We start from the raw sequence: 65,288 nt of genomic DNA, 5'->3' as shown, positions 1-65,288 counted from the left end.
TACTGGATTGCCCCCTCCCCGCGGACGTCCGCTCAATGGACATCCTCGACGAGGTGATCCAACAACTCGGTGACGAGATGTTAGCGGAGTTGATCGCCCGCTACTCGGACACAGCTGCGCTGCCGGAAACAGTCGCGGAGTCGATGGCCGGAGAGGATTTTGTCCCCCGCGACGAGTGACTGGTGTGCCCTCGTTCGCGTCCGTAAATCGTTTCGCTTGTTTGTATGACGAATCAATTCCTTTGCCCTACAACGAGCCTGAAACAAAAGACATACCCTCCCCCGCCCCCGTTTCGACTCCGTCTCCGACTTCGCCCGCGACTCCGGTCATCATCCTTCGCCGCCTCACTGCCTGGGAAAAGAAACTGCCCAAGCAGTACACTGTCGCTGCTTCCCCTGGAGTGAACTCCCTCCACCTCCCGTTGGAGCTAGAGTCCACTACCAGCGCGCTTAAGCTCTCGCTCTCTGGCCTGGTTGACTGTGGTGCCACCTCCGACTTTATCGACACGAACTATGTCGCTCGGAATGGCATTCCGGTCCGCACCCTGGCGCAACCGATTCCGGTCTTTAACGTTGATGGCACTCCGAACGACGCCGGCTCCATCAACCAGATCGCGGACTTGGTCTTATGCTACAAAGGCCATTCCGAGCGTGTTCAACTCGCCGTCACTCATCTTGGTAAACAAGACCTTATTCTGGGGTACTCCTGGCTGCGGAAGCATAACCCGGAAATCAATTGGGAAACCAAGGAGGTCAAGATGACACGGTGCCCCCACGGTTGCTCCACTTGCCGCGAGGAAGAACGCGTTGAACGGACTGAGCTACGGCGACTCCGGCTGCTCCAGAAGCGACTCCGCTCCGGCCCGTTCCCCTCGGTCTGCACCATGGACCTCTCTGGGCCTGACGACGGAGACGATTCCGTCTCCGGTGACGACTCCGCCCTGCCTGATCTGATGCCGGACTCCGACGATGATGAAGACGATGGTCAGCTTGAAGATGGTGACCGCATCTTCTACACCTCGTTCCGCCCCTCGGAGGAGATACGCGCTGGCAGTACTGTCTCACAGCGCCTGGCCGAAGCCTTCACCAGGAACTCCGCCCCTCCGCCCTCCGAGATCCCGGACTGGGCTAAGGAGTTTCAGGACGTCTTCAACAAGGAGTCCTTCGACACGCTACCGGAGCGGAGAGCCTGGGACCACGCCATTGAACTCGTCCCCGACGCTAAGCCCACCAACTGCAAGGTGTACCCCATCTCGCCCCTCGAGCAACGCGAGCTCGACGCGTTCATCGAGGAAGGGCTTTCGACGGGCCGGATTCGCCCCTCCAAGTCTCCGATGGCGTCTCCGGTCTTCTTCGTCAAGAAGAAGGACGGCGGACTCCGCTTCGTCCAGGACTACCGTGCTCTCAATGCGATGACTGTCAAAAACCGGTACCCCTTCCGCTGATCAACGACCTCATCAACCGGCTCAAAGGCGCTCGTTACTTCACCAAACTCGACGTCCGTTGGGGCTTCAACAACGTCCGGATCAAGGAAGGTGACGAGTGGAAAGCGGCTTTCCGGACTAACCGAGGCCTGTTCGAGCCCTTGGTGATGTATTTCGGCCTGACAAACTCTCCCGCGACGTTCCAAACGATGATGAATGACATTTTCCAGGACCTCATCCTCTCCGGAGACGTCATGATCTACCTTGACGACATCCTGATCGCCCATTCCGACCTCCGGAAACACCGGCAGATCGTTCAGGAGGTCTTGCGGCGACTCCGAGAGCACAAGTTGTACCTCCGAGCGGAGAAGTGCGACTTTGAAAAATCGTCAATCGAGTACCTCGGAGTCATCATCTCCCACAACCACGTCGAAATGGACCCCGTCAAAGTCGCAGGCGTCTCCGCTTGGCCGACTCCGGAAAACAAGAAGGACATTCAGCAGTTCCTTGGGTTCGCTAATTTCTACCGCAGGTTCATTCGGGACTTCTCGACCCTCGCGCCCCTCTCTTCGTGCTCACCAAGAAGGACCAGCAGTGGACTTGGGGGCGACGCGGAGGCCTCCGCGTTCCAAGCGATCAAGGACGCAGTCACCTCGGAACCGGTCCTGGCGATTCCGGACGACGCACAGCCTTTCCGACTTGAGGCGGACAGCTCTGATTATGCGACGGGGCGGTTCTTTCACAATCCGCCCCGGACGGGAAGTGGCACCCTGTAGCATTCTATTCCAAAAGCTTAAATGATGTCCAGCGCAACTACGAAATCCACGACAAGGAGATGCTCGCGATCATCCGCGCACTCGAGGAGTATAGACACTTCCTCGAGGGCGCCGCGCATCCCGTCGAGATTTGGACTGACCATAAGAATCTGGAGTACTTCAGGAAGACGCAGCACCTCAACCGGAGACAGGCCCGCTGGTCCCTCTACCTCTCCCGGTTCGACTTCACGCTGCACCACAAGCCCGGCCGTGACATGGGCCGACCTGACGCCCTCTCTCGGAGACCAGACCACGGAATCGATTCCGACAACTCCGGCGTCGTCCTTCTGCGGCCCGAACTCTTCCATGTCCGCGCTCTCGGGCGTTTCCATTTCCGGCCCTGGTTCTGAACTCCTTCGCGACATCCGCGATGCCCTCTCCGGTGAGCCTGACCTGGAGGAGCCCGTCGCACTAGCGGCCCGGCAACTCCTAAAGGTCCAAGGTCAAGCTCGAGGCCCCCGCTCCTCGCGCTCCGACGAGTGGGCTGTCTCCGGTGGTCTTCTTCACTTTCGTGGGAAGATTGTCGTACCTAAGGATAAGGACCTCCGGAGACGCATCATCGAGCTCTGCCACGACACTCGAGTTGCCGGACACGCGGGTCGCTTCAAGACCTTGGAGTTGGTCTCCCGGAACTACTGGTGGCCTCAAATGTCTCGCCATATTGGCCGGTACGTCGCGACCTGTGACTTGTGCTGTCGCACCAAAGCACTCCGGAGACTGCCCCATGGAGAGCTGCACCCGACGGAAACGCCCCCAGAGCGTTGGCATACCGTCTCCGTCGACTTCATCGTCGAGCTTCCGGAGGCCCATGGGTACGACGCGATCATGGTCATCGTCGACACCCTTGGGAAGCGTGCCCACTTCTCGGAGTGTCACACCACGGTCGACGCAGTAGGGGCGGCTCGCCTCTACTACCGGAATGTCTGGCGCCATCACGGGACTCCGGAGAAGTACGTCTCCGACCGCGGCTCGCAGTTCATCGCGGACTTCACCCGAGAACTCTGGCGTCTAATCGGCATCAAGCCTGCCACGTCCACCGCGTACCACCCGCAGACAGACGGTCAAACAGAGTGCGTCAACCAGGAACTGGAGCAGTACCTGCGGATCTTTACCAACTATCAGCAGGACGACTGGGATGAGCTGATTCCGGCCGCGGAGTTCGCCTACAACAACCACGTTCACTCCTCCACGCAACAAGTCCCCTTCATGACGGACACGGGACGACTCCCGCGCATGGGCTTCGAACCCGGAGTCCGTTCCGCTATGGAGTCCGTGAACGAGTTCCGCAACCGGATTGCCACTGGTGTTGCCGAAGCCAAGGCCGCTCACTAAGGCCAAAGAGGAGTACAAGCGCTACTACGACCGGAGACGCACTCCGTCTCCGGAGTTTAAGGTTGGCGACCGTGTTTGGCTGGATGCCTCTGACATCAGGACGACTCGCCCCTCGGAGAAGTTCTCCCACCGCCGCCTCGGACCATTCAAGATAGTCGCGGAGATCAGCAAAGGTGCCTACAAGCTCGACCTCCCTCCGCGCTACTCGAAGCTCCACCCGGTCTTCCCCGTCGTCAAGCTCGAGCTCGCCCAAGACGACCCCTTCGACGGACGCCCCGGCTACGACCAGCCCCCTCCGGACCTCGAGGACGGAGTCCCGGAGTGGGAAGTAGAGGAAATCCTGGACGCAAGGGTGAGGTATAAACGGCTGAATTACTTCGTCAGATGGAAAGGCTACGACGCGTCGCATGACCAGTGGGTCCGCTTCGACCAGCGCTCTTCGCCCGGAGAAAATCGCGGAGTTCTATCGTAAGTACCCTGGCAAACCACGGCACATCGCCTCTGCAACCTTCGACTCGATTCCATTCCGGTCTATGCGTCGGGACGCCGCATTCAAAGGGGGGGGTGATGTCAGGGGAACCTCCCTTTCGGCCCCTCGGAGACGATTCCGATTCCGGTCCGACTCCGGCTCCGACTCCGGTGATCGCATCACCGCCTCCGTCAGGCGCATGATCGCCGCCCCCGCCTGGCGATCCCCCTGGGACCTGGCCTGCGACATGGCGCAGGCATACTGCACGGAGCAACGATCAACCTTGGCGTCAAGGCGCAGTATATAGTTCCGCTACCTAGCAGGGCGGACCCTTAGAGTTTCTTCTCTTTGGATCCTCCCCTGCTAGGTCAGCCTCACTTGTATTTGCTTACTTCTATTCACTCTTTGGATCCTCCCCTGCTAGGACCTTGATCTCAGGCCTCCGGGGTTGCCCTTACACCCCTTTTCATCACTACTGTTTGTCAATAATCACTGATCAGCTTGTTTAAGTTTACATATTGATCACTTATTATTTCAGACAACTTAAGTCATTTTGGTGCTGATCTCATTTATTTTGACATATATATGTAGTGCCCTAATTTCCCACAGACTCGGACTGTAGCTATAAGATAAATAGTCAACTAATATTAGTCTTGAAAAATGTTCAATCTGAGGGAGTGATATACATACTTAACTTGATACAGATTGTGTCTATAGCTTTTGTCACAAATACCATTTTTTCAGGCTCATTGTACAATGACGACCAAGCTTGAATGTTCTTACTTAACCACTTCAAGTTGCTCGATCAAATCTAAGTAATATGTTTAAACGTAAACATTCAAGTGTCTCTTATGATTTACATCAAATTTACATTTTAGATTGTGGCCCTTCAATCCCCTTTTCCCTTTCTTGCCCTTCATACTAGATTATAATTCAACAGGAGGTGGACCGAGGAAAAAGTCGGCCACCTGGGTGTGTGCTGTGATGCCGATTGACGTGAGATGAGGGACGAGACACAGGGGGGATGACCCTTGCAAGGCATCTTTGACGCGGTTCAATCTTTTCAAAGGCTCGTCATTGTCGTTGGAGCGACAGTAGCGATTCCAGTGAGCTTGGCACTGTTGATGGTTGGCGCATGCTTCAATCGGGAGGATATGTTCAGAGGATGTTGCATGGTTGAATATATTCGAGAGCAGGGCCATCCCGAGGACCAGCCGATCGCGCCGCTGGTGGGTGAGATCGAGCTTCGATAGGCCGTGTAGCGTGGCAATAGGCGGGCCGGATCGCAGCTTCTCCCGGAGCTCGAGGTAGATTTTTCCTTGGAACTCGCGCCTGTCGTAAAACTCCGCGACGGTGAGGGCATGATTGTATGTCACCGCGCCTTGATGGATGCGCTCGAACCAGCCTACCTCGAGCATCTGGAGTAAACTCGGCGCGGACGTTGAGCAGCGATCGGCGAGACCCATCATGTATTCCAGCTCGCCTTCCGCACAGGTTTTGATGTATTCCCCTCTACGAGGGATGCCATGCGCCACGCCATGCGCTCGTAACTAGGCAGTAGGTATTTGTGTGCCATGTCGAGGACGCGCAGGTACTTCTTGACTGTCTCTGACTTGGAGGACAACCCGGGCCACATGAATCCAAAGTTCTGAGTCCGAGTCGTCTCTACGGCAATGTCGAATATCTCATCTGCCCTACATAATTATGATTTTAAAAAGATAGTCATTCGGCATAGGCCAGGACAAAAACACTGGCAGACCACTCACGTCGCATAGATCGCCCAGCACAGCGCGCGAAAATCCTCAGCAGCATCGTCGAGCCGGATCACCTCTTGCTCCGTCTGCGCCGCAGCAACACCGCCGGCGTCCGTGAACATGTTGGCGAACATCGAGTTGCGATCGCGGCAGAGATTGAACTTGTGCAGCTACCGGGTCGCAGTCAGACAACCGGTGGCATCGATTAGCGCAATACACGCACCTTGAACAGCACGCCGCTCGCTAGAAATACACAGTCCCCATCCTCAAAGAAGTACTTCGCATCCTGCACTGGTGCGGGCTCGTCATTTTCTACGGTTAGGTCAGTTATCCTCTTGCAAAGGAAAGCCTATGAACTTGTCAACGATTCAATGACGCTCGAGGGTACAGGTGACGAGATTGGGCTCATGCCAGTGGTGGTGTCAGACGGTTGCTCTGGATCCATTTAGGTGAATCTCAATAGTCACAAAATGAGAGCGTTGAGGAGGCGGTTGTGAGTGAGAGAAAGAGGCCAGGAGTTTATGTCAATGCCTGCCTGCCCTTCCACACGAGGCGCAGGTCCAACACGGCATTATGATTTGGCAACAGCACAATGACCACCACAATAACTTAGTATAATATAAATCGATGGAGTTATCCCAACAATACGCACACCTTTGTAAAAAGTAGGCGTCACTCAGTTCAACGAAATCTCCTCCGTATCGCCCAACTCATCCCCATCATCGCTCCTCGCACTGGCGCTCCGCGGCGGGCTCGGCCGCGTCAACGACCCCTCCTTCTCCATCGGCGGCGGCGCGGGCACCTCAATGTTACTCGGCGTCACCACCCTTACCGCCGGCACGTGCGTATTCTCCACTGTGGGCGACGACACCGGCGTCGGGAACTTGAAGTCGCGGTTCATCGTCCCAGGCCGGCTCATCCGCTTCTCGTGCACGCTACTCGGGACCGCGGCCCCAACATCCTCCTCCGAGTCCGACCCAGAGCCCTCTGATCCCTCAGAGTCAGATTCGGGTGGCGGTGGTGGTGGGGCTGGTTGCCGCGCTGGTGGCGGAAGGATGGCCCCCAGTCCAAATTGCGCAACAGGCACAAGTCTGCAAGTTATAAGCCAAGTGAACACAGAGAAGGAAATAGAATGGAGAAGAGTCTCCACTGAAGAGACTGCACAGAAAAGGAAACAGAAATAGGACGAGAAGAAGAACTGGAGAGAATGAGCACTCACTTTTTCTCTGTAAGACACGCGAAAATCCAATGTGGCTGGACAATCGGAATGCTAAGTTGTTCCGCGCGTTGATACTCCGCAGCCGGCGCAATGGGCGAGTTCGTTTTAGAGTTCGGGGTCGTGCACACGAAATGGGTCGTGTCAATCGCGATCTTGTCTGTCCACTTCGCCTTCATCTCCCGCAGCGCCGCCTTGGCGCGCTCGAGCAGCTCCGTGTCCTGCATGGTGCCAAAGCAGACCGAGATGCCCGAGGTGTCCGTCATCGTGTGGGTCCGCACGCGGAGGACATTGCTGGGGAAGGTGCCCGCGGTCGTGCGCAGTATAAGCTGGAAGGTGTACTCCGTGTTAACCTCGAGCGAGGACAGCTTTGTGGACGTGTTGGTGAGGGGGTAGGGGATGGGCGCGAGACGCTCGCCGTTGCGGTAGATGACCAGCGAGCGTATTTTGGCGGTCGCAAGCTGGAGGGTAGGCCATTCGAGGGTGACGGACGTTTGTGTCGTGTGTCTTAGCTATGTATCGCGCGGTGAGCATTCTTCCCGACAAGACGGGCCACACAACTCACCTGCAGCTGCGGCGCCTCTGGTGACCGCATCCCGAACTCGCCCAGAATCTGGTCCTGCAGGTCCCAGAACTCGGTGTCGCGTCGTTTTTCCTCGGCAATGTTTTGGTGGACGGATATGTTGACAATGGAGCCGGTGGTCGCGCCTGAAGTGGTTCGTCAGGGAGCATAACGCCGTTGCTGAAGGGCTACCTGGCGGGAGAAGGACAGAGGGGAACTCGATAAGATGGGCGCGCTCGCCGAGCAGAATCTGGGTACTTTTATCAGTCAGCGGGACAGGTGGCCACGAAGAGGCTGACCGCCATGCCCGCATCTTGTGGCGCGTCAGTTTGGTGTTTGCAGAGGGTGGTGGGCACACACCGAGCTTGCCCACGGTGAAGGTGAAATCCTGCATGGTGGGGAAAAGTAACTTCAAGGAAGCGTGTCACAGGCGAAGATCTTCTCCCGCGTCAGTACTATTTTTCTTCTGCTACCGATCTGCTAGCACCATACAATCTATACGGCTATTCTACACTCCGAGGAAGAAATGCTCGAGACAAAACTCGTCTTGAACAGCCGTGAGGTAGTCTCTCCGGCAGTGACAATACTCCCTTTTGCAGGCCTCAATAGCGTTGCCAAGCGCCTGACGCATGTCGGGAAACAGAAGAGGATTGTTGCTGTCAGCACCAGGGCGGGGAAGTGCAAGCGCGTCAGATAGCGGGTTCCGACTAGAGTAACCACACCCGGATACATGGGATTGTGCGTGGCCTAGGTTTTGCCACAGCAACGACAACGAGCAGAATCCGCGCAGAAGGGTGCCAAGCTGCCTCTCGGTGAGATCTGACTGCGTAAAGTCCAGCCACTGGGCTTTCCCGATCATTGGAACGAACGAGGGCATCCTCAATGCCTGCTGGTAATACGCCTCTCCCAAGAACCCGCGACGGCCATGTTTCTCTCCGAAATCAAGCGCATCTCTCAAGCGCAACTCATCCTTCCTCAAGCGCGGGATCCACCGAGCCTCCACAAGTACACAAATGTCGTCCCGTCCTCCATCTAGCCCTGCCTCGAACACGCGGTAAAGCATCTCCTGCGAGCACGTGTCGAAATAATTGTGAGGCGCCTGCCCGTGGATATGGATCATGTACAACGCCCACGCTTCGTACGACGGCATCATGTACTTGTGCGCCATATTGGCCACAGACACCAACCGAGATATGTCAGCTCCGGATTCGTTTTGCTGTTGGATGTCGCCAGGGCTGTCAAACGCTCTTCTGTCATCTTCAAGGCTCTCAAAACGAAAAGGAGATGCACTCACAGCGCATAGAGCACCCAACACAGGGCGCGGAAATCCACGAGCTTGTCATCAATCGGGATGATCTCGAATCGTCCCCCACCGTCGTCCTCATAAACGCTATCGATTTCGCCCATGGTGCTCATTCCTTGGTCTCGAGCGCTGCTGAACAGACCACGGAAACAACAGTCGGGGTCAGGTTCTCTCGTGAGCCGCTCTTTGTGAATCTGCTCGACGGTGTCATTTTCTTTTGATGACGATGCAAGGTGAAGCGCACCTTGAACAACACGTTTTCAACAAGAAACACACAGTCGCCCGTCGCAAAGAAATACACCACGTCTTTCGTCGGCGCCTTGGGCTCTCCTGGTGAATGCTAGGTGGAGCAGATTCGTCGTCGTTTCAGAAGTGGACATACCCCTCGCGCTACCCCCAAGCTCCTGCTCCGCGTCGATACCAACTGGAACTTCAAGTTCTTCAAGTCCGAGTCCCGCCATACTTAAGCTCTCTTGTTGGGGGCTGGACTGGGCACGAGTGAACAAGGGGTCGTGTAACTTGCGCTGGCAGAAGAAGGCAAGTTGTTTGTGGGCAATGCGGCGCTGGAAACACGAGGCGAGATATGTTGGCAATGCATCAAAGCCACTTAGCCAATCACCAAATGAGTCGGACAACTTGCGGACAATTACAGTACGAGCATTAACCGATATCGATGATTAAAGATGAGAAAACAACAAGCTACTTTCGGTTCCTCTCGGGAGCCCAGGCTCGTTAAACCGTATGTAAGTACTTATTCAACGTGGTCGCCGATCATGTGTGACAGCCACCGTGACTCGGAGCTGCTCAGGCTTTCGTTACACCATGAGCTTGAATGACTAGCTGCTGGCCAAGTGGCCATCTTAAACACCTTGCTTTAAGGTATGATTATGTATTTTTAATAACTTGATTTGTTTTTTTAATCACATTTTTATTCCCCAGGCAAATACACTACAGCTACAAAGGCATAGTGCTTGTGAGAGCAGCTATACATATCAATCTGCCTGGCAAAGCCTTTGTGTTTTGGGGGGTAATAGTGTTCGTCACGGGCCACCCGCGGGTAAATCCGGGGTGGCCCGTACCCGTTCCCGCCGATGACCCGGGCCCGCTTCGGCGGGTGCGGGTACCCGCGTTTTGGCTAACGGGCCGCGGGTGGCCCGCGTTTCAGTGGCCCACCGGCTCCAGCAGCCACGCCAAGGCCATGCCGAGGCCACCTGAACAATGTCGGCTAGTGCTGTTGCGGGTTTCGACCCCCAGCAACAGCCGTCGTGGCCATCCGAGCCAAGTCGGTTACAGTTGCTGATGGTTTCGAGGCGTCGGAGCTTCGCCGGAGCCGGCTACCCCCGGCTGGCTATCGGGCTGGCCGGGCCCGGCGGGCCAGGACGAGGGCCAGCGGGTTTGGGGCATCAGGCCCGCACCCGTACCCGCGCAAGCCCGTCCTCACGGCCCGTCACGGGTCACGCCACCCGTGACGATCACTAGTTGCAGAGGTTTCTTGCTGTCTTTCTCCTCTCTGCTGTGATCCAACCTATCTATGATTATCATTGCCTATGACTTCCTTGTTGTCTGGAAGGTCTGGCTCCAGCTCTTCTTCCTAGTTGGGGAGGGTGACCTCTCAGGCTCTCTGTTTATGTCTCATCTTTGTATATGCTCCTGATTCCTCTAGAAACCCTGTGTTCCCAGAATCTGAGGGAGTGCAATGTCATATGATTGTTTTTGGAGCATGTGTTGGTACTTGTTGTATCTGGGGCATTCATGTAGGATATGTGTTATGTTTGTATTACTGTACTATTTCGATTAATTGTCCGCAGCATGTAACATGTAATGCGAACTGTCCACTGGACAAGGTGTCCGGATTACCATAAAGGCAAGTCCAGCACCAGCCGGAACGAAAAATTGCCTTTTTAGGCCTGGATTTGATGGCAAATCGGATTTGAATGTGTAACGGCGGCCGCAGGTATCCGCACTGGGACTACGTGTCACGCGTAACACAGACAATTAATCGAAATAGTACAGTAGTTTTCTGCTTAAGGGCAACAAATGCTCATCTGGAATGAAGCAATTATAAAACTTGCCTAAGTACCTATGTCCTGTCTGACATTGGACTAGCTGTTTGAATACCTCTTGTGTGCCTTCAAGTGTTTTGAAGTGTTTTTTAAGCAAAGATGGGATTTGGTCTGCAATTCTGAATCCACCTGCCTTTGCAGCGGCCAGTGACTTTCTATTCTATTTTCTACTCTCTCTCTGCACTCTTGCCTTTGCATGCCTGATTTCATTAGCTCTAGATCTTGTTCCTCCTATCTCCATTCCAAGCTTACTTAGCTCTCTCCTTTGCTAGCTTGGTATTGGTGCTTGTGGTTTCCCAAAAGAATTAAGTAAAACTCTCCCAAAAAGGAAAGAGAAAAGTAAGATAATGCCTTTGTTATATAGTGTACTATTTTAATTATTTCATCATCCTCTCATAGTGCATAATATGTTTGTTATACCTTCCCCACTAGGGAACTTGACTGCCACTATCAGTAGAAAAATTGCCTATGAGGGCTCTGTCTAGGATAAAGTTTTGCTAGACTCATATAACTAATAAAAAAAAATTGTTGGGCTTAGCCCTATGGGATATAATAAAGTGTTTAGAATTAAATTAGTACAGTACTGCTTTTATATATTTTGTTGACAGGTGTCTGGCTTTGGGTCGGGCCATCCAAGGCTTCTCCTAAGAAACAAGCACCTGGAACAGAACAGATGAATTATTGGGCCTACAAGCTAAGCAAGCGGGGTCAAGGTCCAGCTGAAAGGGCCTGTTATAGTGGTCCCTTGTTGGTGTAGGTGTGCGTGTTGAGTTGTAATTGGAACATTTGTCTTAGAAAGTTTTGAGCTGCTGTAGTGAATATACTTATACCACTTGACAATGTGACTTTGCCAGTTTACCATAGCAGTAAACAGGATATATATTTCACTCTTTATTTAACTTGTTAAAACAGGTGGGCAGGGATGAATAAGGGAAATATATGTATTTGGAGGTCAAAGAGAAGAGAGAGATGGTTACAGGACTCAAGGTCTGTAAAGCCTATATATGGCATGTATAGGTGCAATAATGATTAGTAGTAAGGGGAAATATAAGTCAGGAAATCACTTATGCACAGCTCTATCTCTAACATAACTCTGAGATATTGTACAGTATAATAAATAATATATGATGCTGGCCTCACTTGTTGTATTAGGGAGAGAGTATGTAAGTTCTGTAGCTAATCAATCAACTCATTTACTACTGTATACTTCCACATTATAGGCTGCAACAGATTGAGAAGCATTAAATATCACTGGCTTATATCACAGTTTTGATCTAACTTAATGATTCACTAGCTGAATCATGTTGGCAAGTCCAATTAGTTGATTTTTTACAGGATTGTCATGTAATTAATCAGTCATGTAAATTATCTCTGTGGGGGAAGATGGCTCTATAATGTAGAATAATAATATAGAAGCATTCTTGAATTTTTTCCGGATTTTTCCACCTATTATTGTATTATTGAGAACAAAATGCAAGCTAAACACATAAGAACAATTGCAGTAACATATTGTCACATCATCAAATCAATCAAAAACTTTGACATTGCCATCACATCACGAGGAATTCCGCAATTAGGCGGTGGAACTGAGTTGTCCTGGTTGTGGTTTCTGGTCAAAATGATGGTGGCTGTGTTGTCTACAAATCTGTATTGAGTGCGCCGACAAACAACCCTGCCAACTCTCCATTGTACTCTAAACCCTCGCAGTAGATTACATAGTTATTCCCTGTTTGATCGCAACATCTGATGATGAGTCATCCAAATGACAAATATTTTCACCGAGGTTTCATCGAGAATTTGGGGTTTTTGGACCCAGTCCGTTCGGGTAGTGTTTGCATATGTTTGGCTGCAGCCTCATCAACTCATCATGATGTTGGCGAATTGTGACCTGGTGGGGACCTTGCTTAAAGCAAGGTGACCCACCAGCTTATCGATGCCCTCTTGACCTGGTGCTATTTATGCATGAACTCGTGTAAACCACGAGGCGCAGAGACATTCACCGCTCTTGCCTCTTCCCATTGACGGTCCAAATGGCGTCTGAAGAAACTCCCGTCCCAAACACACCCGGACTCACTCAGAGCTCGGAACCAGGCAAGTACCACTCTCAAGCTCATGTTTTGTTGATACTCACACGCATTCTTTAGCGTTACCTGCTATTGTTAAAGACGAAAACTACTACTTCGAGAACGGGGACTGCGTCTTCCTTGTGGACGGCGTCTTATTTAAGGTGAGTGCTATGTCGAAGCTCTCTATCCAGCCATCGATATGCGTCGTCCAGCTACCGCGCTTCAACTTCTGTCGCAATGGCACCTCGATGTTTGCAGATATGTTTGCAGTCGCAAAAGATCCCAGTGCTGAACCGGAGCCCATACCTCTCGACGACAGCGTGGAGGACTTTCGGGCTCTCTGCTGGGTTATGTTTGCCCTGTGTGTGCCAATGCTTCGTTCTTCATTCTCTTGACTAAACGCTCTGTCATCAGCCCAACTGAAATGTACACCATCTCCACCAAACCCAACAACGTTAACGTCGACAAATACCTCCGTATCCTCGAAATCGCCCACAAGTACCTTCTCCCTGAATACGAGAGCTGGGCATGGATGATGGCCCGTCTGTCCCCGAATGCGATCTCTGCGCATCTTGCGACCTGCTCTGAGGACCAGCTCGAGCACGCTTTGGATTTGGCTCTTCGCTGCACAGCTTCTGCCCCAGAGCTACTCGGCCTTGTGGAGTCCGCTTGGACTGAGCGCATCAAAACTGGAAAACTATTGCACAGTCGGGCTTTAACCGTCGCTGAGACCCGCGGGCAGAAGGAGTTCGAGGGCAACATTTACTGGGATCTTCGCGAGAAGTTAATCGCAGGACCGAAAATTGCATCGCCAGAATCCGGTTTTGCTGCGTTCAAGTTAACATCTCCTCAACTCAGTCGCCTACTTTTTGGGCATGCAATGCTCTCCCATCACTGGCATCAGCAACTAAATCAGAAGACGACAGATTTGCCTCAGGTTGCCAACTGCAACTATCATCCCAATTGCCAATCCTTTTGGCAGAACCATATCGGTAAACCATCCGAGTCCTCGAATATGGATACATCTTGGATATCTTCCGGTCTGAATACTTGGAGATCTTATTACAGCTACGACTACCCATGTGTTGGTCCGCACTTGGAGAGCTTGATACACTCGCCTCCTAAGCCCGACAACCTGGCGATGTATTTCCAAAGATACTTGGACTGCGACTGTGATGGTGGCCCCAACTTCAAGTAGGGTTCCAAGCTTAAGTGTTCTGTCGAATTGTTGTATGAATATGATCGAATTTGTCCCATAAGTTTTGACTTCAGAGACCGAAACGGGTTGTGAGCCATTCTGTGCATTCTCATCCAAAATCCACATTGAGCCGGGAAGGCCAAAGCGTCACCACTCATTCGAAGCGATGTAGACTCTCCCCTCAACCACATTCAACTGCAACGGCCTCTTCGTTTACGAAGCCCACGACCACTCTGCTCCGCATGTCCGCGAGATCCAGGTCAAACACGTAGAAGGTCCCGATGAGATATCGATTCAAGGCAGGAAATATGCCGCGATAGAGTGGTCATCAATGTAGATATTTTTTAGAGCGCTTATTTATCGGAAACATGCGGGTCACGAAATGCAATATTTTCTTGCGACTGGGACCGGCTCGCACAACACCAACGGCAGGATTTCGTTTTTGTCTAAATCTGCGGAGGGGATTTTGTGTCGTTTGTTGAACTACGAATGCATCGTAAGTGACAGTGCTGTTCGGAAAGCATGCAATGCACCTTCTGGAAACCCCAAGGAAAATACACCCGTTCCAACTTTCTCCGTCTCCTCAGGATCGCCGACGGGAAAGTCACCAAACGACACCGTTCCCTCTTCTCCACTTTGCCCTCCACCAAGCTGTACGGATTGAGCATGTAATTCGGCTCCGGGCTGTGAAGCGACGCCCCGCTTTGCCAGATTCAGTGTGGCAAGGAACGAAGGTCGAAACGATGACATGGCGCGGTTTCTGAAGATAATGGACGTAGAACACGGGCAGGAGTCGGATTTAGGGAATTCAGATCCAAGAGAGTACAGCCCAAATGGAATTAACGGTGAACGGCTGGAACAACGGGCAGACTTTCGCGATATCATGGATGGTCCTGGGATGAGGTCAGAGTAAGATCTTCATATTCGCTTAGTGTTCACGTACCATTAGTCTCGTCAGACAAAAAGTCATACCCTTCGAGGGTTAGCGAAGGACACCTCGAGAGTACCAGGGAGCGGCATTCTCACATCAGCAAGTATGACCTTCCGAAGAGTGGGTAGGACTCGGACTGAAGTAAGAGTTATTGTGACTGGGATTCTATGAGATGGCCAAGTAAGGTCAAGGACTGTCGCTAGAGCATAGAATACGCACACATGAGTATTCCAAGGTTGATCCTCGCCTCCGCCAAATCCAACTGCAACGACGCCACTTCCTTCACGAAACCAATGACCACTCTCGGAGAATCCTCGACATCGTTTGCCCCATGTGCAAGAGGCAGGCCCCCCATCCCACAACCAAGTAACGCCTCTAGCCAAGCTCGCAGTTCGATCAAGACGAAATATATGATATTCCGACGGGGGATGTCACGATTTGTTTCGATGGAGTAGTTTTCAAGGTACTGCTTTGACACGCCGCTCGTCCGTCGTAACACCGGCAGGTACACCGGGTAATCTTCTCTCGACACCGCGACAACCACTCATCCGACACCGACCGCCAGATTTTCAACGGATCCGCCGAGGATTTTCGTGTGTTTTGTTGGGCTATGTACGCGTTGTAAGTGACCTCTCCAGCAAGTATTGCGGGTAACACACCTTGGCTTCGGCAGACCATACGAAATTCACCTTCTAACTCAGCCGAAACAGGCCTACCCCAACATTGAGACGAGGAAGTCACCAAACGACACCATCTCGGGGCCTGGGCGGTCGATGTTGTTTTCGCTCTTTGTCTTAATAAAGCCAACTGTGCACCTTGTTTGGAGTAGCGAGGAACGAAGGGCGAGACGATGTAATGGCCCGGCTGCCGGAGAAGATGGACATCGAGCGTGTGGAGGAGTCAGATTTGGGGAGCTCGGATTCGGCAGGGTCAAGCCCAAATGAAAGGAAATATGAACGGCTAGAAGAAAGGGTAGACTTCCACGATATAATGGATGGTCCTCCTGGGATGGGGTCAGAATGAAAACTTCATAGTCCCTTAGTATTCGCGTACCGTAGGCTTTGTCAGACGAAGAGCCACGCCCTGATTATGAGAGGGCAGCATGAGACGCCTTGAAAATACCAGGGAACGACATCGGCAAGTATGTCCTTCCGAGGGGGGTAGGACTCGGACTGATGAAAGATTTGTTGTGCCAAGGATTCTATGAGACGGCAAAGTAAGGTCAAGGACTGCCGCTAGCGACGAGCATAGAACACGCACATATGAAATGGCCAGGCTGCCGGTCAGCTACGGCTCCAGCATCCAAATCGCAGCGGCATATCATAGCCTGTTCTCTAGTTGAGCTAGTTCAGTGTAAGCACTGAGTAGCGACAGCTGAACAAGGCATACCTCATTCAAACGCGTCGCAGACATGTACAAGGTGGTCGTCGACAAAAAAGAAGAGTGACACGTCGGGTCACGCCTGTCACTGTTCTCCACAGTCAATCAACTGCACTGTCTACGAGAAGAGTTGTGGGCCAGAAAGTGTACTTGTCGGCTACCGGGAATGTTCTCCACACATTCCAGCAGAAACATGAACCTAGCCCCAGTACAAACGCTTCTCGCCTGGTGCTTCTCTCACAAATTCTGGATTGACCCACGCATTTCGAATCGTTTCTGGCTCACATGGCGTGGCTGTTGTTTCTGAAGACATCGAAATTCCCACAGGAACTACTCGTATGGCTTGGGTCATTACTCTCACTTACTGACTGTCAACCACAGTCGTGCATATTCCGCGTCAATCGGTTCTCTCTGTGAAATCTTCTCCCATATCGGACCTTATACCTGCCAGCCCGTACGGACGCGCTGCCCAATTGTCCCTAGCCTTGGCGCTCTCTGTTGAGATGTTTGTGCTTCGCGCTGCTTCTCTTGATATAGTGATTGAGGCGTCTTTCAAGTGCGAATGGAGAAACGTCTGCGTGGCATGGCTACCTGCAATCACTGCCTCGAGAACTCCCTGGGCTGCTCTGGGTCGGTGGCGCGGGCGAATTCGACATGGAACTACTGAATGGAACAGAGGCAGCGAAACTCTTGGTCAATTTAGTGGTAGCTGGCTTCATTAATCGCTCTTTTCTTTCCTGCTAATTCGGCCTGCAGACGAAAGTAGACGAATACTACGACGAAATTGCTGCACTAATCTACTCTCAGCTGCCATTATCTCCGCCGAGTCTATCGGAATTCCGTTTTGCCTACGGACTGGTCTCCTCGCGTGCCTTTTTGGTGGACTCCTACCATGGGCTTGCAATGGTCCCAATAGCTGATGCGTATGTGCATTTCAACATATAATTTGAATTGTTGAATCAAAGCCAGATTCAACCATATTCAGGACAACCATATTCACTTGGAGGTGCGATCCACATTTCGCCGAGTTTTCCCATCTTGAAATCGACAGCACAGAGTGATTTCGATGTGTGTCCTGAATGTGGCTCACTCAATCGGTGCCTGCATGATGACCATAACGACTCGATCGACGAAGAGGCACAGCGCTAGGGCTCCAACCTTTTCCATTTGTAAATATTTACAAATGGTAATAAACATTTAAATGACCATTTTATTTGTGAGCGTGGACAAACAGAAATTAAATATAAATAAATAGTTCAAATGGTTTCCACTTATAGTGGACTGAAATCAATATTGACAGTGCAGTTCAAGTATTTCGGGGCTTTAAAAACACTTTGACACTGTCTTGAACATCCTATTTCATGTCTCCCAAGTTCAAATTCTATTTGAACAAAATTTTATCCTTCCTGATTTGGTAATATACTCAACAGGAACTTCACTTTGATGGTTGAATTAGATTGAAAAGGCTATTACAGCTTAAGTGATTATGTTTTCTCTTTGTTAATATACACTAGATCATAAAGATAGACATGGTATGTGCAAAAACTTGAGAACAAAGTGCTTAATTTGTGTCTGATTACCAGAACCATTTATAAATAGTTTCAAACATTTATTACTGTTTGTGTTTGTGTTTCTATTTTATTTGAAATTTTCACAAACAGAAATAAAATAGTTGGAGCCCTACACAGCGCAACGAAGACGACTTTTATGAGATGGTCTCCAACAGGACGATCGGTCCCAACGAGGAAATATTCAACACATATGGTGACTCTTTGAGCAACGCGCAACTATTCGTGCAGTACGGATTCATCCTGGATGTCAACGAAAACGATTGCTTGACTTGGACGGCGACAGACCTGGCGCAATTTGTGGACTGTGGCCGAATCGAGACAATAATGCCTTCCCTTTCTATACTGCCTTGGGAATTGATAGAGGAATCCGAAATGGTATATCGGGACGCTCGATTCTCACTCAACGACGATGGTTCTATCTCGCATTCGCTGTGGCTGGTCTTCGCGTTCCAAGTTATCATTCCCACAACTCCCATAAATGGTCTTGTGCCACGACTCGAGAACCTGTTTCAGCGCCAATTAGCGTTGGAACGGTCAATCACAGAGGGAACGCCACTAAGCCATGACGACGAAGACGATGTCATTCTCAAGCTGGCAGAACTTCTAGCGTCTCTGTGCCGCGCGCGCTATGAGAGGCTGTCCGCAGGCAACAAATCAAACGAGGAATTGGGAGATCTGCTCGATGTAAGCTTTTACATTGTTCCCTCTCACTGTGATTGATATGCCTTTGTAATACTCAGACACTCTCGGAGGGCAGTCCAACGAGAATGGCTGTGTCGCTCGTTCTAACTGAACGATCGTTGTTGGACAGTTGCATGGCCTTGTGGGAGGCGTTGGCGCTCGTCACACCCACCAGCCACAACCACTGAGGTCCCCGCCTGAGGTCGTTCCTGGTGAGCCCGAATATAACTCGTCCATTTCTGGTCCATGCTTCCCAACAGCTATTAGAATGTAGGGAAATGGCGCATCAAATTCAAGTCGTTTGTGGATTTTCTGTGCCACATTTACATCGAAAGCGACGGGCGATCGGTTGCATTGCCTAGACGGAGGCGGGCTGGGATCTGGCCGTAATTTTCTATCGGGTCCGCGACGAACAGTTGACGATGCTCATTAAGCACCCTCGGAATAAATTCGCTGGATTATCTCAGCCCTTCTGGTCCACGGAGACAAATGCAAGACCAAGCTCATTCTGGGCAAGCCCGGCCCACAAGAGGAGACACCGCTGCGCGTGACATTGGTACCAGCCACTGAGAGCTAACCGCCCGCATGGAGACTTCGAGGGCTTCTCCGCCACATTTCCATCACCGAGGACAATCGGGGAGCGGACGCGGCCGAGAAGCCTGACATGAAATCTGTTTCGGACTTTGAATCAGAACGACAGCTCCATCCAGGGCCCACCACGCTCACTCGCTGGCATTTGCGCACGTTATGCCTGCCTGCATGCTTCTCTTCTAATTTTTTCTAACTATACATCTCCCAGCGCGGGATCTGTGGCCTGTCAGCTGTCGTGAGATCCTCCGTCCTTTGCGCTGTTTTGACGGCCTTGCCGGTCTTTCAGAAGTCAAAAACACCGTCAAGGAGAATGCTTGCATTGCCGGATGCTGGCGACATAGTCATCTTGCTATACTGATTTCTCAGCATTTTTCTATGATCCCTTGCCGAGTAGACATATTTGCGGCTCGCCTTTCGCTCAGTCGTAGCCACGTCGGCGCCACCATCGCTCCCGTCCACAGTCAGAAGTATACTCAATTCTCTAATAACGTTAATCTAACGGAGAAACGGAGCGCCTCCCGCCCGGGCCCCGCCCTGCGCGCCTTCTCGGTCACCAGACATTGATTCCTCCCTTCCACTCCGTCTTCCTGCTGCCATGATGATGCACACCACTCCCATGCTCCCAGCTTGCGATCGAGACACGGACCTTTGCGGAATATATGTAAGCCAAATTAATTCTCCCACAGCCGGACATCGCTTAAATCTGGTCCATTGCTCCGCGATTTCATTGACAGCCGCCGGAACAGATAACGATTTCGACACTCAGACAACGACAGACCAACGACGCGTTTATGACCTGGTTTCAGTGATGGATCGCTTCGTGGCACTCCCGGGCCGGCATTGCCGCGTATTTTCATCCATCCGCCGCCCTTTTGGCGACCTTTCTCTGGCCCTCCCCACTTCGACCTGAGACGCCTCCCACCCGAGCCCAGTTTTCCGCCAGGCTGCCAAAGAATTCACGAAGCACGCACAATTCAGCGGCCCCTCCTCCAAATCACCGCAGCGTGCCTAACATTCGAACCCTGGGACGCGGAATTTTTTGAAGGCGGGGCGAGAGCGGGCGGTGGTCGTGGCGACGCGCGACGATCAGCCCCCGGCGACGATCCCCGCCAAAGTCCGCCATGTCAAAATAACCTGCGGGGGTGCGAACGCGGAGGCCCAATCGCCTGCTTACACCCGCCCGGCGTCACTGGCATTGTCGATCGCTGTGCTCCCCCGGGCTTCCGTCGCTTGCGTTGTTGTGGGTGCCTGCGGCGATAAGCAGGACATCAGCGTCGGTAGCCGGAGATACGGGCGCTGATGCGCCGGCGCCGGCGGTTGCATGCGCAATTGATGAATACGCAGACCTTGCGTTGGCTCGCAGATCAAATTGTGATGGCGGAGTTCCAATAACGCCTGTGTTCGTTGATTGCGATGCACGCGCCGTAAGCCCCCGGCCACTGTCGAGGCATTCGACAAGTTACCCCCCTGGCATCTTCGCCTGACGTTGGGCGGTGATTCAAGCGGAGTTTGATTATCGACATGAGCCACTGGCACATCGACATCTTGTGATCAGGACGTCCTTCAACTTGAATTATTGTGCGTCAAGTCTGTGGAGCACCTTCTTCAGAAGATGTTTCTGCTCAGTACTTACAAGTGATTTCAAATACTCCCACCCTTGTTAAATCAGAGTTCATTTCAGCTGGATTTTACTATGAGTAGTACCAACTTGTCATCCACATCATAGAAATTATCTTACCAAACTGAAGCTCAGGGTCCTTGTGGCCTTCAGGATATATCATGTCATTATTGTCTGTCTTCGACTTTTAATGAAGTTTGCATTCCATGGTATTCAATATCCATGCACCTTGGTTCATTGGTTCCTGGCTCATAGCCATTGACAATGCTCTTGTGACTTGTCTGAATACTGGGATGTGCCACAGTGCCAGTGGATTGTGAAGCCAGACTGGGTTCAAGTTTGGGGTTCTATGTGTAAGTACCACTGTATTAACAGTCTTAACCCCTGCTAGCATCATCTTGATACAATCCTACAGGCAGTACATTTGATTGGTGTGGCTGGAAAGAATTTTTTACCTCCTGATAACATTGAACAAAGGCCCAAGCTTTTTGGCAGACTCTTTAGATGAATTTGAAGTTTTTTGTGTTAGGGCTTGGTTTATAAAGATTTCAGAGGTTATCAAATGGTTTGATAAAAATAGCCTCTGAAACCCTATTTATAAAGTGGTTTTTAGGTTTTATAAACCAACTGAGCTGATATGACTATAGAGAGATTGAGAATTGCCTTTTTGGGAGTGTTTTGAGGTAAACTTTGGCTTTATGACTTTGAGATTCATAGACACTAGGGGTTGAAACAGCAAGAATATACCAACTATCGCTTGTAAGTTTGCATAACATGTCTAAGTTATATATAGCATGTAAAGTTATCAGCAGATCCTAGATAAACCCCTGTCAAAGATTCTCTATACAACTTAAAAATCATGATGACCTTAACAATAATAAAGATTAATAATTAATCTGTATGGTTAGCAGAGAGTAGTCACACAGCCAAGCTCCCAATAGTAGTATTAGTCATGATCAATATCAGCTAAAAGTAGGTTTAGATCCTACCCAATCAGAGACAATATGTTATGATAGACCTAGAAGATATAATCAAGACTACTAGTAGTATATAGAAGCACTATTGGTGTAAGTAAGTCTGGTTTGCCAGCTTCTTTCCTTTTTAGGTGCCTATCAATATAAGTAAAACCATAAAACAGGGGGTTTCCAGCCAGGCTTTTAAAACAGGGGTGTTTATAAACCGGTTTACAAATACCCCTATATTGTAAGGGCAACCCTGGAGGCCTGAGGTCAAGGGGAGGATCCAAAGGTATGAATAAAGGTAAGCAAATACAAAGGAGGCTGACCTAGCAGGGGAGGATCTAAAGAGAAGAAACTCTAAGAGTCTGCCTGCTAGATAGCGGAACTATATACTGTGCTCTTGACATGCCAAGGTTGATCATTGCTCTGTGCAGTATGCCCACACCATGTCACAGGCCAGGTCCCACAGGCAGGGGGATCGCCAGGCAGGGGGCAGCAATGCACCTGATAGAGGCAGTGAGAGTCAGCACCAGAGTCGGGCGACTCCAACGGGCCGAAAGAGGGGTTCCTCTTTGAATGCGGTGTCCCGATGCATAGACCGGAAAGGGATTGCATTGAAGGTCACGGAGGCAATGTGCCGTGGTTTGCTGGGGTACCTACGATAGAACTCCGCAATTTTGTCCAGGGCAAAGACGCGGTCAAAGCGGACCCACTGGTCGTGGCGACGTGTCGTAGCCTTTCCATCTGACGAAGTAGTTCAGCTGTTTATACCTCACCCTTGCATCCAAGATTTCCTCTACTTCCCACTCCGGGACTCCGTCCTCGAGGTCCGGAGGGGGCTGGTCATAGCTGGGGCATCCATCGAAGGGGTCATCTTGAGTGAGCTCGAGCTTGACGACAGGGATGACCAGGTGGAGCTTTGAGTAGCGCTAAGGAAGGTTGAGCTTGTAGGCACCTTTTCTGATCTCTGCAACTATCTTGAATGGTCCTAGACAGCGGTGGGAGAACTTCTCACCTGTGTAGCCTACAGTTGACTGCCAGTTATCAAGTGGGATGTGCTGGGTCGACACTGACAAGCCAGGGAGGGCTCTATCCAGGGTTCCCATACAAATGAATAGATATTGAAAAAAGGAATGAATAATTTGGACTTTTCAAAACTTTCAAGACTTTTTTTCACCTAAGTCAACCATATTGACACTTGTCAGTGTGGATACAGGTATGAATAGTAAGCAATATATATCTGTAATTTAAACTCATAAGTAACTGAAGTAAATGGCAAGACCTAGGAAATGAATAGCAATAAATAATTTGAACCACAAGTAGGGCTGTATAACATACTGTCCCAAAAAGGGAATTCTGCTACAAGATACTTTAGTTGGTCCTACTGCCTGTATATAGTATTATATTCAGTGACTAGTGTGATGAATTCCTAAAAAGGAACTTTCTTAGTATAATCATCAAAGATGTCACAGATTGTCACAAAAATCAAAGTTCTGTATTTTGACTATATAAACAACTTTCATTAAGTGATCTGTAGTGGCAGCTAAATAGTTGTGGCAGCACTGACTAATCACTAACTGATATACAACTGATGAGCCTCTATCTTTATAACTACTCAAGATAAATGCATGATTGAAGTACCATTGGGAAGGTTATCAAGGGGGTACCATTGATTGTAAACAGGGCTGTTTCTAAACTGGTTTCGAAATACCTGTGAGTAGAGATCATTAGCAGTGCTGCAGCAGCCAAAAATGACCTTCAAAACTTTTGTAACCACTCTGAAAATTTGAAAAGAATTTCTGAGCCAGCCCTTTTTTTTTCTGTCAATTATTTTGAGCAGCCAGAAGGTGTTCGGTCGTGTCGTTTGAATGCGGGGCCGCCCGGTCTGAGTGACAAGATTATGGTGCCTGAAAACTATACCAGCTGCTTGTCGCATCAAGGTGTTGCCTATGAGTCTACGACAAGATATTGCATGGATAACCAAGCTGCCCGGAGGCATAGCAGTGTGAAGGGAGGGGGGTTGTAGCAAAACGAAAGATGCACTGGTCCCATTTTAGAAGGATGCCGGCCAACCTCAGTCACATTATCGCATCCTGGCCGGTGATGAAACTGCCATTTTTCAGACAGATTTTGTCAAGTGGAGCTCAAATTTTGTGCATCTTTTACATCAATTGTATCGAGAATTTGCGAAAATTTATTGCTGATAATCTCTAGTAATTCTTTTTGAATTACTCACAACACCCTACATTGTGTGCTTGCCACCAACAAACCTCTGCATGCACAGTTCATGTTGTTCAATCTTTTTGCTAGTCAAATACCTCAAATTGTTGACCAGCAACAATTGTTCTACAACTGATCACTTTTTTTTCCAATTATTTTCTTTCATACACTCAACATTTCTTTCAAGGAGGAAAGATTAGAAGTGTTTGATTGAGCTTTTATCCCAGCAAAGTGAGCTTCAGTTTTCGCAGTGAAAAAGTTGTGGGAGCAGCCCAGTGGACCTGTAGATACCGAACCAAAGACACAAACATTTTTTTCCCTTTCAAGAGGAAGACAAAAAAAACAACTTCCTTGCCAAAGCCGGGACGAACGCGCGGCCGCTTGTCACGGCAGCTGCTACGTACCACTGACGGAGCTGCACAGTCTGTCTGCACACCGCCTTCTCCTATTACCACCATCAACGCCACAGGAGTAAAGTAACAGTGTCCCATGCAATCTACCGCAATCGCCGCTGGGAACTTGGAGCCATTGACAAGCTTTCTCACTGGTGTGAGAAAGAACAAGAAAAAGCAAGAGCCCTTCAAATTGCTCTAACTGCAACCAAAGGCTACAGCACAACCAGAGAGGGAGAAGAAGAAGAAGAGACTTTGAACTCTGAGGAAACTCTGTAAAAACAGCATACATGTCATAAGCAGCGGCACTGTAGACACCAAACTTAAGACACTTAAAAATATCATCAATAAGCACTCTACTAGAAAAAAAATGTAGAAATAAGAGCTCAGTTGGGGCACGTAGTGTACGACTCGATATGTTAACCTGTAGAAATAAGAGCTGATATACTTTATAAGTAAAGTGTATGGGAGTAGGACAACGAGGAGCATACCTCAGTCGGGGCATGTACTTAGTGTATGACTGAGGAATGCTCCTATACTTAGTCAGATATTTGTACTCAAACAGAAAAGGAAACAGATATAAAGGAGGAGATATTGATGCGCGACAACAAGTGTCGCGCCGGCTATATGGACAGCCGAGCCCATACTCTAACAAAAAAAATGTGCAATGTCTCTGCTTTCACGCCCAAAGCTGGAGCGAACACGCAGCTGTCTGTCTCCAACTGTAACAGCATCTGAGGGGGGGGGGGTACTTGATAGTAATGTTGGTAAGGATTGAGTGCTTGTCACCAACAAAGCTGTGCATGCACAGCCAGTCACAGGACTGTTACTAAAATTTTTGCTTTGAAAAAGTTGGTGACAAAAGTTGAAGTTTAATTGTAAGTTTTTGTTTTCAGAAACCCTGAAGTTTTGTAGTCAATTTTATTCCAAGAAATACTGTCACACTGAGTTTTTGCAAAGGAAAAACTGTCACAGTGACAGTTTTTCCCTTACAAAAATTTGGTGTGACAGTTTTTTTCTATAACAAAAGCTTTACAGAAACTAGTTGTGACAGTTTTTCCTTTGAAAAACTCTTTGTGACAGTTTTTTATTAGATTTTTTCCTTGGAGAAACTTGTCATTTTTTCTATAGTTTCTATACAAAGGAATCTTTCCATTTTAGTGCTAACTTTTGTCTAGGAAAAATTCCGGAAATGGCCCTGTGTGCATACAGCTGCTGCCAGATTCAATGCTGGCTGTGGACAGCTGGGTAATGCAGCTGATTGTCAGCTGTGTGCCATTTGGTGGTGTAGTGTTTTTGCTAGTCAAATACCTCAAATTGTTGACTAACAAAAAAATTGTTGTACAGCTGATCACTTTTTTTCCTAATTATTTTCTTAATATAAACTTAACATTTTTTCCAAGGAGGGAAAATTAGAAGTTTTTGGATTGAATTTTTTGTCTAAAACAAAAGTGAGAAGGGAAGAAAAAATATCAATTTTTTTCTGTAGCTGACCCTTCCCAGGGACAAAGTGTGGGAATAGCCCAGTGGATCTGTCAATACCTAACCAAAGATACAAAGCACTTTTCAAAAAAAAAAAAAGAACAGTAAGTAATTCCCCACCCAAAGCCGGGACGACCGCTCGGCACGGTCCCCGACTGCAAGAGCATGTAAATTGCTTACCACTGACGGCGCTGCACATGTGCCGACGCAGTCTGTCTGCACACCGCCTTGTCCAATTGTATTATTGAATTTCCGCCCGCGCATGTGAAAACCTAAAACGGGTGGAATACAATCGCGGTCCGTACTCCGACGCCGGATCAGAGAGTCATTGGACAGCACGTCACAGTCGGTCACCCACCTCTCTCCCTCTTCGATGCCGCCACCCTCCTCCTCCGCGCCACCCTCCGACATGCCTCCTCACTCCCAACGGAGAGGCTACAACATCAACAACCCACCCAAGTACTGCCGCGAGCTGGACTGTAGCCAACTGCTGCAGCTCAAGTACTGCGACAACCCTTCCAAAAAAAACTTTGGGCGCTGGTATCTCGCGGTGCGTTATTGAACCTTCTAGTATACACCTAATATGGCTTCCCAGTGCTCAGGCTTTCATTTCCACTCGGCATTCCCCAAGGGTGTTGCTCCTGCCGCCACTGCAGGTGCTGACACGAGCGAGAACGACGATGACGAGTTACCGGTCAACCGCTGTGCTGCGCGAGGCTGTCGCAAAACGAAGGTTAGCGGCGACTGCAAGAACAGAAGGGGTCGTATGTGTGCACCATGCTGTCGTGCGAGCGGTGGATGTTCCCGCCGGAGCCACTGCCAACCTTCGCTGGTCTCAGGCCCTTCCAGCAATGAACGCGCCGCCACACCCTCCGACCGTCTTGATATTCTAGCCAACGCCTTGCAAGACTTCAAATCGCCTTTTGGCCTGCATCCAGACGACGCTTTTTTGCGACAACGGTCAATTGCTCAGAAAAACCTCGCCAAAGCCTCTGCCCACCTCCCCATCGTCAATACTCCTTCCCCTTCCCCCGAAATCTCCCCTCCCCCCGCGCACGACATTATCGTGGTCACCTGGCGTGCGAGCGGCGCTCCTCCTCATATTCAAGCCATCCAGAATCTCTCCGACGGTGCACGATGGTGCCGTCCGGCTCAAATTCGTCGTTACGAGTCATATTCTACCGACTATAACTGCTGGATTGAAGTTGCAGCCGACTATGAGCATCGCATCCATCGTGGGAGGCCCATCTTCATCCGCGAATACGGCGTGCACTGTCTTGACGAAGAAGCCACTATTTCACGATTTGCTGGTGCTTCTGACAGCACTCACATGTCTACGCGCTACCCTACCGAACTTATCGAGATTCAGGACGATGAGAAGGAAGATGCAACTGCCTTCCTATCGCTGGCGGCCACTACCTCGAAACCCACCCCATCAAAAAGACTGGGAGTTGACACGGATGGCCATGCTACCACCAGCCAAGAACAAGTCGATTGGGAAGAAGGATAAGCGGAAGCACCGCCATAGTAGTGGCTCTGAGGGAGCTGTCGCTGACAGTGCGTTGCTGAGCGGACATCAATCTGCTGGCCTTGGGCGTGGACGGGGTGTCGGGCAAATGAGCCGCGGAGGACGTCGGGGTCGGGGCATATAGTATAATATTGTTTACTCAGCAATGACATTTTGATCCTCGATCAACCCGCTACTCTATTGAGCCCGTTTTGGAATATCACATGCGCGGGCGGAATTTGCGCAACTGTCCAATTGCCATCTCACTCGCAAATCAACGCCACAGGAGTAAAGTAACAGTGCTATGTCCCATGCAATTGCCGCGATCGCCGCTCGGAAATTTGAAACCAATTGAATAATCAAGTATAGCAGCAGAACCAGGCATCCAAAAGAAAGAAGGGACGATATCGATGGATATTATGGGCACCCACCAACCCTTGCTTTTTCTTCTTTTTTTGAAAAAACCAAAAAAGAAACACCGACACCTATCTCGTCGAAGCCGGGACGAACGCGCGGCCGTTCGTTCGGTTTTCCGCCCCCGACGACACGTCGCCATGCCCCCCTCGCCGCTAGGAAATCGTGTATGCACAACAATTATCATAATAGAGCAGGGGCGACCACTAAGTTCTGGTCACTAACATTACCACCAACCACTCCTACTCCCCCTTCCGCCCCTTCCGCCCCCGCCCCCGCCCCCCCTTCCCCGCCACCCACCTCCGCACCCCGGGCACCCCGAACCTTGCCGCGGGGTACACCACCAGCAGCGCGCCGCCCGCGGCCCACCCGGCCTTCACCGCGCGCGGCGCGTCCAGGAGCGGCGGGATCCCGCTGCGCGGGTCGCCCGCGAACTTGGCGATCACGAGCAGCTCGGTGAGCACCGTCGCGAGGAGGAGCCACACGTGCTGGCCCATGCGCACCGCGCGCCTAGGAGGGGAGAGTCAGCACGGGCCCGAAAGCGGATGGGGAAGGAGCAGGGAGGGAAGGGGGAAAGGGAGGGGAGGGGGCAAGGGAAATGGCAAGGACACGTGCCCGGGGGAGCACAGACGCCGGGCGTGGATCCACCTGCGCAGCTGCTGCAGCCAGCTAGTCGCGAACCCAGCGACTAGAAACAATAAGCACCCCCACCATTAGCCATTAACCATTAGCGTTAGCATTAGCCAGCAGGCTGCAGCGTTATTAACGATTCGCCGCTAGCCATAGCCATAGCAATAGCCATGCATCGATATCAGCCAGCTGCCATCCTGGCAGCCACATCCACATCCACATCCACAGCCGCTAGCCATAGCCGTCGCGCCAGCACATACACAGCGACACGCCCACGCCCACGCCCCGCGCGAAGCCCACGCAACCAGGGGCGCCGCAATAGGCAACAACAGCACATCAAGAAGGGGCTCCCAAATCCGGCCTGCCCAAACACGGAAATGAAATGAAGCCCCTCCCGGCCATGACGCTGACGCTGCCAGCTGGCAGGCCCAGAAGCGCCCTTGCCCTTGCCCTTCGTCTTTCTCGCCAGCCCAACAGCCCGGCGCAGCCAAGCCCCCCCACCCCGGGCCGGCCTCCTTCGGGCCCAACGGGGCACGGGCAGAACGCCCGTCCGCCCGAGATCTATGGCCTATGTGGCGATGAAGCGAAGCCCGCGAGCGAACAGGATACGCGGAACGCCAAACAGGCAGCGCCCGATGTCCGGGCCGGAACGACAGGAAAGGGAAAGGGAGCAGAACGGGATAGGGAACAAGGACCAAACACGTACCGCGGGTCGTTGACGTACTGGTACAGCTCCCTGACCGCGGGGAGCGCGCACAGGAAGATGAACGCGAGGCGGAGGACGACGATCGGGTGGTCGGGCTCCATCCACAGCAGGCTCTGCCGCGCATCAGATAATCAATCAAGAAAAAAAACCAACCCACACACCTTGAGGTAGAACGGACTCAGCTCCGCCGCCAAAAACACCGCGAGCAGCAGCACCACGCTGAAGTAATGCGTGAAGCTCCTTGCCGTGCCCCACTCGAACGCCGTAAAATCGTGCGGCGAGAACTGCGCCACCACGCGCTTCGCCTTGCCCCTTAAGCCGCGCGTCTGGCGGAGGCCGCGCCACTCGTACGGCTTGACCTCGAGGTAGGTGCAGACGGCCATGCCGAGGTGCGCGCCGGCCCAGTTGCAGAGGAGCACGTCGAGCACCCAGTGGTCCCACCAGCACTCCGCGAAGTTCGGCAGCTGGTGCTGCAATGAATATTCTGCAAGCTCGAACGCGATGCTGAGGATCCAGCAGAACCAGTAGTCCCGCAGGATCATCGCCTTCCCGAACCACCCGAGCGCGTGTGCCAGACAGAACACATCGAGGGCGTTCCAGAGGGTCTTGGGCGTCAAGGTGCAGTCGTCGGCGTAGGACTTCTCGGGGAGGGGCACGTTGAGCGCGGGGTCGAGGAGGAGCATCAGGCGGCGCGCGGTGGGCAGGTCCTGGAACAGCAGGAACACCAGCGCGAGCTCGTACAGCAGGTTCACGCCGAGCAGCACGCGCCAGAACGCCGGGTGCGGCCGGATGAACGGGCCGTCCCGGAACTGCAGCGTCGAGAACACGAGGAAGAACGAGACCGCGGCGTACACGCCCATGCGCCGCTTGTCCCCGCCCTCCTCGAGCACGTCCTGCGTCATCGCCGTGTACGCAAGCACCACGAGCACGCCCGCGAGCGCGCTCAGCGTCACCGGCTTGTAGAAGAACTCCACCGACGTGTCGTGCCGCTCCTGGAACGGCACAATCCGCGTGTACGCCTCCGTCCGGTCCGCGTCGTACCCTATCCCAGTCAGCTCTCCTCCTCTCCCATGACGAGCAACCCTACTCACAGCGCACAGGCCCGTCGATCCCCGGGCGCGGCTCCGCCTCGGGCGCCGCAGACAGCTCGTCCTCGCCGGGCGACAGCGGGTCGGGCTCGTCGGGCGACGTATATTCCGTGGTGGCGGGGGGCACCGACATGGGAGACAAGAGAGAAAGACAAATTTACCCGTCGCCTGGGCCCGCCTTGGCGACGTCAGCGTCACGTCACGCGTCACGATGACGGCATTTGTTTCCGTCTTTTTTTTTCTGCGTTCCGTTTCCGTGGCGCTGGACGTGCTCGGGCGCGAGCGGGGCGGGGCGACGTGTTGTGGGGGTCGAAACGCGCCAGCTCGGACGCGTGCTGCTCGCTTCCCCTCCTGGACCTCGGGCTCCCCCTTCGCGGTCCGCAGCCTAGCCTGAAGCCTGCGCGAAATGCAGGTCTGCGCGCTTCGCTGCGCTGGATCGCCATTTCCTCCCTCCCCTCCCCCTTCCGCGGGCAGGCAGCCATGCACTCCATTACGCATTCCGCATTGCCATTACGCGCTACCCGTGTCATGTCCCATGGCTTCCTTCTCCTGCTTCCAAGTTCGCGTGCGCGAGCGTGCCTGCCTGTTACGTGGCCAGCCCGGCTCGGGTCGCGCCCGCGGCGGGCGGCTTGGTTTGGCTCGTCCGTGGCTCGCCCTTCTAGTGCGCCTGCGTGTCAATGCTGTTGCGCATACTTTTGCGGATCGCCGGATACGGATACGGATGGCGGGCCGTCTGACTCGTCCCCTTCCGTCTCGATTCCGTTTTGGCTTTTCGTCCCGGACGCCCTTGTGCGCACGGACATGCGGTTTGGCTCCTCCATCGTGGACCCCCCGCCTTATGCTGGTGCTGCCGCGAGCCCTCCCCTCTGCGCATCCACATTACCCATTGGCAGGCCACGGTTGCCTATGATTTGCATCGCTTTTTCCGTACGTACACTACGCTTTGTTGACAAACACACTCGTGCCCGGGAGCGGGAACGTGCCCTGATCCGCCCCCACCGCCGCCGCCGCGCGCTCCGGCGTGCACGGCGCTCCCTCCCTCCCTCCCTCCCCGTCCCTGCTCCGTCTATCCAGCCAACGCGCGGCGCATGACACATCCCCCTTACCTACCCACCCACCGGATTTGGGAATCGGACGGAAATAGCAGACGCCCTCCCCTTCCCACGCCAGCGATCGGGGTGCCGGCGATCTGAGATGCATCGGCCCATCGCTCGCCCGTCACAGGTGTTATCCGTGACTGTCGATTTACCTCGCACCCCGATCGCATCCGGCGATTCGCAGCCACCAGAATCTCGCAAGATGGGAAGGCAGGCGTGTCGTAAGCTGCGGTATGCCCGAGGCCCTGGCAGGCACTGACGGGGTGACGGGTGACGGGGTACTTAACGGGTGGGTGGATGGGTGGGTGGGGGTTCTCGCGAATCCCCCGTGCGACTGTCGAGTCTGCCTGCTGCCCTGCCCCCCTGCTGCCCGTAGCCGTAGCCGCGAACCGCTCACTGCTCGCGCCCCGTGCATGCTCCCCTCGCCGTCCCCCGACGACAGCCCGACGACGACGACGATCTTCCTCCCCACGCCGCTCGACGTGTTCCGCCAGACGAATAGCCAGATAACGAAGACGAAGACGGAGGACATGGACATGGAGTTCGCGCTCGACACCGACCACAGGTGGGTGTCCCTTTCGTTATCTTCCGCGCCCTCCTCCGCCGTTTTTTTTGTGGGCGCTTAGCGCGGGTCGTTGACTCATTTCCTTCCCATTGTCCATCGTCGCTTGTCATTGTCCATTTTATTTTATTTTACCTCTTTTCTTTTTATTTTACCTTTTCTTTTCCTTCGACACGCATCACGCATCAACGCCGTCCGTCCACGCACTTCCGACCCTGACCCTTTCTCTTTGCTTCCCCTCCCTCCCCCCGATGCTGACGCTGACCGCCCGCAGAAAACGCCGCCGCAACCGCACGACGCAGAGCTGCCTCAACTGCCACACCTCCAAGCGCAAGGTGCGTCGCCCATTTTCCATCTCAAAAAAAAAGCAAAGAAAATAAACGCCTGCAGTGCGACCGCAAGCGCCCGTGCCAGCGGTGCATCCAGCTCGGCCTGACGGGCCTGTGCGTGTACGAGATCGACGACCCGGCGCTGCGGTGCGTGGCCTTTCTTCTCTCTGTGTAAATATTTGTGCCGGGGCTGAGGGAATGCAGGGACGACCCGTCGATCGACGAGAGCACGCGTTTAAGGAACCGCATCGCGGAGCTGGAGAGCCTCGTCCGCGAGCTGCGCGGTATGTCTTTTCGCCTTATCGTTTCTTGCGCCACATCACAATTGGCCGCCCACATCGCACGCTCCCGCCTTACCACATCCCTCCACTATTATACTTACCTCCCGTCATGCGTCCCTTATCCTCCATTACATCACTCACTCCCACCCCCAGGCAAACCGCACCCGCGCTGGGCCGACGCCGCGCTGCGCGACGGCGACCCCGCCGAGAAATGGCACTCGCGCGCGTCGAAGCACTGCCCGCCCCCGGCGAAGCGGCGCCTCTCCTCCCCGGGCCTCTCCTCCGCCTCGGCGCACCTCTCCTCCTCCTCGGCGCACCCGCCGGCGGCGACCATCCACCCGCAGCGCACGCTGCTCCCGCCGATCAAGACGGAGGACACGGGCGCGGGCGGGGGGCTGTACCGCTTCAGCGCGTCGCCCCCGCCCGCGAGCGCGCCGCCGCGCTTCTTCGGCGTCGGCGCCGGCGCCGGCGGCGATCACGACGCGCTCGACGAGTACTGCGCGTGCCGCGGCGGGCCGGCGGTCGCGGGCCTCGCGGGCGCGCTCGACGGCGCGATGGCCGCGCACAGCCATAATCGGTGTGTCGTGTACCGACGCATGGCCGAGCTCGCGCGCGTGCTGGGGTGCGTTCCCCCTCTCTCTCCGTAAAATATATTTATCTTAAATATCTCTCTGCAGACCCGACACGTACGACCTCCCGCCCGTGTCCGCGCTCGACGACGGCGGCGCGCCGGGCACCGCGTCGAGCGCGGGCTCGCACCCCACGCCGGGCACGGGCAGCAACACGCTGCTCTCCCCGCTGTCGCCCGCCGCGTCCTTCGCCGGGGCCGGGCCGCTCGCCGGCCCCGGGTCGCCGCACTCCTCCGCGTCGGCGTCGGCGTCCGTGTCTGGCGGCGGCTCGCCCGCGTTCCACACGCACGGCCCGCCCGGCGCCGGGAACGGCAACGGCAACGGCGGCAATGGGGGCGGCGGCGGGAGCCCGGCGGGGAGCCCGGGGGAGTGGAGCGGGTACGGGGGGTACTTCCCGCAGGACATGGGCGGGTACGCGATGATGCCGGTGGGCGTCGGGATGGGGCTCGGGCTGATGATGAACGGCCATAATGGGCATGCGCACCAGATGCACGGCCAGCATGCCGGGGGGCAGCACCACCAACACAGCCAGCATGGACATCATGGCGGGCATGGCGCGCACCACGGCGCGCATGGGCACGGGATGCCGGTGTATGGGCACGGGACGCACGTCATCGGGTAGCGTGCTCTGCTCTTGTTTTCCTTTTCCTTTCTCTGCTTTTCTTCTTTCTGTTCTGTCGTCTTGCTACGCCGCGCGCTACGTCTACATCTCATCTCACGGACCCGCTGTCTTGCCTGCCTGCTCTCGTCTCCTCTCACTGTCATCTCATGCTGTATCAACCCGTATAACTATCGCTGTATGTACCTAGCCCCGGCGCCTGGGGAGTAACGTAATATGACGGAGTGTATCGACTACCTGCCTGCTTAAAGAAGAATTCGTCCAGTGTGTTTTCCTGTTCCACGGTCAACCCCAGCGAAGCTAAAGGGAACGGGTAGAAACCAGCTTAAATTCAAGTTGTAAATGTTTACAATTAATTATTACCCTACGTCGCCGATACTACACGGGGAGGTCAACGTTCTCTTCTCGAACCCTCCCTCCCCTAGGCCTGGCCACGGCCAGTCGACGGAGGCCCCCAGGCTGAACTGCACGCGCGCGATGACGTACTCGTACCGGCCGCCAGTGCCGTGTCAGCGCGCCAGCCGATCGGGCCCCGCCGCTATTAACGGTCCCGGCGGCCGGACCGCGCTCCGGGCTCCGCGTGCTCGCCATCCGTGCGCGCTGTCACGGTGGCGGTCGCGCGCTGTCCGAACTTGAAGACTATGGCAGTCCAATTGCACATTTAATTTTTACCGCGCGCTCTTGATGTTGCGCGCTCTTTTGGGCCGGATTTAGTGATTTTCCCGGTAAATCACGGATACCAAAAGATGGCGCGGGAAAAGTGTCCGCGCGCGCTCTTTTTGGAAATGCGCGCACTCTTTTGCTACTGTTTCTTTTCTACAACTTGTAGATTCCAACTCTCCCTAGTGAAGTTTTCTGACTAGTAGTAACTCTGGTGTACATGGCTTCCTTCTGACATCACATGAATTGACTCCCTTCAGAGTCAGAGGCTGGCCTGACGAGTATATACGAGTTTGGTGGGAGTGGGACTCGCGCCAGTCCCACTCCCGGAGATGATTGACACCGGCTAAGGCGTTTTGGTGGGATTCGAGCGATTAAAGTGGTGTTTGGTGGGACTCGACGGATCACCACAGTTGCTGAAATTTGAATAACTTTGATCGGGTTGCGGCGCCGGCCGCGACGGCCGGGGTTTTTCACCCCGGACCCCAACCAGGGCGTTGCCCTGGACCCACCCTGCCGGGGGCTTCGCTCGCCGCGGGGCCCGCTGCGCGGAGCATTTAATATTTTTTTCTCACTTTTTCTCTATTTTTTGCCTTTGAAAATAACATCTTTCACACTAGATTGTGGCGCCGGCCGCGGCGGCCGGGGCTTCGCCCCAGACCCCACGCTGCCGCGGGCAGCCGCTCGCCCTGCGCAGTGCCATGATTGATTACATCTCTCATTTATTGATTCAGAATCAATCAAATGTGGGCTGAATCCCACTGGGGCGCACTCAGTCCCACAGATCAGGTGGGAGTGGGACTGGCACGAGTCCCACTCCCACCATTCTCGTGTACCCTCTGGCCTGACCCCATGCTGACAAGATTACTGAGCCATATATGCATGCATATACAAGCTTGAATATCTAGTTAGCATTACTGCTGGTGAATGTCAGACAATGAGTATACTGAAGTCTTGTTTGCAGCCATTATGCAGATGCCCTTATACTAGTATATAGTGAGTAATACTCAGTTCTGAATCAATTATGTCAGGCTGAAAGCTGCTGGTATTCTGGCTAGTATTATTGGACAATGACCATACAGTGTCCAATGTCCATGGTCAGCTTCAGGCTGAGCTGAGGGGGCAGTGAGAGTATGAGTATATATACTAATACATAGATTTGCACAAACTTGAAGGTAGCGCGCGCATTTGGGCAAAAGAGTGCGCGCATTTCCAAAAAGAGCGCGCGCGGACACTTTTCCCGCGCCATCTTTTGGTATCCGTGATTTACCGGGAAAATCACTAAATCCGGCCCAAAAGAGCGCGCAACATCAAGAGCGCGCGGTAAAAATTAAATGTGCAATTGGACTGCCATAGAAGACTGTCGGCCGCGCCACTGGCCGCGACGTCCAGCTCTGCATCCGGGGCTGATTATTATTATTATTGATACTATTAATACCAAATTAATACTATTAATGCCAATGTTATGCTCAGGCTTCAGCGCACGCCGCACGGACGTCCGCGGCCGTGCGAGTGGCGCACGGCGGGTGCGGACGCGCTTAATTTACTTGGATGTGGACTCTGCGCCGCAATGTATCACTGGGCAGAGTTGCCCGACGCGCGGTGTCGGCGTGTGTGTGGGCCTGTGGGTTGGCGCCGTCGACAGCATGCCAGTGGTCGCCAGGCGGGAGCAGAGCGTGCAATTTGCGGGGGACTGGTAATTGCAAATGCACCTCAGGCTGCGCGTGCAGAGGGCTCAGCGTGGTGCTGTCCTGGCATTGCCCTGGAATCACAATTTATCTGCACTCGCAGTGCGAATTACAGACTTTTGCATAATGGAGTGCAGTCGTGATTTTGGATTTGTGTGACAGCTGCCACCTGTTTTGGGCTGAAATCAGGCATAAGGGGGCTCGGAAAGGCTCGGGAATGCCAGCCGATGGCACACTTATGCCAAAAATCAATCAAAAATGGCGAGAAATCAAAAATCGGACTGCATTCCATTATGCAAGACCCTGTAATCTAAATACAAGATTCGAGACGAGACAGGAAGAAACCGAAAAAAAAGAAATCCTAACCCTCATTCCCACCAGTGCCCAACATCTCGAACTTAAGCACCCTCTGCCCCGCCTTGCTCCCCTCCCTCAGCCCCCCCGCCTCGTCCACGCCCCACACATCGCGCTCCACCAGCACGCCGCGCCCGTCGCGCCTTACCAGCACCACCGTCGCCGTCCGCGTCCCGTACCACCCGCCGGGCCCGACCGGCAGCGGCGGCACGCACACCGCGTTCCGGAGCTCCTCCCGCCGCCGCGGCGGCGGCGCCCGGCGGCGCCCGCAGCACGCCAAACAGCGCCTCCGCCAGCTGCATATCCCCTTGTTCCCCGTCACCGCGCGCGACGTCGGCGAGCGCGGCGCGGAACAGCGCGCGGCCCGCGACGACCTTCGGCCAGCACTCCCCCGCGGGCGCCGGCCCGCCCTCGCCGCCGGCGACGTGGATCCCGTTCGACATCGCGCCGAGCGCGTGCTCGTCCGCGCGCAGCGCCCGGCTCGCCACGCGGCCATGCGCGCCGCCGTTCGACACGAGGTGCGCCGCCCCCGCTGGCACGTGCACCCCGGCGCCCTCCCCCGCCTCGCCGCGGCGGGCCTGCACGACGAGGAGGTTGAACCCCGCGTACGCCCCGCCGGGCGGGTACACCTTGCCTACGTCCAGCGCGGCGTCCGGCCCGGGCGCGGCGAGCCAGTGCGCGGCGAGGGCGCCGCGGGAGGCGGGCGGCGGCGGGGCGGGCGGCGGCTCGGTGATGTTGGTGAGGAGCGCGAGGCGGCCGGTGGAGGGGGCGAGCCCGAGCCAGGTGCCGCCGGCTTGCACGTCGATGCCGGAGATAACCGGGATGGGAGGACTAGAAGAAGAAGAAGAGGCGGAAGGGGAGGGGGAGAAGGCGGTGTGGAGCGCGGCGGGGAGGGCCGGGCGCGCGAGGAACTCGTCCCGGTTCGCCGCGAGGATTCTGTGCAGTCTCAGTCAGTGGGGTAAGGGGAGAGGAGAGAAAGGGGCGCACAGGGCGTACGCGGGGTCGTCGAGCGTCCAGAACGCGACACACATCGGATCGTCGATAAGTAATCGGGGGTGGCCTTGGGGCTCGTATCGGTCGGCGGACGGGCGTGGATCGGGGACAGTATACGGCACGCAGTCGCAGAGGGTGCGTGGCAGCGACGGGCAACGCACAGGGTGCTGACGTGGCCCTGGTGGTAAGCCTCTCCGCCGGGCGCAGTTCTCCCTGGCCGATGCGTGTCTCTGGAGGTGTCTCACCCAGCCAACGATGATGGAGGAGCAGAACAGAAGGCGGCCGGCAACTCGCGCACCCGACCCGGCTCGCCGACGGTCGAGGCCCTCCTGCCGTAACCGCGGATAATTATCGGCGTCCCAATCTAGCAACAAGTACAGTCAGCAGCCGCAAAAAAAACAGGCTCCAGAATGTTTCAACTGGCCTCTGAATTCCAGAATGCCAAGGCTTTTCTTTCAAAAAATTATAGATTTCCTAGTAAAACCTATTGATTTTCATGTTTGAACCTGCCGTCCAATTCTTCCCATCAGTAGATCGATCTCTCACTCTGAATTATTTCACAAAACTGAGTGCTGATGATCTCTAATGAAAAAAATATGTTGCATATTGGATTTTCTTCTCCTTCACTCCCCTGCCAGGACTCTTATTGTGAGCCTCCCAGGATTGCTCTTACAGTAGTCACACTGGGGTTTCAGCCAAAAAATGTTCTCCTAAGCAGAATTTATACATAAGAAACGATGGTCCAAAACAATAGCCTTTTTTGCTGCTTTGTGCCAGGGGAACCTCCCTTTTTGGCCCCTCGGCGACACGATCCCGATTCTGAAACAATGGTCCAAAACAATAGCCTTTTTCGCTGCTTTGTGCCAGGGGAACCTCCCTTTTGGCCCCTCAGCGACGCGGTCCCAATTCTGGTTTAATTCCAGTTCCGACTCCCGATCCGTCAACGCCCTCCCGACAGTTGCCCTGGGACCTTGCCTGTGATGCCGCCCAGGCCTTCTGTGCCCAATAGCAGCAGCTACGGACAAGCAGTATATAGTCAGCTACCTAGCAGGTGGACCCTTAGAGTTTCTTCTCTTTGGATCCTCCCCTGCTAGGTCAGCTTCATTTGTATCCGCTTACTAATATTCACACTTTGGATCCTCCCCTGCTAGGACCTTGATCTCAGGCCTCCGGGGTTGCCCTTACAATCACTTAGAAGTTAGTGCTGGCCTATTATGATATTATAATAATAATAATATCATGATATGGTCCTCTGCAGCAGAATATATCCATAATATCATATAATAATAATAATGTGAAATATTATCTAATAACTTATTATAATATTTGATCCTACTCCAACAAACTTTTGGCTTAGTTATGGTTCAGTACCAAGATTATGTAAGGCTCTATTCACATCTCTCTGTTAGATGATATTTAAAGGGGGCTGTTCAATCACATGTCTGTTGTGAATTGCCTTTTTTGGAAATTATAACCACATTACAATATTGATAGTATGTTATGAGTATGTTATGAGTATGTATATTGGTTTAGGAGGTTGAAGCAAGAAGACCATTCATAGTATGAGAATGTAAGGGCAACCCCGGAGGCCTGAGATCAAGGTCCTAGCAGGGGAGGATCCAAAGGCGTGAACATTGGTAAGCGAATACAAATGAAGCTGACCTAGCAGGGGAGGATCCAAAGAGAAGAAACTCTAAGGGTCCGCCTGCTAGGTAGCTGACTACATACTGCTTGTCCGTAGCTGCCGCTGTCGGGCACAGAAGGCTTGGGCGGCGTCGCAGGCGAGGTCCCAGGGCGACCGTCGGGAGGGCGTTGACGGATCGGTGATTGTGCGGGCGAGATGGAGGGCCGGACCGGAGACGGAACCGGAGTCGGACCGGAATCGGAGGCGTCTCCGAGGGGCCGAAAGGGAGGTTCCCCTGACATCACCCCCCTTTGAATGCGGCGTCCCGACGCATAGACTGGAACGGAATCGAGTCGAAGGTCGCGGAGGCGATGTGTCGTGGGCTTGCCAGGGTACTTACGATAGAACTCCGCAATTTTCTCCGGGGCGAAGACGCGGTCGAAGCGGACCCCATTGGTCGTGCGATGCGTCGTAGCCTTTCCATCTGACGAAGTAGTTCAGCCGTTTATACCTCACCCTTGCGTCCAGGATTTCCTCTACTTCCCACTCCGGGACTCCGTCCTCGAGGTCCGGAGGGGGCTGGTCGTAGCCGGGCGTCCGTCGAAGGGGGTCGTCCTGAGCGAGCTCGAGCTTGACGACGGGGAAGACCGGGTGGAGCTTCGTAGCGCGGAGGGAGGTCGAGCTTGTAGGCACCTTTGCTGATCTCCGCGACTATCTTGAACGGTCCAAGGCGGCGATGGGAGAACTTTTCCGAGGGGCGAGTCGTCCTGATGTCAGAGGCATCCAGCCAAACACGGTCGCCAACCTTAAACTCCGGAGACGGAGTCCGTCTCCGGTCGTAGTAGCGCTTGTACTCCTCTTTGGCCTTAGTGAGCGCGGCCTTGGCTTCAGCAACACCAGTGGCGATCCGGTCGCGGAACTCGTTCACTGACTCCATGGCGGAACGGACTCCGGGTTCGAAGCCCATGCGCGGGAGCCGTCCCGTGTCCGTCATGAAGGGGACCTGCTGCGTGGAGGAGTGAACGTGGTTGTTGTAGGCGAACTCCGCGGCCGGAATCAGCTCATCCCAGTCGTCCTGCTGGTAGTTGGTGAAGATCCGCAAGTACTGCTCCAGCTCCTGGTTGACGCGCTCTGTCTGACCGTCTGTCTGCGGGTGGTACGCGGTAGACGTGGCGGGCTTGAGGCCGATTAGACGCCAAAGTTCTCGGGTGAAGTCCGCGATGAACTGCGAGCCGCGGTCGGAGACGTACTTCTCCGGAGTCCCATGGTGCCGCCAGACATTCCGGTAGTAGAGGCGGGCTGCCCCTACTGCATCGACCGTCGTATGACACTCTGAGAAGTGGGCGCGCTTTCCGAGGGTGTCAACGACGACCATGATCGCGTCGTACCCATGGGCTTCGGGAAGCTCTACGATGAAGTCGACGGAGACGGTATGCCAGCGTTCGGGGGCGTTTCCGTGGGGTGCAGTTCTCCGTGGGGCAGTCTCCGGAGTGCCTTGGTGCGACAGCACAAGTCACAGGTCGCAACATACCGGCCGATATGGCGAGACATCTGAGGCCACCAGTAGTTCCGGGAGACCAACTCCAGGGTCTTGAAACGACCTGCGTGTCCGGCGACTCGGGTGTCATGGCAGAGCTCGATGATGCGTCTCCGGAGGTCCTTGTCTTTTGGTACGACGATCTTTCCTCGGAAATGGAGAAGACCGCCGGAGACGGCCCATTCGTCAGAACGTGAGGAGCGGGGGCCTCGAGCTTGACCTTGAACCTTAAGAAGTTGCCGGGCCGCTAGTGCGACGGGCTCCTCCAGGTCAGGCTCACCGGAGAGGGCATCACGGATGTCACGGAGGAGTTCAGAGCCGGGACTGGAAACGGAAACGCCCTCGAGTGCGCGGACGTGGAAGAGTTCAGGCCGCAGAAGGACGACGTCGGAGTTGTCGGAATCGACTCCATGGTCGGGTCTCCGGGAGAGGGCGTCAGGCCGACCCATATCGCGGCCAGGCTTGTGGTGCAGCGTGAAGTCGAACCGGGAGAGGTACAGAGACCACCGGGCCTGTCTCCGGTTGAGGTGCTGCGTCTTCCTGAAGTACTCCAAATTCTTATGGTCAGTCCAAATCTCGACAGGGTGCGCGGCGCCCTCGAGGAAGTGTCTATACTCCTCGAGTGCGCGGATGATCGCGAGCATCTCCTTGTTGTGGATTTCGTAGTTGCGCTGGACATCATTTAAGCTTTTGGAATAGAATGCTACAGGGTGCCACTTCCCGTTCGGGGCGGATTGTGAAAGAACCGCCCCCGTCGCATAATCAGAGCTGTCCGCCTCGAGTCGGAAAGGCCGTGTGTCGTCCGGAATCGCCAGGACCGGTTCCGAGGTGACCGCGTCCTTGATCGCTTGGAACGCGGAGGCCTCCGCGTCGCCCCAAGTCCATTGCTGGTCCTTCTTGGTGAGCACGAAAAGAGGGCGCGCAAGGGTCGAGAAGTCCCGAATGAACCTGCGGTAGAAGTTAGCGAACCCAAGGAACTGCTGAATGTCCTTCTTGTTTTCCGGAGTCGGCCAAGCGGAGACGCCTGCAACCTTGACGGGGTCCATTTCGACGTGGTTGTGGGAGATGATGACTCCGAGGTACTCGATTGACGATTTTTCAAAGTCCACTTCTCCGCTCGAAGGTACAACTTGTGCTCCCGGAGTCGCCGTAAGACCTCCTGGACAATCTGCCGGTGTTTCCGGAGGTCGGAATGGGCGATCAAGATGTCGTCAAGGTAGATCATGACGTCTCCGGAGAGGATGAGGTCCTGAAAAATGTCATTCATCATCGTTTGGAACGTCAGCGGGAGAGTTTGTCAGGCCGAAATACATCACCAAGGGCTCGAACAGGCCTCGGTTAGTCCGGAAAGCCGCTTTCCACTCGTCACCTTCCTTGATCCGGACGTTGTTGAAGCCCCAACGGACGTCGAGTTTGGTGAAGTAACGAGCGCCTTTGAGCCGGTTGATGAGGTCGTTGATCAGCGGAAGGGGGTACCGGTTTTTGACAGTCATCGCGTTGAGAGCACGGTAGTCCTGGACGAAGCGGAGTCCGCCGTCCTTCTTCTTGACGAAGAAGACCGGAGACGCCATCGGAGACTTGGAGGGGCGAATCCGGCCCGTCGAAAGCCCTTCCTCGATGAACACGTCGAGCTCGCGTTGCTCGAGGGGCGAGATGGGGTACACCTTGCAGTTGGTGGGCTTAGCGTCGGGGACGAGTTCAATGGCGTGGTCCCAGGCTCTCCGCTCCGGTAGCGTGTCGAAGGACTCCTTGTTGAAGACGTCCTGAAACTCCTTAGCCCAGTCCGGGATCTCGGAGGGCGCAGGGGCGGAGTTCCTGGCGAAGGCTTCGGCCAGGCGCTGTGAGACAGTACTGCCAGCGCGTATCTCCTCCGAGGGGCGGAACGAGGTGTAGAAGATGCGGTCACCATCTTCAAGCTGACCATCGTCTTCATCATCGTCGGAGTCCGGCATCAGATCAGGCAGGGCGGAGTCGTCACCGGAGACGGAATCGTCTCCGTCGTCAGGCCCAGAGAGGTCCATGGTGCAGACCGAGGGGAACGGGCCGGAGCGGAGTCGCTTCTGGAGCAGCCGGAGTCGCCGTAGCTCAGTCCGTTCAACGCGTTCTTCCTCGCGGCAAGTGGAGCAACCGCGGGGGCACCGTGTCATCTTGACCTCCTTGGTTTCCCAATTGATTTCCGGGTTATGCTTCCGCAGCCAGGAGTACCCCAGAATAAGGTCTTGTTTACCAAGATGAGTGACGGCGAGTTGAACACGCTCGGAATGGCCTTTGTAGCGTAAGACCAAGTCCGCGATCTGGTTGATGGAGCCGGCGTCGTTCGGAGTGCCATCAACGTTAAAGACCGGAATCGGTTGCGCCAGGGTGCGGACCGGAATGCCATTCCGAGCGACATAGTTCGTGTCGATAAAGTCGGAGGTGGCACCACAGTCAACCAGGCCAGAGAGCGAGAGCTTAAGCGTGCTGGTAGTGGACTCTAGCTCCAACGGGAGGTGGAGGGAGTTCACTCCAGGGGAAGCAGCGACAGTGTACTGCTTGGGCAGTTTCTTTTCCCAGGCAGTGAGGCGGCGAAGGACGATGACCGGAGTCGCGGGCGAAGTCGGAGACGGAGTCGAAACGGGGGCGGGGGAGGGTATGTCTTTCGTTTCAGGCTCGTTGTAGGGCAAAGGAATTGATTCGTCATACAAACAAGCGAAACGATTTACGGACGCGAACGAGGGCACACCAGTCACTCGTCGCGGGGGACAAAATCCTCTCCGGCCATCGACTCCGCGACTGTTTCCGGCAGCGCAGCTGTGTCCGAGTAGCGGGCGATCAACTCCGCTAACATCTCGTCACCGAGTTGTTGGATCACCTCGTCGAGGATGTCCATTGAGCGGACGTCCGCGGGGAGGGGACAATCCCGGGTGAGATGGTTTGGGTCGCCGCACCTGAAGCAGGCACGACGAGGGGCACCCCGAGCCCTAGTGCGATCCAACTCCATGGGGACGGGAGCTGGAGGCGCCGGAGCAGGGGCGCGGGCCACGGGTGGCACGACCGGAGCCACCGGGCGGAAAGGGGCCGGAGCCGGGATGCGGTTGACCGGAAACGGAGTCCGAATCAAACCGCCAGGCGTCTTGGGGGCGGCTGACTTGATCAGCTTGGCCCGGACCAGGGCCTCGTATTGACGGAAGGCCCGGGTGCGCCAGCTAAGGTAGTCCCGGAGGTCCGGGGGGTCGTTCGAGGACGTGATTCCGTTGTTGATCAGGGGGTCAAGTCCGTGGCGGAACTTGGTCACCTTGACCAACGCGTCTTCGAATCAAGTCGAAGGTCGCGGAGGCGATGTGTCGTGGCTTGCCAGGGTACTTACGATAGAACTCCGCAATTTTCTCCGGGGCGAAGACGCGGTCGAAGCGGACCCATTGGTCGTGCGATGCCTTTCGGCCCCTCGGAGACGCCTCCGATTCCGGTCCGACTCCGGTTCCGTCTCCGGTCCGGCCCTCCATCTCGCCCGCACAATCACCGATCCGTCAACGCCCTCCCGACGGTCGCCCTGGGACCTCGCCTGCGACGCCGCCCAAGCCTTCTGTGCCCGACAGCGGCAGCTACGGACAAGCAGTATATAGTCAGCTACCTAGCAGGCGGACCCTTAGAGTTTCTTCTCTTTGGATCCTCCCCTGCTAGGTCAGCTTCATTTGTATTCGCTTACCAATGTTCACGCCTTTGGATCCTCCCCTGCTAGGACCTTGATCTCAGGCCTCCGGGGTTGCCCTTACAGCAGAAGAAACTCTCTACGGGATCAACCGGACAAGATTGCTAGGTTCGGCGCTGACTCAGGCTCGGAATACGAGTCCGTTCCGCCCTCGTCACCCCCCTACCACTTGTCCCCTCCTCCTCTGTCACTCCTGTCATCCCCGCACCTGTCATGCCTTCCGGAGCTACTCCTGACGCTGACACTCGGCTGGATGCACTCGAGGCGAAAATCGACCGCCTAACTGAGGCCCTTACTCTTCTCACCACCCAGGCTTCCGCTGCCGCTGCCGCCGCTAATACTGCTGGCGGACCCCAAACAACACCACCCCCGGAGACGTCGATTCCGACTCCGACTCCGGTTCAGGGCGATTCCGAGGCCCTCTTTGGCGACATCAACCTCGCCCAAAATTGGTCTTGCGACCAAACCCTCCGTTCACCTTCAACGGCGATCGGAAACGCGGCCGCGCGTTTCTCTATGCGGTCCGCACCTACGCCCGCCTTGCCCCTGAGGCCTTCGTGGTCAACGGAGAGGCGAGCGAGGAAAAGGCCGTCCGCTATGCCATGTCGTTTGAGCCATAGTGGTAATATTTAGGCTAAAACCAGTAGGTACAGCTAGGGAACCCATTGCCCACAGGGTTAGCCCTACCTAGGCAGCCCTTTACTGGCCTCTATTAGAGCCAAATGTGACGCTTGGTAACAGGTGTGACATGTGTGACACTTTTCAAAAATATATTATTATTCTTTATCTGGTATCCTAGCACCTATGGCAATGCACCTATCTAGATAATGATTTTATTGTGGAACCATTTTTGATTGCCATCAGTACTTTTGATGGCTATCTCATAATACATCATTTTGTCCTAATTAGGAAAGTTGTTGATACAGGCCTTCCTAACTATATACCGGATCATCGGCCTGAAGAAAAGGAGTTAAAAGTATCATATTACATAATTATTAAATTATATGTATCATATAATCATTTATTCCATTATTGATATTATTGATTCAATAGCCTAAATCACTAGGTACAGCTAGCCCTAGGTGGAAATAACTGTGTAGGCAAGCACCTGTTTAGCTGTACATAGGCCTTTAGCCTAAAACTTACAGCTACGGGTGGTCGTTTATGGCAGAAGGACCCGCTCAGCAATGGGCGGAGCGCCACCGAAGCAAAGCCCCGTTTCCGTTTCCGTCCTGGGGCTCGTTCGTTTCCGAGTTCCGACTCCGGTTCGTCGAGGAGAATGAGCAAGATCATGCTCTCTCCAAACTGGAGACTTCCGCCTATCACATGGGCACAAAGGATGTCTACCAGTACACCGACGACTTCGAGGACCTGATGGACCTCGCCGGATTCGAAGACGCGTTGGTCAAGGTGACCAAGTTCCGCCACGGACTTGACCCCCTGATCAACAACGGAATCACGTCCTCGAACGACCCCCCGGACCTCCGGGACTACCTTAGCTGGCGCACCCGGGCCTTCCGTCAATACGAGGCCCTGGTCCGGGCCAAGCTGATCAAGTCAGCCGCCCCCAAGACGCCTGGCGGTTTGATTCGGACTCCGTTTCCGGTCAACCGCATCCCGGCTCCGGCCCCTTTCCGCCCGGTGGCTCCGGTCGTGCCACCCGTGGCCCGCGCCCCCGCTCCGGCGCCTCCAGCTCCCGTCCCCATGGAGTTGGATCGCACTAGGGCTCGGGGTGCCCCTCGTCGTGCCTGCTTCAGGTGCGGCGACCCAAACCATCTCACCCGGGATTGTCCCCTCCCCGCGGACGTCCGCTCAATGGACATCCTCGACGAGGTGATCCAACAACTCGGTGACGAGATGTTAGCGGAGTTGATCGCCCGCTACTCGGACACAGCTGCGCTGCCGGAAACAGTCGCGGAGTCGATGGCCGGAGAGGATTTTGTCCCCCGCGACGAGTGACTGGTGTGCCCTCGTTCGCGTCCGTAAATCGTTTCGCTTGTTTGTATGACGAATCAATTCCTTTGCCCTACAACGAGCCTGAAACGAAAGACATACCCTCCCCCGCCCCCGTTTCGACTCCGTCTCCGACTTCGCCCGCGACTCCGGTCATCGTCCTTCGCCGCCTCACTGCCTGGGAAAAGAAACTGCCCAAGCAGTACACTGTCGCTGCTTCCCCTGGAGTGAACTCCCTCCACCTCCCGTTGGAGCTAGAGTCCACTACCAGCACGCTTAAGCTCTCGCTCTCTGGCCTGGTTGACTGTGGTGCCACCTCCGACTTTATCGACACGAACTATGTCGCTCGGAATGGCATTCCGGTCCGCACCCTGGCGCAACCGATTCCGGTCTTTAACGTTGATGGCACTCCGAACGACGCCGGCTCCATCAACCAGATCGCGGACTTGGTCTTACGCTACAAAGGCCATTCCGAGCGTGTTCAACTCGTCGTCACTCATCTTGGTAAACAAGACCTTATTCTGGGGTACTCCTGGCTGCGGAAGCATAACCCGGAAATCAATTGGGAAACCAAGGAGGTCAAGATGACACGGTGCCCCCTGGGTTGCTCCACTTGCCGCGAGGAAGAACGCGTTGAACGGACTGAGCTACGGCGACTCCGGCTGCTCCAGAAGCGACTCCGCTCCGGCCCGTTCCCCTCGGTCTGCACCATGGACCTCTCTGGGCCTGACGACGGAGACGATTCCGTCTCCGGTGACGACTCCGCCCTGCCTGATCTGATGCCGGACTCCGACGATGATGAAGACGATGGTCAGCTTGAAGATGGTGACCGCATCTTCTACACCTCGTTCCGCCCCTCGGAGGAGATACGCGCTGGCAGTACTGTCTCACAGCGCCTGGCCGAAGCCTTCGCCAGGAACTCCGCCCCTGCGCCCTCCGAGATCCCGGACTGGGCTAAGGAGTTTCAGGACGTCTTCAACAAGGAGTCCTTCGACACGCTACCGGAGCGGAGAGCCTGGGACCACGCCATTGAACTCGTCCCCGACGCTAAGCCCACCAACTGCAAGGTGTACCCCATCTCGCCCCTCGAGCAACGCGAGCTCGACGTGTTCATCGAGGAAGGGCTTTCGACGGGCCGGATTCGCCCCCCAAGTCTCCGATGGCGTCTCCGGTCTTCTTCGTCAAGAAGAAGGACGGCGGACTCCGCTTCGTCCAGGACTACCGTGCTCTCAACGCGATGACTGTCAAAAACCGGTACCCCCTTCCGCTGATCAACGACCTCATCAACCGGCTCAAAGGCGCTCGTTACTTCACCAAACTCGACGTCCGTTGGGGCTTCAACAACGTCCGGATCAAGGAAGGTGACGAGTGGAAAGCGGCTTTCCGGACTAACCGAGGCCTGTTCGAGCCCTTGGTGATGTATTTCGGCCTGACAAACTCTCCCTGACGTTCCAAACGATGATGAATGACATTTTTCAGGACCTCATCCTCTCCGGAGACGTCATGATCTACCTTGACGACATCTTGATCGCCCATTCCGACCTCCGGAAACACCGGCAGATTGTCCAGGAGGTCTTACGGCGACTCCGGGAGCACAAGTCGTACCTTCGAGCGGAGAAGTGGACTTTGAAAAATCGTCAATCGAGTACCTCGAGTCATCATCTCCCACAACCACGTCGAAATGGACCCCGTCAAGGTTGCAGGCGTCTCCGCTTGGCCGACTCCGGAAAACAAGAAGGACATTCAGCAGTTCCTTGGGTTCGCTAACTTCTACCGCAGGTTCATTCGGGACTTCTCGACCCTTGCGCGCCCTCTTTTCGTGCTCACCAAGAAGGACCAGCAATGGACTTGGGGCGACGCGGAGGCCTCCGCGTTCCAAGCGATCAAGGACGCGGTCACCTCGAACCGGTCCTGGCGATTCCGGACGACACACGGCCTTTCCGACTCGAGGCGGACAGCTCTGATTATGCGACGGGGGCGGTTCTTTCACAATCCGCCCCGAACGGGAAGTGGCACCCTGTAGCATTCTATTCCAAAAGCTTAAATGATGTCCAGCGCAACTACGAAATCCACAACAAGGAGATGCTCGCGATCATCCGCGCACTCGAGGAGTATAGACACTTCCTCGAGGGCGCCGCGCACCCTGTCGAGATTTGGACTGACCATAAGAATTTGGAGTACTTCAGGAAGACGCAGCACCTCAACCGGAGACAGGCCCGGTGGTCTCTGTACCTCTCCCGGTTCGACTTCACGCTGCACCACAAGCCTGGCCGCGATATGGGTCGGCCTGACGCCCTCTCCCGGAGACCCGACCATGGAGTCGATTCCGACAACTCCGATGTCGTCCTTCTGCGGCCTGAACTCTTCCACGTCCGCGCACTCGAGGGCGTTTCCGTTTCCAGTCCCGGCTCTGAACTCCTCCGTGACATCCGTGATGCCCTCTCCGGTGAGCCTGACCTGGAGGAGCCCGTCGCACTAGCGGCCCGGCAACTTCTTAAGGTTCAAGGTCAAGCTCGAGGCCCCCGCTCCTCACGTTCTGACGAATGGGCCGTCTCCGGCGGTCTTCTCCATTTCCGAGGAAAGATCGTCGTACCAAAAGACAAGGACCTCCGGAGACGCATCATCGAGCTCTGCCATGACACCCGAGTCGCCGGACACGCAGGTCGTTTCAAGACCCTGGAGTTGGTCTCCCGGAACTACTGGTGGCCTCAGATGTCTCGCCATATCGGCCGGTATGTTGCGACCTGTGACTTGTGCTGTCGCACCAAGGCACTCCGGAGACTGCCCCACGGAGAGCTGCACCCCACGGAAACGCCCCCGGAACGCTGGCATACCGTCTCCGTCGACTTCATCGTAGAGCTTCCCGAAGCCCATGGGTACGACGCGATCATGGTCGTCGTTGACACCCTCGGAAAGCGCGCCCACTTCTCAGAGTGTCATACGACGGTCGATGCAGTAGGGGCAGCCCGCCTCTACTACCGGAATGTCTGGCGGCACCATGGGACTCCGGAGAAGTACGTCTCCGACCGCGGCTCGCAGTTCATCGCGGACTTCACCCGAGAACTTTGGCGTCTAATCGGCCTCAAGCCCGCCACGTCTACCGCGTACCACCCGCAGACAGACGGTCAGACAGAGCGCGTCAACCAGGAGCTGGAGCAGTACTTGCGGATCTTCACCAACTACCAGCAGGACGACTGGGATGAGCTGATTCCGGCCGCGGAGTTCGCCTACAACAACCACGTTCACTCCTCCACGCAGCAGGTCCCCTTCATGACGGACACGGGACGGCTCCCGCATGGGCTTCGAACCCGGAGTCCGTTCCGCCATGGAGTCAGTGAACGAGTTCCGCGACCGGATCGCCACTGGTGTTGCTGAAGCCAAGGCCGCTCACTAAGGCCAAAGAGGAGTACAAGCGCTACTACGACCGGAGACGGACTCCGTCTCCGGAGTTTAAGGTTGGCGACCGTGTTTGGCTGGATGCCTCTGACATCAGGACGACTCGCCCCTCGGAAAAGTTCTCCCATCGCCGCCTTGGACCGTTCAAGATAGTCGCGGAGATCAGCAAAGGTGCCTACAAGCTCGACCTCCCTCCCGCGCTACTCGAAGCTCCACCCGGTCTTCCCCGTCGTCAAGCTCGAGCTCGCTCAGGACGACCCCTTCGACGGACGCCCCGGCTACGACCAGCCCCCTCCGGACCTCGAGGACGGAGTCCCGGAGTGGGAAGTAGAGGAAATCCTGGACGCAAGGGTGAGGTATAAACGGCTGAACTACTTCGTCAGATGGAAAGGCTACGACGCATCGCACGACCAATGGGTCCGCTTCGACCGCGTCTTCGCCCGGAGAAAATTGCGGAGTTCTATCGTAAGTACCCTGGCAAGCCACGACACATCGCCTCCGACCTTCGACTCGATTCCGTTCCGGTCTATGCGTCGGGACGCCGCATTCAAAGGGGGGTGATGTCAGGGGAACCTCCCTTTCGGCCCCTCGGAGACGCCTCCGATTCCGGTCCGACTCCGGTTCCGTCTCCGGTCCGGCCCTCCATCTCGCCCGCACAATCACCAATCCGTCAACGCCCTCCCGACGGTCGCCCTGGGACCTCGCCTGCGACGCCGCCCAAGCCTTCTGTGCCCGACAGCGGCAGCTACGGACAAGCAGTATATAGTCAGCTACCTAGCAGGCGGACCCTTAGAGTTTCTTCTCTTTGGATCCTCCCCTGCTAGGTCAGCTTCATTTGTATTCGCTTACCAATGTTCACGCCTTTGGATCCTCCCCTGCTAGGACCTTGATCTCAGGCCTCCGGGGTTGCCCTTACAAGTCTATTTTCCTGGAGTTTTATTTGTTATCTTTTTTTTTGTCAACTATTTATTCATAAATAAATCCTACTTCAGGGCCCATTTTTTGGCACAAACCCTGGTATGACTATGGAATATATTATATTCAAACATTAATATGATTATCTTTGCACTAAATGTGAATATGTCAACCTTGCCCTTGAGTCAGAAGGACTTCTTCTGAGTTGATTTGGATAACAGTGTTATTACCTTACCTGGTCCTGCTGCTTCTTCCACTCATTTATTTTCTCAATGGTGCACCAGGCAATCGGCGGGATTTGTATAATTTCGTATACATGCCTCGTGCACGGAGCGGCGCCGCCCGTAGCCGTCCGCTGACAACTTACGGTAGACCGGGAATCACGGTGATCAAACCCGCCAGACACGTGCGCATCAACAACCTGCATCAGATCCTCATGCTCGCAGCAAACGTTGGTGCGGGGGGCGGCCCTTGCTACGTGCCCCCGGGGCTCGGCGCACGGCGAGCAACGGGCGGTGGAGACAGGCGACCCTGAACGGGATGGCGACGGCGAAGAGCGCTTCTTCGTCTTTTCGAAAAAAAAAAAAGCTAAATCGGATCCTTGCGGCTTCTCGATGACTCGCGCGCCTGACATCGCCATTGTGGGCGTGTGCTGGCGATCGTCTGCTGGGCTGCCGCGTGTTGGGCTATGCATAATATGAAGAATTCGACTGGGAAGACGAGGGCGCGATTGGCGCCCACGGAAGGGTCGACGTCGCCTCGCTGCAGACCGCAGTGGCTTCTCGGGAACATTACAGAAGCGCATTCATCAGCGTGGGCCGGGCTGTGTACTGGGCCCGGGAGGCGTGCCCGTGGGCGTTTCCGGGTGCGCTGTTCGGGCATCGTCATTGTTATCCGCTTTCGGGGCTGCTGTGGTACTGGTCCTGGACGCGCGGCAACCCTAAACGTCCCCTTCGGGCAGGAGCAGTCCCCAACTTGGATACCGTCCCGTATGCCGTATGTCTGACTCACGCGTCGTCTGTTGGTTTCTCCTGAATCATCTTCTTTAGGAAGACACGATCCCATTCAACAAAGCGTCTGGTTCAACTTCATGTGGAGCAGGGGTGCCAGTAGTATGGTCGACACCCTGAGCCTAGGCCCGGATCTGACGCCCACAAACGCCTCGAGGACACACTGCCAACGTACCGGTACACAAGGACGTTCTCCTAATCTCTCGTTTTGAAACTGCTGTTGAGTGCGATTGCAAGGTAGGTATTTGGAGCACTATATTCATTACAAATCCTATTAACCCTACCATGCTCGTTTCAGATTTCACGCTGCCTTGTCGTTCTCGTCAGGCTCGAGGCACCACAGCTGTCGCGCCACATCCTGTTTGGCAACCAGGGCCGCGCTAGCCAAATTTTAATGCTACGTGACTAACTGCTCCCCGGGCCGTGTTTGGCGCCCACAAATGACTCGCGGCGACACGGCCCGAGCAGCGAACAGACGTGTCGACATGAAGTAGAAGCAGGCGAACGCCAACGAGCGATTGCGCGTTGGCCCGGCGGTGTGCTGTCAACAGGAGACGCGCCGCAGCTCCAGATCTGCCTTGATTTGGCGTCGCTCCATCCTATCTTATCAGCACACTCGCGAAGAAGGCAATCGCGAGGGGCTGGTTCGTCACTTGGGGTCGCGGGGATCGCACGCAGCCCGCCGGGGAACCGTGGCTACTCTTCAAGCCAAACGGAGACTCGAACCCGGTCGCGATTATATTGCTGTACCTGCTGCCGTCTTCATTTGCAGACTTCAGTCTTGCTGTTTATTCATGGCTCTAGCGGGAACTCAATTGTGGAAGCCCAAGTTCGTCGTGGTTAAACACCGGCATATTTCGCAGCGAGCTAGCCTCTCCTCGCACACCGCCTTCGAGGGTGCCTTCTCCAAGCTTGGCGCGCATTCTAATGTCGAGTTCTGGCCCTTCTGGTGCGTCGAGCGAGATTAACACCCATCTGTTGCTAATGATAATAGGTTTACTAATTATATCCAACATCCATCTCCGCCACTCAGGTTGGCACCGTGACCGGCGCGCTGTCCAGCCGGGCTGGTGGCGCGCTCCCAGCCTCCCGAATCGGGACGCGCGCAGCGCCATTCGGGGATATTCCCGGCGCCATTGGCAGCGTCCAGTCATCAGGCCTGCGTTCATTCCCCGTGAATAACCGCCTCCCCACGCATCGCCATCCAGCACCGCGCTAGCCTCCCCGTTGGTATTGATACCCCCTAGTCCGCCGCACACGCTACATTACACGCCACACAGCTGCTGCTACCACGATCGCGCTATTCAAGTGCCATTGAACTCGCACACGAAAATGGACTTCATTTCTGGGAAATGACTGTATTGCGCTAGCGGGAGACGCGAAGAAGCGCGGGAGCCTGGGCGCGTCACGAGTCGAGTCGCCCGAGTCCCACTGGTAACTCAAGGAGGCTTGTCCGCACGATTCTGAAGGATAGACATCCCGCGAATAGCCGATCCAAGGAGGACCAGCATCTATTTCGCGCGGCGAGCACCACGTCCATGTCCGGTCCAACTTCAGGTCAACGATATGAAAGATTCTGGGCGTCACGGGCGACAGCCATTCTCCGCGCCAGCGCTTCATTTCCCGGGCCATGTGAGCCATATGGCATCAACCAGCGCGTCGCAATTGTCTTCGGCCGAGTCGATATGGATCCTGCGATTACTTGGACTACTCCTTCTTTCCGCATTGGGAAGCGCAGTGACTTGCTGGCGAGCTCGTTTTTGGCAGATATATGCTCAGATCTGCAGTATACTGTACCCCTCCAAGCGAAGCTTCCGAAGCCAGGCTAAAACGCATCCGATGGGAAAGGCCAGGCTGAGGCTGACCCCGATCGTGTTTCGCATATTTCACTCTGCCTGTCTTCGGGTGTGCTTGCTATTCGGAATCCTGTTGTGGCGAAGGTAAAGCTCGTGCGCGATCATTCGCAGATCGTCGATCGGGGACAACGGTTTGCCATTCAGGTTGCAGACGAAGCTCTGTGTTTGTGTTCTTGGATGAAGGCTACTGCTGGCTTATCAGCCTCACTCGGTCAGGCGGATGCCATCCCGCGCGCTATGCCTGCTGGGACGCTCCCAGTGGCTCTCGAAATCCCCATATCGACTCGCTTCTACTCGCGATAGCGCTCCTTCCCAGCAAGTTTGTCCAGGGTATATCACGTATCACCATACAGTATGGTTACAACAGCTTCAAGTCCTTTGCTCCGAATCCTTGGCGGCCGATTCTGTGCGTGGTGTGTCCACAGAAGTCGCTGGCAAGAAGCTGATGCCGTCTCGTCACATCTTGGACTGTTGGGAGTTGGATTCCCGGTACACATCTGAACCGAACCAGCCCATTTTGCCTCTCGATGCCCGAAACGACGCATCTATCGCTGTTTTCCGCGCTATATGACACTCGTGGAGAGCCCGAAACTGAGCCAAGCTGCGTCGGCCGGGTGAGTCGTTCCGCGAAAGAAGGCCTTACGCGTCCAGAAGACCCGTGGACACCACCCTCGCCTCATCCGGCCAGCTACGCGACGCGAGGCGCACGAATCCGACCCTTAACGCGGCTTCCCGTTCCAGAATTGCCCGTTATATTATATCAGAGCCCCCTGGAGAAGGCGAAGCTACGCAGCGGAACGCGGAAATCGGATAGAGATGTCCGTTCGCCCGTGCAAGCTCGACTGCCGCTCGCATAATAGCGCGCAGCTGGCCTGTGCGACGCACGCTAAGAATGGTGCCTTTGACTAAAAACAGGCAGGCCCCAATCTCGGATGCACCATTGCTGGATGCTGATATGATTTCATTTCACGGGCAGGCGTTCATCTCGCGCGCTGGCACTTGCGTTATCAGTGCCAGCGAGTGGTCAGATCTGCTGGCTGCTTGCGATCCAGCGGGGAATGCTCGACTGACGGACAACGCACAACAAGTTGGATCTGTGAGATTATCATTATCTTGCCGAGCATCATCGTCGCGTCAATCAGGCACATCCGTGATCTCGACGACGACCGACGCTCAACGGCCGACAAAGACAGCTGTCACTGTCAAACAGTCGGATTCCGGATTGCGTTACGGAGACCGTCGATGGACTAGACTTGGTGCTTGGAGCACTTCATCGACAAGACTTCGTACTTGTTCATCCACTGCCTGGATCCATCTTTGTTGCCTCTTGTGACAGATCTCAAGGCGGCAATTGTTACTCACCACCCTGTTCCATTCGCTTGTCCAGGACTTGCTAAACGCCAGAATCGGTGTGTCCGTATCCCCGTAACACCAGTAGCAGTCTAGATGATCTATAATCACGATGCAAGATCGCTTGCTCCGCTTCACTGGGGACTTTCCTCCAAACGGACTAGCCTCCGCTGATTGTCATAGGTACGTGCCGCTGGGCCTACCCGGCGGCGCGCTAAACGGGGCTCTTCTTACGGGGCGTATAGCAATCTGATAAGTCTGTCTGTCCGCTCGTGCGCTGGCAGGGCTTATTCATTCAGGACTTCAGCTTCTCCGTCCATTGCCGATGCTAACTTGAGCTCAGGCTCGCGATAATGGCGCGAGCCGCCCTTGCATTACCGCGCAGAGCCTCGCGTGGATCCATCGTAGAACCTGGGGCTTGCTGGCCAGTTCGAGTCGCCGATCAGATTTCCTGCAGTTAACTCTCGGGCGACGCCTTTCATGTTTTCTCCATCGAGACGCTGTCTCTGCACAGCGCCCTTCGTTTTTCCATTCTTATTGAAGCTGGTGAGTGTAGTAGCTCTCGGAACTCCCCGACACTAAGGATTGCCCTTCTGATATCTATTCAACCCGGCAGAATATAACGAAATCCTCTGTCAGCCACAAACTTGAAAATCATCCACTCCGAGTCGGCGGCAGCCAATTACATTCTGCTCTCGTCGAAATTCACTGGCACGAAGCATCTATCTGTTGGTGGCTGGTGGCTGAATGACTGGACCAGCGGCCACCGCCGGCCTCGGCATGTCCGAACGTGAGTATTTACTTCCTACGAACCTTGAAAGTTGAAACACAAATATTAATAAACGCACACTGAGTTGAAAAGCGGTAGTTGCAGCCCAGCGCAGGAGTTGCTGACGAGAGTGCGTGGGATCCTCCGACGCGTCCGAGATTCTCCCAGCGCCGAGGAGCGCGTGCGAGCCCGACGGAGGGACGGAGATCGCTGATCTCGCGCGAAAAGTCTCGCACTGGCGCCGTCAATTCAAAGCGCGAGTTATTTTCGGGTGCCAAGATGGCGTCCCGCGCTTGTTATAAGACATCCCTGTCTTCGAGAATCGCGGCTCCCGACGTCTGGCGAGCGATCTCGGAGAAACACGTGAGCAATGGGCTCATGTTGAGTGGCCGCTGGGGAGGTGTAGAGGTCTCGGGAGGTGGGAAGTGCGAGGAAAATAAACCTCGAAGTCAGCGTGCATTACTAGGCGCCTGCAGCACCCGCTCAGCCGTCTCGGTGGTTGTTCTCGACGAAGATTTTGACTAAGTTCGAGTCGTAATATGGGAGAAATTAAACTGGGTTCGTCATTCAGTTGAGAACGATGAACTCGGAATGGAGCAGAGACTTGAGACTCCTCTGACGCGATACCTAACGATATCAATATAAACGAGGGCAAAGCTCAATTTCACCCTGAGGGTCCTAGAACTGACAAGGTGAGCAGATAGACTACTTACTTCCCACGCAAGTCGCGTTCATCCGGCCTACATAGCAGGTCTGATCTTGTCGGAGTTCATTTCGGGCCGAGCGGCGGCCGGCGGCTTGAGGCGGCATCGTGGGCGAGTAACACGTCACCGCTGCGTTAAATCCGCCAATCACGCGATGCGCTGCGTCATCAGGACGCCCGCTCGAGGTCGCCGTGCTGCTCCTCTCAGGCACCGCGCCGCGTGGCCGGGTTCTAAACCTGGTGGCAGCCCGGAGTCGCCTCGCCGGCGCCACCAGAAGAAGAGATCGAAGATCGAAGCGAAGCTTGAATTAAACAAGTTGCCAGTGCGTGCCGATGTGCGTCACAGATCACATAATAATACACGACGTCTTCCGATTCCGTGCTTCGGGCCTTCCTCGTCTGTTGGTCGTAAGGAAAGCCAGTACTTCGTCCGAGCCAGCGTGGCACGGCCCAGGCACAAGGCGCAGAGTCGAGCCAAGGCCCAAGTATAGTTAACGGGCCAGTGGTTCTGCTTCAGATGAGAAGCAACTTTGAGCGGATAACAAGTTGAACTTGAAGCTCTGCACGTTTCCTGGCGACGTCGACTTCCTTGGCAAAAAGCAGTCTCCAATTCCAGTCCTGGCAGTGAGGAAGACTCCTTAGACGTCGGAGTGGCGAGCGACGGGCATTGAAGTAATCCAGCAGTCGTGTGCCTTGAATAACGAAACACTAGTGCAGTGCCTGGAATGCGTCGACGCGGATGAGGCCACGACACCACCACCCGTCCCAGGCTAAGGCTGTTTCTGTAACTTGAAGACGAGCACGGCACCCAATCCGATGATGGCAATGATCGGGAAACGGGTGTTCTTGTCCTAGACTCCTCACTGGCGGATGTCATACTCCCAGGTGCACGGTGCGACGCCACGAACGCTGCCAGGGGGTCAAACTAGGTGCTGTCAGTCCTGGGCCCCGCTTCTGAAGGTAAGCATATACCTCACGTCTTCGATCCACAAACTGCTGCCCGAGCCCGACGCTCGCCTTCCCGCCTGATTCAGTTAAGCTCGTGCCAGCAGCTCCGAGTGGGACCAGCAGCCCCAAGAACCAAGACCCGCTTGGAAGTCCCATGCCAGCGCAGAGCGCGTTATCGCGCGGACGGCAGAGCCTGCACTGCTCAAGTAGCTCGCCAGAACCGGGTTCCATTTCTGCTCTTCATCTCCTGCCGCGGCTAGGTTGCGCCCTTCCCAATTCCCTCCTGACTCCCCGGAAAGACGGATACATCGAATCCACACCGAGATGAACCAGTGTCCTATTCCCATGGGTAGTAGTAGTATCACTTAGCTCGAGCTCCTGTCGATGCCGCCATTGCATACGTATACCGTGACTCCACTTGGGGATATGATGTCTGCGAAGGCGAGGCAAATAGCGCGATATTCGTTGCTTGAGATGTCGTAGCTCGAAGGCACTTACTTACGAGTAATACCTGAGAATGCGAGGTATTCCGAGGATCGCACTGTACATTCACATCAGCGCAAACACAATAGTCAATCGTGATCATACCTCAACACCAGCGCCTCCTGCACCGGCCAAAAGACGCAGAGCCGTACGGGGGAGAGAGAAACACAAGGTGATTAGCCCAAGACAATGATATTCGGTGAGTACGGTAGAGTCTATGCCTGACACACTTCGCGGCCCTATCCACGCCGAAACAAAACAGCCAAAGGAAGGAAGGAAGGACAAGAGAACAACAACAAGGGGGAGGTAGATGGAGGGAGATCGTTATTCGTAACAACATAAACTGTGTATGTGGACAGGAGCCCGTATTCGGCGTTCGGCGTATCGATATGTAGGTAGGTAGTCGGGGGAACAGGGGAGAAAGAAAGCACGGAAAGCAAGACAGCGGGAGGACTCGGGGCGGGGAGAATGGCGGTTAGAAGCTGAGGAGGGTGGCATTATGCAGCAGGCGCGCCAGCCTGCTCAGCTATACGCATGACCTCCATAAGCACTGTTTGCTGGTCGACATTCAGCGAAGTCGTGGCCGTCTGGTAGGCAGACGGATTTTGCATTTGGAAGGCTGGAAAGGGCTTGAGGAAACATGATGGATGCCAAAGGAGAATACGCACTCGTGAGGGCTCGCTTGAATGACACATATGGATTCACAGCGTCGATTGTGCTGAAGTACCCGAGCTCTTCAGTAATCTCGTCTTCCTCGTCGTCACTGTCTTCTTCACCCGTTTCCTTCCGCTCCGTTCTTGCCCGAAGACGCGCACCCTTAGGAGAAGCAGCCAGATTAGCATCCAAAAGGAGGCCATATGAAAGGGGGCATACCTCATTTGCGAGCATTTCGAGATACGCCGAGTCCTCATCCCAGACGTCCTCGTCGTCTTCATTCATATTGAGCACCTTCTCTTCATAAATATCGTCGTCGTCATCTTCGTCATCTTGGTCTTCTAGTTCCTTGCGGGCTAGCATAATAATATAAGCCTCCGAAAACGTCTCAGTAACCCAGCATACCTGTTATTGCCCCAGGCAAATCTTTGAAGATCTTCAGCACTCCTCCAACGATACCCGGCCAACCCTCTTTGACCGAGTCGGGAACCTGCTCCGGCGTCATCTCCAATAACGCACACATCGCGACAATCGCGAGCTTCTTGTCATGAACCCGAGGCATCTTCGCATGGTCCGCAACGGTATCGAACCACTTGTCGAAGAACACCCTGGCGGAGCCCGCATGCGTCGTCTCCATAATATGCAGCGTCGCAGCAGGGTTGTACAAAACTGCGTTGACAAGGACCTCCAGGTTGGCAAGCCGCAGGGCAGCCGTGTCAAACTTGTCAACTTGGTTAAAAGCGACAGTAATCATGGTTTGGAGAGCCTATGCAGCTTCATCGTTAGGACCAGAAATTTGGGGAATCTCCCAAGAAACGCACGTTGTCAACGCTCCCTCTCAGATTGAGCAAAATCGATTCAGCGAGCTTGCACCCGTTCAGTCGGTTCTCTGGAGGTTGTCCCGGGCTCATCGAAGTTGTGAATATATCCACCAACATCGATTGGTACTCAGGACGCGCTTTTATAACATCGCTCCCATACGAAACGAAGTTATCTAACGAAGGCAGCATTTCTATTCGGAATCCGTTAGACATGAAACCAAACCAGAAGAGGACAAACCCTGGAGGAAATCGACGGCATCGGACTTGAAGAGATTGTATGTGAGCTCGAAAACGGGCCACAAATTGGGCGAAATAGAGCGAAGCTTGAATGTTAAGCTGTCGACCAGCTCGTACATGTTGTCAAACAGGTCTAATAACCTTCAGCGAAATTAAAGCGAAACGGCCGGAAAGCGCACCGAGAATTTTGTTTTCAAGGGTGAAGGTGATGATTGGAATAATAACCTCTTGGACTTGGGCAAGAATCTCTTGCGAGCTATCGACAGCAGAGATAACCTGTGAGGCAGCTCGTCATTTAACTTGCAAACACAATAACAAAACTAACTGTGCTGATGGTCTTCGCGAAACCCATGGCGGCGTATGTCTTGTCGTCATCCATGTTATTGAGAGCATCGAAGCTGATGTTGCCAAGTTCTGGCTGCTCCGGCGCTGCGAGACTCTCTTTGATCAACCGCATATATGATTCGCACTGTGTTAGCAACATAAGCACACCATCTTGCCAATAGAGAAACACCTACCAGGCGTGCAGTCAACTGCGCCGCAACGGGGAGCAATTCCGTCTGGAATGCATTGACCATGACTTCCATGCTGCGGTTAAGGATATCGAGGTCGGTCTCGTCTGCCAGCTTGAGAAGGTCTAGAGCAAGCATTAGCGGAAATGGAGAAGAAAAAAAGGCGGATAAACGTGCCCTGTACCACTTTGCCAACCTGGGGCGAGACGGCGGTCTTGACTATGAGGCCATCAACATGTACACTTGGTCGATAACAAGCAACATACCAGAATCGTGAAGAATAATCAGTTCGGTCAAGGCCAGAGCCGCCTGAACCCGAACGACAAAGTCAGGATCATCAAGCGCCGCTGCGATAGCACGGAAGTTGACGTTGAGATTCTGAGAGGCATTGAGCAAAGTGACAAGCCAGAAGAAAAGGATATTGCAACATACTTCTTCAGAAGAGAATGATAGTCCGTCTTTGGTGACTGTCCCGACGACTTCACAGGCCTGGAACATTGTCTTAGTCTGACCACCCACAAACCCACAAGACACAACTGACAATGGCACGCAAATACGCCTCCGGCCTCGTAAAATTCGGTGTGACAAACTGCAGCACGAACTGCTCCATGTTTGGGGAGACATCAGGATGGCGCATAATCCAGGGACCCAGGGCAGCAGTCATGTTGAGCGCGCCGAATTTCTGGGAGGACGAGGCATTCTCCCTAGGGGAGCATAAGGGCACGAAGTAAAGGGACCTAAAAATGGGCACTTACGAGCGCAAAACGCCGTTGACGAAGCCTAAAATAGGCATGAAGGTCGTCTTGGTGCGATTGCTGGCCAGCGAAAAGAGGAACGTTGTTGCGGCAGAAACAGGCGTGGAGAAGGACTCGGATTCATCTGAAGCTTAGTTTCAGTCATCGTGCCTGCCCAGAGGAAGATGTAACTGACCAACATTCATTCTGACGTATTCGATGGGGTCGCTCTCCCAAAGTTGCTCTCGAGAAGCATTGAACGAAAGTTGCGGGAACACAAACGACTCGACGAGGGTCTGCGCATGCGGTTTGAGCAACGTCCAAGTCGATTTGGGCTTGATGCTATGAGAGGGCTATCAGCGGGCAGCCTAAAAAAGTAGCACCAAAAGACGTATTCACCATTCAGTGAAGAACGTAAAGATCTGATACTGGCACTTCTTCGAAAGCCAGGCAGTGCCTGATACATACAGCTCGACTTGTCGTAGGTAGATGGCGAGGATTTCGGGTGCGAAGACAGTAACAAAGTGCTGAGCAAATCCCGCATACTCGGCTTGCATAGTCGAGGGCAGTTGCGAGGGGTTGCCGAACCTGTTTTGTGTCGTTAGTTTGACAACTATCTCCAGAAGAGGTATGCCGCACCGATGAAAGAGTCTTCCCAAAGTTGCATAAGCCCACTTCTTGGCGCGCCACCACTCGCTCCGCTCACGATCGTCCTCATCTTCGGGAACCGCCTCCTTGGGAATTTGGAGATTGACCACACCGAATAAAAGTTGCCCCCAAGGCACTATGCTTTCCGCACTTTGTTGGTGAGCAGAAAGGTTAACGACAATGCTCGTTTTGTATGTTTTGAGGATGAGATGGAGCATTGCGGGGATTTCCTGGGCAGCGGAAGGCGGTGTCTGCATCATCTGTGTCGCAATTCCGACGAGAGTTGGAAACAGCTGGGCCACCAACGGGGGCAGGACGTCTGCCTTTTGTCTGAATCTACACCAATGCCTTGTTTCAGACCGAATACAAGAAGACCTGACATATAGTGACACACCGGAAAGCACGAACGACCTCGAGTGAGGCAACACATCCAGCCTGTACATGGCGAATGTCGCCACTGACCAAAAGTTGCTTGATGGCGTCGATAAGACCAGGCCAGCGGGCGTTGGGTAGATCATGGGCCACAATGTCCTTGAGACTGTTGGCGAGTTGAACGGTGATGCTACGTGATGGAGACGCGGCTAATAAGGGAAGGATATTGGCTCGGAGAGCCTCTCTATCGGGTTCGGTGATGGAGGGCTGGTTGGGGCGGCGAGTGGCGGGGTCAATGGAGTACGTGCCGTGGACGCGATTTTTGAGCCAGACCGAGCAAGATTGACGAGTGGAACTATAGAAGGTAAGAAACGATAGCGAAAACACGCGTTAGAGCTACACACATGTCAATGCTGTCCGCCCCGATTATCTGCAGTAGTCCACCAATCATTCCCGGCTCATTGCCGACCTAACCAGAGTGAGGCACATCGAGCAGAAGACATAGAGTAAGCTTACTTTCAGAATATCGAGTTCAGCAGCGCGACGGGCATTGGGGTCGGGGTTGAGGGTGGACGCAAAGAGGTTCGACAGGGTCTGGAGATCCATCGCGCTGGAAGAGAGATGGACATCGTCAGCATCGCTGACCGTCACAAGCTCGATGGGAGTGGCATTGCCTACCTGGGGCGGGGCGGCGTCGTGAGTGTAAGGAGACAAGTGCAATTTTTCGTTTTTGCCGAGCGTCACACATCACACCATGCGGCATTGCAGGCTTCTTTCAATCTTTCAGTTACACCAAGAGAACAAACACGCCTTGTACACGAAACAAGGACTATGCAGCGATACAAAGGGCTCTCGTATTGTTATCCGTTTTGCACACTGAACGTTCTGTCCTCTGTAACGCCTCAATCGATCTTAGCTCCCTACGCAACAGACTGAAACACATTCGTAGTAGAAGGAAGTGAAACGGTACTACTGTCGGGATGCGCTTGAACGAACGAGCGCGGCGAGGGACCAGCGATCGACATCCCAAATAATCAACAAATAATTATGCAGGGGGCATCGGAGCCGAGATGACTTCGGTGTCGACAAAATCCCGTTGGTGAAGATCTTTCCAAGCTTGCCGATTGTGAGAACGGCACATCATGCAAAGAAAAAATAACTTCACACTACTGGAAAATGCTATTCTATAGGTTTTGGAGGCAGCATCTCTGGCGGTTTATCCTGTAGAGGCGTTGCTGATACGACAGGTCCAAGGAAGTAGTCCGCAGCCTTGTCGGGAACGTATTGCTTCAAATCGGCTGCCACGACCTGGAAGCGCTCTATCACGCACGTATAGTAGGCTGATTTCCCCGCGTCTTCAAGAATCAAACGAGCACCGACTGGATTGTCATATTCGAAACTCCGTTCATGACACATTGTCCGCCATTCGTCTTCGCAAGATATATGGTAATGCGAAGGGCCGAAGCTTCTGTTTAGGTTGGCGCCTGCGATGGGTAGCTCCGAGGACAGCAATTGGCGTATGCTGGCCATCTGGCTGGCCATAGTGACAAAGCCAAGCAGAAGGCGATCCGATTGGACTTTCGTTAGATGTAGATTTTGAAGACCCAGCTGCGGAGAAGTCCAGATCGACCCATTGGTGAGTCTATTCCGCATCTCCATGAAAAGATTGCCTTGAAATTCCCTGCGACCGTAGTATTCCCCCACGGTCAATGCACGACTGCATCGCAACTCATCGCGCTTGACACGCCCGAGCCATGCAGTCTCGACCAGCTGCACAAACTCTCGCGCTGAGGTGGAGCATCGCATAGCAAGGCCAAACAGCTCAACGAGGTCTCCTTCCGAACAGCTATCCAGATGGCTGGGCATCGCGGAAGGGTTAAGCTGCGCCATACTCCAAGCCCATGTTTCAACGTCCACCAAAGTGTACTTGTGGGCGATGTCGAGAATGCGAAGATACTTCTTGACGTCGATATTATCGTTTGGTTGAGTTGCCAGGCGGAATATCTTGCTCAAACTAGACGAATGGTCAGATTGAATTTGAACGAAGGCCGAGATGATACTTACGGAGCATAAAGCACCCAGCACAGTAAACGAAAATCTTCACTTGAGTCAGATAGCGGTATGGGCGCTGAGACATCGCCTTGAGCGTCTTTGAACATATTGGCGAATGCGGAATCTGGATCTTTTTGAAACCCATATTTATGTACCTGGACCGTAATGAGACCCTTGACACAAGATGGTGCATATCAGCAGACTTACCTTGAAGAGCACGCCGCCGACCAAAAACGTGCAGTCCCCACTCTCGAAATAGTACTTGTTGTCCTTTGGCGTTAAGCATTGAGGCTCTTCAGGTTCGGGAATTGGCGGTTCAGCGGCATAAGCTTCCGGTTCCGGCTCTGGTATCCCGACGGCAACTGAGTCCCGCGATGTATTCGGTAGAATATCTTGTTCTTGAACATCTGGGACGGGAACAACAGCCTGAGGCGAGGGAGGACGACCGTTTGAAAGGGCAACGCCGATTTCGTCATTCGTGTCGTGGACATCCCATGACTTGAGGGCGTCTGGAGCGGTAAGGGGCTCAGAGGAAGCTTCAGGCAGAACAAGGGGATGGGGCATGGGGTCAAGGGAATCCGATGCTGGCACTGGCAAAGAGGTTGTGCCGTTACTAGTAGATGGAGCCTGGAAGGTCGACAGCCATGAGTGCGAACTCGAGCTCGATGACTTCTTCTTCTTCCCATCCTTGCCCTCTGAGGCCTTGCGCTTCTTCGACGGAAGTCCTGTAAGGAGTTTTAGGACAAGTGTTCGAGACGCACTACTACTCACGAATCGAGTCAGACATCGTAAGGAAGAAGTGGAAAGCCGTCGTACGACAGAGCAAAAGAGACTCTGGGCCGCGGGGCATATTTATAAGCAGTCTCAGGAGCACGCCATGTCCGCGTGTGCGGTTAACATTGCTGCAGCGTCGATGTTTAGTGTGGTGGATCAACAAGCGGTGTCCAGTAAAGAAGTATGGTGGGCCAATGGAACGAAGCGAGCGGTAGCTAATGAGGAGCTGGAACCTCAAGGAAACAACGAGGAAAGGGTACTTAGGAAAGTCGCACGATCATGAGGTTGTACACATCGCGATCACGTGCATGACCAATCATCCTCCACATGCAATTGCACCAAGCCAAATAAATTACAGTTCCATGTCAGCACACATTCAGTGTCGCAGGAAGATCATGAGCCGAAACCATCCGTCTCTCGGGCCAAGTCAGACTCGTCAAACACGCGCCCGAGGAAGAAATCGGCAATATTTTCGCGTGTGGGATATTCGGTGGCTTCCAAATGGGCAGCGACACACGGTGCGTTCTTTACCTTGTCTCTCGTAGTCGCTGCGACCCGGAAAGAAAGTGGATCGCGTTGGTCCCAAGGAATCGTTTCCCAGATTACGCGACAGCGAGTACTGTGCGGGCAGTTTTGAAAGATATTTGGACGATGCGTGCCCTGGACATT

At 54.3% G+C, this 65,288-nt stretch overlaps 9 protein-coding genes across 9 annotated transcripts; 2 read left to right on the top strand and 7 right to left on the bottom strand.

Moving 5' to 3' along the window:
• Positions 1–4,965: 4,965 nt before the first annotated feature.
• Positions 4,966–6,238, bottom strand: MIND_00812400 (BTB domain-containing protein; the record flags this gene model as incomplete). Its single annotated transcript, XM_037364798.1, has 4 exons — positions 4,966–5,551; positions 5,806–5,963; positions 6,017–6,105; positions 6,151–6,238. 4 exons carry the CDS (start codon positions 6,236–6,238, stop codon positions 4,966–4,968), a joined length of 921 nt encoding a protein of 306 aa, XP_037218040.1.
• Positions 6,239–6,469: 231 nt separating this feature from the next.
• Positions 6,470–7,980, bottom strand: MIND_00812300 (Chitin biosynthesis protein; the record flags this gene model as incomplete). Its single annotated transcript, XM_037364797.1, has 6 exons — positions 7,932–7,980; positions 7,871–7,884; positions 7,764–7,821; positions 7,575–7,717; positions 7,013–7,521; positions 6,470–6,884 (listed from the first exon to the last, which is right to left on the bottom strand). The coding sequence occupies exons 1-6, from the start codon at positions 7,963–7,965 to the stop codon at positions 6,470–6,472; spliced, it is 1,173 nt and encodes a 390-aa protein (XP_037218039.1). The 5' UTR covers positions 7,966–7,980.
• A 99-nt stretch (positions 7,981–8,079) lies between these two features.
• MIND_00812200 (BTB domain-containing protein) lies at positions 8,080–9,407 on the bottom strand (the record flags this gene model as incomplete). The annotated part of the gene is made up of 4 exons (XM_037364796.1): positions 9,257–9,407; positions 9,119–9,204; positions 8,866–9,068; positions 8,080–8,806 (listed from the first exon to the last, which is right to left on the bottom strand). Exons 1-4 carry the CDS (start codon positions 9,333–9,335, stop codon positions 8,080–8,082), a joined length of 1,095 nt encoding a protein of 364 aa, XP_037218038.1. The 5' UTR covers positions 9,336–9,407.
• An 18,782-nt stretch (positions 9,408–28,189) lies between these two features.
• On the bottom strand, positions 28,190–30,522 carry MIND_00812000 (Phosphatidylserine synthase 2; the record flags this gene model as incomplete). The annotated part of the gene is made up of 4 exons (XM_037364795.1): positions 30,375–30,522; positions 29,445–30,325; positions 29,284–29,396; positions 28,190–28,457 (listed from the first exon to the last, which is right to left on the bottom strand). The coding sequence occupies exons 1-4, from the start codon at positions 30,502–30,504 to the stop codon at positions 28,190–28,192; spliced, it is 1,392 nt and encodes a 463-aa protein (XP_037218037.1). The 5' UTR covers positions 30,505–30,522.
• Positions 30,523–30,617: 95 nt separating this feature from the next.
• MIND_00811900 (uncharacterized protein) lies at positions 30,618–31,463 on the top strand (the record flags this gene model as incomplete). The annotated part of the gene is made up of 1 exon (XM_037364794.1): positions 30,618–31,463. The coding sequence occupies exon 1, from the start codon at positions 30,852–30,854 to the stop codon at positions 31,461–31,463; it is 612 nt and encodes a 203-aa protein (XP_037218036.1). The 5' UTR covers positions 30,618–30,851.
• A 364-nt stretch (positions 31,464–31,827) lies between these two features.
• On the top strand, positions 31,828–33,891 carry MIND_00811800 (Zn(2)-C6 fungal-type domain-containing protein; the record flags this gene model as incomplete). Its single annotated transcript, XM_037364793.1, has 5 exons — positions 31,828–32,033; positions 32,305–32,365; positions 32,421–32,506; positions 32,564–33,262; positions 33,318–33,891. The coding sequence occupies exons 1-5, from the start codon at positions 31,882–31,884 to the stop codon at positions 33,889–33,891; spliced, it is 1,572 nt and encodes a 523-aa protein (XP_037218035.1). The 5' UTR covers positions 31,828–31,881.
• Positions 33,892–36,634: 2,743 nt separating this feature from the next.
• MIND_00811700 (uncharacterized protein) lies at positions 36,635–37,864 on the bottom strand (the record flags this gene model as incomplete). Its single annotated transcript, XM_037364792.1, has 2 exons — positions 37,578–37,864; positions 36,635–37,526 (listed from the first exon to the last, which is right to left on the bottom strand). Exons 1-2 carry the CDS (start codon positions 37,619–37,621, stop codon positions 36,635–36,637), a joined length of 936 nt encoding a protein of 311 aa, XP_037218034.1. The 5' UTR covers positions 37,622–37,864.
• Positions 37,865–58,312: 20,448 nt separating this feature from the next.
• MIND_00811600 (Importin N-terminal domain-containing protein) lies at positions 58,313–62,399 on the bottom strand (the record flags this gene model as incomplete). Its single annotated transcript, XM_037364791.1, has 18 exons — positions 58,313–58,434; positions 58,484–58,825; positions 58,875–59,235; positions 59,291–59,481; positions 59,529–59,660; positions 59,707–59,803; positions 59,853–59,996; positions 60,046–60,164; positions 60,306–60,417; positions 60,472–60,528; positions 60,581–60,743; positions 60,795–60,918; positions 60,970–61,115; positions 61,173–61,361; positions 61,413–61,757; positions 61,816–62,148; positions 62,198–62,262; positions 62,310–62,399. 18 exons carry the CDS (start codon positions 62,397–62,399, stop codon positions 58,313–58,315), a joined length of 3,132 nt encoding a protein of 1,043 aa, XP_037218033.1.
• Positions 62,400–62,972: 573 nt separating this feature from the next.
• Positions 62,973–64,695, bottom strand: MIND_00811500 (uncharacterized protein; the record flags this gene model as incomplete). The annotated part of the gene is made up of 4 exons (XM_037364790.1): positions 62,973–63,807; positions 63,858–64,000; positions 64,053–64,570; positions 64,617–64,695. The coding sequence occupies 4 exons, from the start codon at positions 64,693–64,695 to the stop codon at positions 62,973–62,975; spliced, it is 1,575 nt and encodes a 524-aa protein (XP_037218032.1).
• Between the last annotated feature and the right edge of the window lie 593 nt (positions 64,696–65,288).

Source organism: Mycena indigotica (assembly GCF_014461135.1).
Source record: "Mycena indigotica strain 171206Taipei chromosome Unknown Mind.scaff0007, whole genome shotgun sequence".
Taxonomy (NCBI): Eukaryota; Fungi; Basidiomycota; class Agaricomycetes; order Agaricales; family Mycenaceae; genus Mycena; species Mycena indigotica.
Note: the sequence above shows the minus strand (reverse complement) of the source record. Positions and strands in the feature narration are given on the sequence as shown.